The sequence below is a fragment of the Rhopalosiphum maidis genome, chromosome 1 (assembly GCF_003676215.2).
Source record: "Rhopalosiphum maidis isolate BTI-1 chromosome 1, ASM367621v3, whole genome shotgun sequence".
Classification (NCBI taxonomy): Eukaryota; Metazoa; Arthropoda; class Insecta; order Hemiptera; family Aphididae; genus Rhopalosiphum; species Rhopalosiphum maidis.
In genome coordinates this window covers 40,280,737-40,341,684 of record NC_040877.1, presented here as the reverse complement: position 1 = coordinate 40,341,684, position 60,948 = coordinate 40,280,737, and the positions used below count along the sequence as shown (strand labels likewise).

The window sequence follows — 60,948 nt, the reverse complement described above, 5'->3', positions numbered from 1 at the left end:
AAATAGTTTTCTAAACATGTAGATACCTATGTATAGTATAAGTATAAAATAGTAGAATGCTTTTTCTTTGTAAATAAAAAATAAAATTAACAGTGGTCTAAGGAAGCATTTATTTAATAATTTCGTAAATCAATATTTTACTAAAATAATTTTGCGACAAAAATAATTAAAAATTAAAATGTAGGTAATAACAACTTTTGTTGTACATTCGCATAATGTAGTTAATTTAACTACTAGTATCATGTATTAGTTTATTTAGATTCAGGTACTTTTATGTAATGATTTTCTTTTTTTTGATGAGGAGTAGGATGAGGGCACAAATTAAAATATTTATTCTATGAGTGTTTAATGTGTATAAAATACATTTGTTTTATATAACATGCCGAAGAAATCACACTGTTTTTACATGAATTTTTGTTCATACTACATTTCTAAATCTGAGAAATCAAATCCATTCTGTAGACCTATGCATCAATGTATCATGTTATATTTATATATATGATGACTATAATGCAATATTTAAATTCAGTAATTTCAATATAAAATTGTCAAATCCTCTAGAGTCCGTACTACTCCGCAGGTACACTATAGTTTCAATGTTTCAAAAATTTGTTTTATTTATATGCAATTATTATATTGTCTACCATAGCGTTTTAAATTGTAATTTATTTCAATGTATATTTAATTCATAAAATTATAAATAATAAATATTGGTAGTTTATGTTTTTACACGCCCTCATAAATCAAATCAGTCTAATTGAATAATGATAATATATGTAAATTTAGCCGCAGGTAAACAATTTCAAACACATTCCTATGCATTCATTGATTTATCATAGGTTGGTAAGTATATATTATTCATAAGTGCAGTACTTACAATTTTTTTTTTTTTAATCCCGCAAATTGAAACAAGAACGAATTAGTGGTCTACAGCTCAATCGTATTTTAGATCAAATGTTATCTTATAATTAAATTATGTATATGAAAACTTCTTCTGCTACTTCTCATCTGTCACATTTATTTTAAAACTTTTATACTAATGTCTAGTACAGTATAAATTAGTTTAAGCTCGGTTCCTTGAAATAATGTTTAACAACAACATAAAAAGTTGGTAAGAAAAAAATTTAAAGTTTATACAATATATAATGATATTCTTTATTGAGTAGGTAACTAATGTAAAATTAACCTTATAGAACCTAATTACTTCTATGGCTCATTACAAGTTACAAGTTTTGAAAGTTGTTTTAGGTTTATTAAGCTTACTTCTTTTTGAATTATCGATATTGATCAAAAGTTTGTAAAACAATGTTAAATGACTAGTTTTCGAAATGGTTTAAAAGGCTAAGCGCTATTAGATTAAACTGATTTACAAAATGTTATAACTATATACAGAATAGTGATACATGTTTATAATTACATATTATTCCCATCGATTTCTTATGTTTATACAATATACATAATATACATGTCATATTGTGTATGTATTGTCATTGGAGCTTATGAATTCTAGTACTTTTCTTACTCTAAAAGTATACCAAATTACGAAGGTTCCGCTCGATTTTACGTCAAATAAATTGGAAAATTCCCGAGGAAATTTCTATAATACAAAACTTAATGTGATTAAATTATATAATTTTAGTTCATAAGTAATTTTGATAAATTACTAAAAATGTTTTCATCATTAAATAATAGTATTTAAGGTGTAAACTCTATAGATTAAAAAAAACATTATGCTTATTTTAGGATGAAATTTAAATCGTATACAAAGTTAAGATAATTAATTATGACATATTTCTAGATAGTGAATTGACTATGTTTATCTATTTCGTAAAAATTATATTTATTCGTATAATAATATTTAGATATGATCGTATAAAAATAATTGTTTTAGCATGATATTATTTGTTTATTTAATAAAATACGAATGAAGTATATCATGGAACTTAATTACTATATTAATAGTTATCATCAGCCTTTACTCTCTGTGAACCATAAGTTTATAAAATATTTGTCTACTACTTTTTCCTACCAGTATGGTAAAACTTTGAAGTTTGGCAAATCTCATACTAAATCTACATGTTTATGTATAAAACATAGGTACTCTGAATGCACAAAAATCCATAATACATTTTCAAAAATCCGTTTGAAAACTAATTAAAGTAAATCATGATAAAAATAAGAAGGGAAATAATAAAAATTCAAGTTAATAATAAAGAATATGAGCATGAAAGTCATTTTAAAATGTCTTTTGTTGAATGGTAGTTAATTATTCTGCTTATACAACGTTACAAATAAAATTAAACACTTAAGGATTATTTATAATTATCTGTTTAATCAAATATACCTACTGTAAATGCAAAATATCTTGAAACTGCTTAATTCTTAAATGATAATATTATATTATTATAAATATTTATAATATGTTTATTGTTGTAAATTTTGAACATTTATTAGTTTACAATTGTTTTAATAAATGCGTAACCACGCAGTATTATGATACAACTTAAATATCCTTAGAATCTTTTTTTTTTATATATATAATTAACCACAGTTAAAATTTGTTCAGTATTTTTTAAGTATACCCATAATTATTATTACTGTTTATCAATAGTAATACACGTAAATAAAAGTTAATATCTAGAATTAATACCGATACCTGGATTTCGAATAATTGGTCATCGTAAAAAACGCAGTATGCGGACAAATGCGGACAATAAGCCACCGTAATAGTTATATACGTGGTCACGTGGACAATACATTTTCGGTTAAGATAATCCGAAAAAATGTATGCTATAATACATATTCAATTTGCTTGTAATAGGACCAGGTGTGCTGAAACATTTTAAATCTTAAACAAATTAAAAATTAAAAATATATTTTATATAGGTAAGACACTATTTTTGAAAATGATCACAGACATATTATATTTTTGAAACATAATAAATAATAATTAAAAAAGTAAGTGAGTGGATACCTCTCTGATGTACATTAGATGTTGAATGGTTCACTATATTATATTATATTAAAGTATAATCTTATCTATAATAATATGATGGTTGATAACTATAACTAAAATATTTGTATATATGAGTAAATGCAATAAAACTGCAATAAAAATCCAAAAATTGCACTTAAAACTTTTAGATTTTAATTCGTACTTACATGACACACATTTAAAACGTAAATGGCAATAAATTGAAAAAGTAGAAAAAAAAGTTGCAATTGCTACACCATCCATGCCCTAGTGGTGTATATTTGATGTCTAAATGGAGATAACATACTGATGTCTAGAATAAGTTTATAACTAGTTTTAAATTTGGACATACAGTATTTTAGATGCTATAATTGCTTAGCGAAAAAAGAAATGTATTGGTTTTACTGTAATCTGTAATGGATTACAACACTTATTTTCATTTTAATAGAACAAACCAAAGAAAACCCTAAAAAGTTAATTAACAATTATTATGATTTCTGATATATATATTATAAATGATCGGGTCATAAAGAGTGGTGGTCATGGACCGTGGTGGTGCTGACTCTACTGACACGAAGGTGGTCTCGTAACTTGATTTAGTAATGCTTCTCGATTTGTATCCTTATCCGTGTGGGACATCGAGTTTCGACTTTTCCAAGAAGAGACTTGTAAATGTACTTTAATGGTTAAATTAATTAATACTATGTTCACACTGTTCGTCCTGGCATCAACATGCTTGTGTTATTAATTATTTAATATAAAAACGTGTTGTACACTGTACAATATACGTGTGTTGAACATATTTTAATAATATCTTTTGGCGTATTAAGTATTATTACGTAAGTATAGTAAAATTCATAATAATATAAAATACATAAAAGTTGAAATTACAATGAATAATGTTTTGAAATCTAGCAAAATAATTAACACATCATTGTTTATCGTTTAAATTGGAACTTAAAATGTCTATATAAATAATTTTTATCAACATTTATAACAAAACTAAAAAAAAAACTTATGCCTATAAATAACTCAAAAAGAATTTAAAAAAATTAAAAATGTTATTGTATAATGGAAATAATAATATAAAAATGTTGTAAAAATGTTAAGTATCTATTGGTATTATAATTGTTATTATTATTTTTTTTTTTTTTTGGAATAAAATTAAATACTAAAAATTATTTGAGGAGAAATAATTATTTTACTAGTGACTATCGAATGTCGTAAAAATTTGAACTTGAAATTTTAATAAAACATTGATTTAGCATTCTGGTAAAATTTATAATTTAGATTAAGTTATCTATAGGTCGAACAACTAATAAAAAACTCTGTATTACATTTTTAAATCATAGGTATAAAAACAAAAGTTTTTATGAACTTTTATCTATAAAATAATTTTCGCGATTTTTATGAATTTTGTCAAAATTATGACTTTAAAAACCTATAATAAAATATTATGACATTATATTTTTGATATTTTTTAATTGAGAAATTAAAAACTTATGACTTATGGGCTTTATTATATTAAATTTTCATGCATTTCTACCCAAAAATAGTTTTTAAATACAATTTTTATAAAAAAATAAAGCTAAAAAAAAGATTGACATTTTTTACTCTTATAAATAGCTTAAAAATAGTCGAAATATTTTGAAAATTTTATCTTAAATAAAAAACAGTAATATAAACATTTTGTAAGTTGAGATATCTGCGGTTATTATATTTTAAGTTAGGTAGGTACATAAAAAAAAAAACGATTTTGTCAAAAATTGTATTTACGTAAAAATTCCTATTTTGCTTAAATGTTTTGTTTATTTTTTCCAACTATAAAAATAACTACTAAGAACTTTTAAGTTACCTTTTCAAATACCTATACAAACGAAATCCAATTTCATATACTCAAAACCATCCCAATTTTTTAAAATCGAAACATTTTATCAACAATTTATCGTTTTATCATGTAGATACTCGTATACAATTGCATTGCGTTGCATACCTTCACAAATAAAATGGGAAAATTCGTAGTTGGTTACTTAAATACGTTGTTTCAAATTCCGTTATAGTTGCATTATCAATTCCGTCATTAACATACGTTATGCCAAAATAAGTTAGTTTATTGGGTATGACATCATTTTAATTAAAAAATAAATGTAGGTATATTATACAGATTACAGAGAGGTACAATATAAAAAAAAAGTATAATAATAACTATGTGTCTATGTTTATATATAATTAAACAAAATTAATATTAACCTTTTTTTAATAATATCCACGAGTAAAAATACCAAAGCGATTATTAATTTCAAGGTTTGTCTGGATAATTTATTTTCTGTGTACATACTTAATGGCTAGATAATTCTTGGACTTTTCTCTGAATAGACTGATTTTTATAAAAATACCATAAGTGTATAGTTATTTCATTTTCAAATACATCTTTAATTGCTTTTATTACAGCTTATTCAAAATTAATTGAAATTACTTTAAATTTAAACAAACAATACTTTTGAACACCTATAACAATTCTTTTTATAGTTGATTTGTTTTTTATTAGAATCGCCGATCAGATAATGCCGATCAGGTATTGGTAATTTATTTTTTTTTACTATTTGGGCATAAATTCTAGTGGACTAGTGGACAGTTAGATAAATGATTATTGATCATTGATAAGTTTTGATGACAATAGAACTTTTAAATATAGCTTGGTAGCAAAAACTAAAATTCGTTAATTATTATTATTATGTTTTTTTTGTTATAAAAAACAAATTTCCGTGGATCTTTTCCACTTATATAATTACATAGAATTTTCTAGATTAAATTAATTTAGAGATTTTTAGATTTTTCTTTTTCAACTATTATTTATTTTAACTTTGAAAGTTGGTAAGATGAAATAAATCATTTTTTTTCAGCTAGCATTCAATGACTATTTCAATTGTTTAGTTATTAATACTCAAACATGTTTGAATAATACCAGTAAAATGCAAATAGAATTTGTCATAATTTTCAAATAAAGATAGTGATAAAAGTGACTATAGAAACCATGAATCTTCATACAATGCAAATCGAGAACTTGTGATTTAATATATTATAATTAAAAAAAAATATATATATACATAACATTGTATCACACTAATGAATATTTGTTTAAAAAAAATAGTGTATTTAATATGACAAAAAAAAAAGAATAGATCAAAATTTAAAGATAACATACAATTACAAACAAAAGATAAATCTCTGAGCACAATTATTAAAATGTTTGCTTTTTAAATAAACAAATATAATCAATTTTTATTAATTTTATAATTTTTGGAGATTCTTATGTTGTAGATAACTAAATAAATTATAAAATAATATAAAAATAAGAGATTCATAAATGAATAGTTTTTATGTTCCTAAGAATTAAGTATAGATGTAGTACTAAGTAAATACACAATTGAGAATACATACATTTTCAAAATCAATTCATTTTTTATTTGCAACCTATTTACAATAGTTTTGGTTTGACTAATTTAATTATTTGTACTCGCACTATAGAAAGAAAAAAAAATGAAAATCACAGAAATGTATAATTAACTGTATATTTTGCCTTATAATACTAAGTAATCAGTCTAGGAGAGTGTAGTCCTTCAATAGATTTTTGTATTTGTGGCAAATGAGAACATCCTGGTGGTCCCCAATCATGAAGTCCAGCTTGATTTGCCAATCTATGAGTCAATTTATGAGCAATAGAAAACCCTCCACTTCCTTCTAATTGAGTCAATACAATTATAACTTGTCTAAAAAAGTTATATAAATTATTTTTTAATGGAAAAAACGAATATGATCTTGTTTCTTACCTATGCAGGGGTGGAACAGAGTCAATCGTTTTGAGTAATCCTCTAGTCGACATAACGTTATAACTTTCTTGACAATCACATTTCACATGTATCCAACGATTTGCATGACGATTTTCTACTACAACAACAAGTCCAGCCCATCCTTTGGTTAAATAGTAAGCAGTCATGCCTTCTCGACCCTATAACATTATTTGTAGTAAATTATATGGATTATAATATTACTTAATTAAAATAGATAAACTTACTTCATGTCTTTGTCCTTTTGCTAAGGTTAAGTTAATGATTGTATCAGCCAAAACAAAGGAAGGTGGTGACACTTGTTCTACCAATAATCGTTTAGAACTATGAATTGCCAAAACAAACTCAGGGTATACTGAAGGATCTACCAAATCTGCAAACATAATATAGGCATGTACATAAGTATTACAAGTTATAATAAGTTTATTTTATTTTTTTATGATACTAAGCGAATGATTTACCAAAGATGCTGTATTAAAATTCTGATTTGAGTCTATGAAAAAAGAATGAAAATTCTGATTTAATTTCTACTTAAAACCTAGTGGCAGCTTGTATAGTTTACAATAGAGGACATAAACATTTTGACTCAACATCAAACTATGAGCATTTTTATATTTTAGTATTATTCATACACAGTATTTGCTTAAAAATTAAAATATCATAAAGTCATTAAGAGATAACAGATAATTTTCTTCTCTTTAAATTTAATAATTGGCCAATTTGTCGTAATGTTAAAGTTAACACAACAAAATTGATTCAACTAAAAGCAAATTTGCTATGTTATAATATGTTTGTAAGACAGAAACAACTTAACCTATAGGTGTAACAACCAATATTATTAAATAAATTTAAGTATCTAAATTAAAATATGAACAGTATTTTTTGAATTACTAAACTTTTTGAAATAAGAATAATAATCCACACTAATAACTATTTAAGATAAAATGATTTGAAAATTATATTAATTAATACTAATATATATTAACATTTTATAATTGTATATATTATAATGACTAATTAATGAGTATTGAGCGACTAAATATTATAATACGTATTTTTTTTTTTAATTTTGTAAAACCATTATTAAGAACTATTATTAATTAGTACATAGTACACTTTAATATATGCCTTGAGATACTCCTTAAATGATATTTGAAAATATAATCCTAATATACTTAAAAAATTCCACAAATCAGAAATTTAATGCAGTATTAAAGAACAAGAGGGTTGTCATGCTTGGTTAATCACTTAGTATATATTTTATCGTACTCATAAAATTAATACAAAATATCAAATAAATATAAAAATGACCTGTATGCCAATGATTAAATGCCAAACAAACAACAACATAAACATCTGGTTCCAACATCTTGTGTGAGCTAACAAATCCACGGACTTGACGTTTGCTGTGTTCAACAAGACGACCAATACATACAGGTTTTTCAGATGTAACTTCTCTACTTCTCATTACTGCTACACACAAATCAAGTTGACTCCTATTGCACTTTTCTGATTTCCTAAAAACATAGTATATATATAACAATATTAGTAAATATTTTTGATTTAAACTAAAATCAATTTGCCTTTGTCCTTCTTGAAAAAGTGTGAATTCTGCTTCGGTTGGTTCTGAGACTGTGAGGACCACACATGATAAGTGATCAGTTGAAGATAACGGTGGCAAATATCCTTTAAGTCTTACTTCATTCCACATATTATTTCTTACTTTACATATATCAATACAATCAAAATACCTAAAATATAATCAACATATTTTAATAAAAAAAAAAAAAAAACTATATGTTATTTTTAATTATTACTTTAAAACATCATCATATGATATCCAAAATACTCCTTCACAACACCCATCTGGCATCAACATTGTTTTTAATTTATCTGACCACATGTCAGAATCATCAGACCAATCACCATTCCACGAGAAATGTCCCCAAGGATTTCTTAGCTTCAACAATCGATGATTATCAATATCTCGTACATCCAATACAGAATAAGCATGTCTTGGTCTTAGTCCTTTACTTTGATAAGCGTCTTCATCAACTTTCATATTACCCCCTCCACAAGATGCTCCCATTAAGAAACCGGCAAGACGAGAACTTAATAACTGTGCCCATATCAGGTCACGATCTAGTTCATCTTCTGTTGGAACTGATGATGGTTGTAATGGCACACTTTCACAAGGAGCTCCTGTTAAGGTAGCAAGTCCTTCGATTGCTCTACCAGAAACAAGTGCTTCATAACAACCATGAAGTTTAGCTATTGCTTTTTCTATCAAAGGTACCCATAATTGTTTACGCTTTGCCTGTTGAATAATTAATTATTATTTTAATATACAAAAGTAAGAAGGTATTGTACAAACCTGACTATACACTAAATTTCCCTTGTGGTCACATGGTAATAAATCATCAACTAAAACTGTGGTCCATTTTCCATCTTTACAAAGTCGAACTTGGTATGCACCTTGTTGACAATAATCTTTGGTAACCATAACATGTCTAACTAAATCTTCACGTTCTGCTAAGACTGTTAAAGCACTTAGCAACCAACAATTACCCAAAACACCTAAATTAATTAACATTAATGATTAATACTAAATATACACCATTATAATTTTAGTTTAACTAATATTTTCAAGCTTGATAAATTTTACCTTTTTTATTTTTTAAACAGCTTAAAAATAAGATAATACTCTAAAATTATATATTTTTATAATGCATTTTACTTTATATTTACCTTGAATTATATCTGAAGGTTTTGGTTTTCTAAATACAGTCCAGCACGATTCTTTATCTAATTCTGAACAGATAATTGATTCAGGTCTTAACCATTGTGTTACTCGGCAGCTTTCATGTTTTTCTGTATAATATAAAGATTTGGCAGCAGGGGGAAAAGAATCATCGACAAATTCTTGACTGTTCTATAATAGTTAAAATAAATTTTTATAGTACAGTGAAAACTCTCTATAATGAATTTGAAGGGATCAATAGATTTCTTACGTTATAGAGAGTTTTTGTAATAGAGGGAATAGGAATTATAAAATAGGTTATAAATCAAACCAACCATTATACTGTAATATTTACATTACATAGTTTTTCATTATAAAGAGTTCTTACTGTATTACAATTGTTGCAATTAGATGATTACTTAATCATGAACATTTTTTTAGAAGATTCTAAAAATATTTAGTAGGTTAATATTGAAATTATGTATGAATAAACTTGTTAACTGTCTAATATGTTAACTACTGTAAACCATTAATGGAAATTAGAAATATTGTGTTATTTAATAATAAAAATTTAATTTAATATGCTAATAATTATTATGTATCTTTAATATCAAATATTGAAACTATATTAGGTACATGTTAATTACTTTTATGAATTTATAAAGTTGTAAAATAAATATTAGAAAATTTTGTACAAAAGAAAGAAATTTTGTACCTTATAATAAAAAAATTGATTTTTAATATTATTTTAATAATTCATAAATACTTTATTTCAAAACCTAATAATAATAATATTTTTTTAGTTTGTAACTAGTTTTTTATTTGTTACTATTTTTAACTGATTAAAATAGATTTGAAAATTCGATTTTAAAATATTATTATGAATTATTAAAAGCATGATAATTTTTTATACAATAATTTAGAATAACATTGATAAAAAAAATAATCTATTTACTTGGACACAAAATAGCACTATTTCATTCCATTTTTCTCGTGCTTCTTGTTCTTCAATTCTTCTTAAGTTTTCCATTAATTCACTTTGTTTTTTTGGATGATTTGATATTAATATAGAAGAATAATATTCTGGTTCAAGGTGTTTGTGACACATTGCACACCTTTTAGCATTCGGCTCATTTTCATAAGTACAAGTTGGACACTGGCTATCTGAACGCCTTTTTTTATTTGCACGTTTGTCTGTTTTACAGGCTTTACATACTAGTGCTGATATTTTATTTTTCAATGTACATTTATCACATGTCCAATACTCCCGTAATGTTCCATCATCAGGGCAAAGGCTTTTGGCTTTTGATCCACCACAAGCATTACAAACTGTTGTATTAGATTCATTAAGTAGGGTACAACGTTTACATGCCCATTTTTTCTTGGGAGGTGTGTAGCGTACACAGTCACGCATCATTGTTATAGCATTCCAACCACATGATTCACAGGAATCTGACCAAAATGGATTTAAAGTAAAAGAACATTTTTCACAAGTCCAATTACTGGTAGATTTTTTTTCAAAATCTACAACAAATTAATATTACATAACTATTATTGATTAGAATAGATATTTTTATTACACGCTTACCGTTTGGCATATTAATGGTAATAGGGGTAATTTCATTTTTTCGACCTTTAGTTCTTCTAAACGAATCACAGTTTTGACATTGTTGAGTTGAACAGTTTCTAATTCTACAGGTATTACATAACCAAGAGTCATTTTCTGTTGTAAGTAGTGTTGAACTCTTTGATGGCCTAACAGACATGTGTAAATGATACTCAAATCCATTCCATGATTTACGCCGTTGTAAAATAACAGACTTAAATTGAAGCTTAACTACACATGGTTTATGATCAATATTGGTTGGGTCTCTGTGAATTTGAAAACAATATAAATTTGAATTCATAAAATACAGTAATTATCTTACGCATCATCAAGTCTTAAGGCTCCAGCAGCAATTTCTGCCTCAGCGCACAGAATATCAGTGACATAAGGCGTAGGACATCCATGAATGGTCCGTGTTTTAAGTCGGTCAACTTCTTTCTTACACTCATAACTTCTATGTACATTACATCGAATACAAGTCACTCGATCTGTGGGATTTATCAGTGAACAAGAACTACAATGCCATTGAAGGACCGAAGCAATCGATCCCATGTCAACAACTAAAAAATAATAATTAAAAAAATAACAAAACAAATGTTAACACAGTTAATTGAATAATTACAAATAATAAATTAGGCGTCATATTTTAACTCACTATAAACATCACACTTAAATACATTTGTAGAACGATTCCGTTCTATGAATCGAAATTTCGATTAAAATTGTCTGGTTTCATTTTTTTTTAAATTAGAAGAATAGAGTAGTCAGTAAAAAATAAATCATTACATTTTGAAACTCTTTAGCCATTATCAAAACAGCTGTTTATGGTGTTTATTTATTGATATTTGATATTATCAAATGTGCGCGCTATTTATGCAGGGTAACCAAATTTCGAATACAGATTAACGTGTTCGTGTATAAACTCACTTCGCGCTACCAACAGTGGCTGCTGATATGGAAGTTTTGCAAGCGTTTTTCTCCCGCGGAACGTATAAAACGTTTCAAAATTTTAAATGGAAACATCGAATAGGTATATTTAAATCACTCATAATTCATTCACTTAACTTTACACAATAGTCACTGAATACTTGCAAACATTAGTCAAAATACGTATCAGTTCAGTATTATGTTTTAATTAAAAAATATTACGCTTTTATTGAATGTAAAAATAAATCAGATTACGCGCGTCCAGTGTATTAAGAACTAAAAAGAAAACAGGTTTATATAATCATTAATCATATAGTATAATATTAAAACTTTATCCTTTACGTTAACATTAGATAAATTCTATAGGTGACGACAAGTTGGCGTTCAAGTATACAGTATGGTTATACATATCGGATGTCTTTTATAACTGTATATAGGTACCTAATGAAGCCATAATAGGTATATAGGTACTATATACTACACGTCTACACATCTACATATTTCCCGTTTCTCTTCATTATTCATATTGATTTCAATGCCATAAGTGTTAAAATTTTTCATCTTTCTCCTGTTGTGCAGTAAAAATAAATTTAAAACGATGGCCGTTGCAAATATATTAAAAGCATCGCTCGTTGTCAGTTGTGTTGTATTAATTTTATTTTTTATTATGTCATTCACCCAGTTTACCAGAGACCAAGAAAGGTTTGAAAAATTCATTAAAAAGTACAATAAGAGTTACGTGAATGGGACAGAACATAGTATTAGATTCAAACAGTTCAAGGTGAGACAATATAATATAGGTCTGTTTATATATACATTATGTATCTAAGGATTACTTATAAAGTTATAAATAATGGAACATATAGGTACCTATATTATTAAAATGGAATACCTATACCAAAAGCATCGTCAGGGAGGGCGAATTGGGCAGCCACCCTACCCATGGCCTTTATTCATTCAAATTTTCGTAATTTATTTCATCTATTCAGCAATTAATGTGTTCAATTATACATACAATGTATGGAGTTCACCTTTTCACTATAAAAGCGTCTAAGAATTTCACTAACCTATACCGTCATACGGAGTCGCATTAATAATCACTAAATATTTAATAGTAAGCTAATAGTACATAATTGTTCTTAAAATGTGATTTTTCATTAAATTTTAGTGAATCATTAAATTAATTATACATTTTGTATGTAACTTAAAATAATACATATTATAAATTATCACTTTAAACTAATAATATTTTTTAAAAAATATCTAAAAAATTAGTTCTATACAAAAACTAATCAGTATGTCAGTAATTGTTATTCTAAACTTGTATGAACATTATAACTATTAAGGTTGATTATCAGGTATACAACTATTATTATATACAATAATATATTTCAATTAAGAAAATAGAGACTATATTTCTAGAAAGTATTTTAAAACAACTAAATTGTACATAAAAACTTTTATAAGACTTGTGTAACTTATTTATTGTTAATAATTTTTTCAGGAATCTTTGAAAACTATTAAACTTTTGAGACAGAGTTGTAATGGATGTACCAACTATGGAATTACGGAATTCTCAGATTTATCTCCAGATGAATTTACTAAAATATACCTCAATTCAAACACTTTAAGGATACCACAAACGGGAACTTTTAGTATGACAAGATCTAGGAGATCTATTACAACAGCAACCTTGCCAAGCATTGACTGGTAAATACAAATATCAAATTTTTTAATAATAACTAATAAGAGCTAACCTAATTTAGTTATTTTTCAAACATATAATAACTGTTTTAGGTTAGGTTGGTTTTAGGAATCGATGATTTTAAACATAAATTCTTAATTTGTTTATTTATTTTTCAAACTATATTGCATTTTAGTACTTTAATTCATTTTACCAATACAGTGGTTTTAAATAAACATAACTATGTAGAATTTAAGTTTAAATTTAAATAATTATTTGTTGCCTAACTAAAACTATTATGTAAATAAATACTCTATACAAAAATCAGTACTCATTTTGATTTTCCATTTTTTAATTATAAAAATTATTTAAATTTAAATGTTGACAATTATAAATTAATTACCTATTCATTTTTGGTAAAATATATTCTTTGTAACTTAATATGACTTATGCATAAAACCATAATTTTATTCTTAAAAATAGTCAAAATGATTTATCATGTATAGAAAATTTTAGTACAAAATTTTGATGAAAATTATATGTATTTACGGTTGTTAGTTTTTGAATTACAAGTAGCAAACATAATTTGATGAAAAAAATTTACTTTACAAATTATGGAAAAAGTTTTTTTTTTTAATAGATTACGTAGAATTACGAAAAGAACCTTATATTACATTTTTAAATCTTAGCCCTTAGGTATAAATATTAAAAATGTTATATATTTCTAACTATATACCTATTTATACAATTTTTAACTTAAACATTTATAAAAAATTTTTTTGTGAATTTACACTCGACTTTTTTATAGTTTTATTTCTCCAAATAATAACTTATGAGGAACCATGTATTAGATTTTCAAAACTTTTGACAGAGTGAAATTGTTTTTATCGATAAATAGAAAATATTCAATAATTTTAATTGCTTATTAATAGCTTAAAAATAATCAAAATATTTTAAAAATTAAATCATGTAAGTATCTATTATAGAATATAATAATATAAATAATAGTGAAAATCTCAAATATTTATTTTTATTCGTTTTAGAGTTACACAAAAAAAAAAATGAATGAATCTAAAATGGATTTGCATATACATTTTCGTTTTTCCTTAATTATGTAGAAAAGTAATTGATTTTTTTTTTACCTTTATCCCCTGTCCCCTCCCCCCACCCACAATATACCAACCAAATCCAATTTTTCTATCAGAAATCACCCCCATAGTTGAAAATTGAACTATTTTTAGTTTTTACTACCCCAAAAGGTGTTAATAAGACAAAAAAATTCCTCTCAGAATCTAAGAATTAATGAAAAACATAAGCCATCAACCATCAGTTTCATTTTAATTATTTTTAGATACATAATATGTAAGATTATTAAGACCGAAAAAATTATTTAATATAATGTTACTATCAGGTATTGCAGAAGTTATATCAAGTTTATAATTTTACGGTGTATTTATTACATAGTCTTACTACTACTGTATATTATCACAAAATATTTATTATAATATTTTTTCGGGCGATACTCCTTTCGCTCACGTCCTCTTTTTGACCAAAAATAATTGAATTGCATTTTTTTCACCTACGGTTTCACGTTTAATATTTTGGAAAACACTGTCTCAAAATTAATTTAATAAAGTCATTTAGCATAACCCAGAGAGATCACCACGAGGAGGCGGCTTCTATTACTCTCCAAAAATTGATTGTTTGTGTAAAAATAATTATTATATATTACAGATTATTTGTCATTAATTGTTATGACGTCGTTAAAAAATATGTCATATAAATAAGTAATGTAATGGATTTAATTTAAATTAAAATTTTTTGTAAAATTAAATGCTATTGATTTAATGTATTCGTACCTACTTAAGTCTCCTCTATTATACCGTTGGATTGTATTTTCATTTTTTAAAAGGCGTTCTTTTACTTTCCTATAATCCTATCTTTAGGAATGTTTTGTAAGTGGATACTATTTAATTTAATATAAATATTAATTGGACTTCTTGTAGCCTGTAGGACAACCAACCACGTATGAATTTGTGGAGAGTTACAATAATAAATTTTGTTAAAGAATGACGTGAAATGACGCATGCATTTGTTGTCTGATTATTTAGCTGCCCAAAGCTTTGATGAGAACATACTTTTATCAGATATATAAATATTAGTTAAATAGTTACACAACTTTTTTAGTTTTTCATTTTCATGGCAGTCAGTTATTAAATCTTCAACATAGCAATCGCCTACCTCTTCAGGATTTAAAAATAGTAAACCAAAAGTGTAGTGTATTCACTTATACCTATATTTGAGGAGTCGTCTTTATAGTGTGTAGCCAATCCAAATGTTAGCACATTTCTCCACCACGATAGGGTTAAATGAAACCTACATCCAATTACTTCTAATACTTCAAATATAACTTTTTAAAGGAGTTGCGCCCATTTTTTCTTCAATATATTTGATTTAAGTAAGTATACACCATAAGGTCAAGTTTTGTGTATAAATTGTATAAATATATAATTTTTTTTTTTAATTTAAATTAAGCCTCGGTGTCTAAGGCCATTGGTAAATATATATATTATAATACCCTCATTTTAACTATGTAATAATATAATAAATTATACTATAATATTATAATAGACATAGTTTATACATGAAAATATATTTCATTGTACAATGATAAATTGATAACTTATTTATATTTCACTATTAATATCCCAAGTAATATAATATATTGTTATGATATAATTACTCTAGTATCGAAATTCCACATATAGTATGCGTTTTACAATAGCTTTTAACTCGACAGCAACGTGAGCTAAATACTAATTACTTTATTTACAACAACATGTTATAAAATACAATTATTCACTGTATGTTTATTCTCAATAATCTGTATGACTATATTATGTTTTATGTCATAATATGTCTATTGACTACAAGGCTTGTTCTTTTAATTCAAATGCTCGTTTCTATATTGCGATTTTGTAATTTCATAATATATAATTATATAAAGAACAATAAAAACTTTTGTACTGTAGTATCCTCAAACGTTGTCGTCATGACTTCGTGAGTTATATTTTAGTGGGTAAAAATGCATTCCGTAAGCAATTTGAAAATATTCTGTACAAAGATCCTCGTAAGTTGTTAATTTCTCAATTAAAAATATCAAAAACGTATACATTATATTATTATGAATTTTACTATTTGTATTATGCAACGACATATTTAATTTATTTTAAAATATTATATATTTATATTTTATACTATGAACTTGTTTTTACTGTTTTACACTTCTATGGTATTTACAGAAATGTCAGAAATATGTTATTAGTCTAGTTTTGCTAAGAATACTTTTCAAATGTATTAAGAATAGTGAATACGTATTAAAATTCATCCTTTTTAAAAGCATTTAAAATACTTAAACAAATATTTTTTTTTAGTTCAATAAATTTGTAATTGAAATATTTATTTTTATTAATAATTATTAATTAATATAGAATTAACATTATTTGCAAATAGATAGGTATTTAAACCAGGATCGCATTTAAGAATTTGGCGCCAGGTACAAATTAAATCTTACACCGCCCCTCCCTCTAGAATCTAGGGCGTATTTTAAGGAGATATGTTTGGGTATTTGTCCCTCCCATGAAAATATAAAATATACATTTAAATATAATTACTTTCAAATTTTATATAACAGGAATAATTTATTGAAACAAAAAAATTATTTATTTTAATATCTCATAATAATAATAATAATAAAATAACTTCAGTACCTACTAAATATATATTATATATTATTATGTGTATGTATAAACTAATTAAATGTTATATGTGTATTTAAAAATATACTTAGTAGATTTATACTTATAAAGATATAATTAGATACAATTCACGAGATATATCCAAAATATTTGAAACAAAATTAGAAATCAATAGAAATTATTTCTAGGGAAAACGCAATTGTTGCCATTACTTATAAATAAATTAAAAACGATGCTCCACAGTCCACATGGAGCCAAACATTTACCTATACATTTTAATTTTCTAATTAAAATACTGTTCTTATTACTATTTCTATAAAATACTGTAACGCGTCTCGAATGTGTTAAAAGATAAAAAGGTTTTAAATGATTAAATTATTTGTTTTACTTTCCATCATGATTATTAGAATTTATTCAACATTTTGTATCTCTTTACAATTGCTCCTAAAAACTATAGCCGTCCCAAAAAATTTACTGCCCGTTAACCTAACCTAATTGTACCCGTTGTACCCCTCTAAATGCGGCCCTGATTTAAACTTATTTATATATATTTTACACGGCTATGGTGGATGGATGTTGCTGCGGTGACCCGATGGTGGTCGCTATGTTAAAGATGATAAGTGTTGAACACATGTTAAATTATAAAAATATAATAATAACACAATAACTTCGACTGTACTTGCCCTGTCAGCAAGAAACACTACATTTGTTCGGTAGATTGGTTTAATCAAAAAAAGAACACTGCAGTGTTGATTCGGCAATTATGTCAATAATGCGTCGAGCAACAAAAAAAAAAACAATTATATGTACATAATATACATCGATCTCACTGCGACGACGAACAAAGTCGATGTTCGTGAAGGACAAAATAAATTCACAAAAATTTTAACATGATTGCGCGATTTTGCGAAAACGTAGAGCAGCAAGGGCACGATGTATCCGGAATTTGGTCAATCAAATGGTTTATGCAAAAGAAAACGATAACCGGCGGCCGGTACTCGTCTGTCCAGCCCTGCGCCTTTGCGGCGTGGTGAGAGAATCGACAGTATCGCGACGTCGTTGCAGTGGTGGTGATTGGTAAGATGCAGACCGGTGACTGCGGTGGCTATACTTTGAACTGGCGACCATAGTGTACCATATCATGTTTGAGTTAATAAATATAATACAAGATATATAGGTAAAAGATATTATGTAATTACTTACACAGTATTTGGCATAAGGCGGAAACTGAAAAAAAAAATTCGGAGTGGTCCGGCATTTTATAAATGTTAGTAATTGGAATTTTTAGTAAAACACTAGAATGAAAAAAATTATATTTTAGTAATCTAGAATAAAAATACAAATAATATATTTAAATACTAGTATTCGAATACTTAACGAGACTGGTTATTGCATAACACATTTTGAGTTATACACCTATAAATTTATAATATGATACGGTTTAAAAGCATTAAGCATAGTATATTGCTATAAAAAAATTAAGTACTTACTTTAAATATGTAAATAATAAAAATAAAAATAAAAATAAGATTATTAAAATGAACTTAACATTAATATAAAAAGACAGGTTATCCTAGCTGAGTAGCAAAAACAATATAATAATAATAATTCATTACTTACAAGTAAATGATTAATGACTGAATAATACAAACTGCAGGTATAAATGTACAACTTTTTCTATTTGTTTATTTCGTATAAATTATTAAATATAGTAAACAGCCCTAATTAGAAAAATGATATAAGGAAATGAGGTATACAAAATTGAGATATAATTGAAAGTGATACATACAGTATTAACATAAGTAACTATATAAAAGTATTTAATGTTTTATAATATTAATTAATTTTTTTTTGTAGGGACTAGGGATAAAAAAATAGTAAAAGTTGATATTTTAAATTTTTTCCTTAGGTAAAATGTTCATTAATACACCACTATGCTCCTGGAATCATTGGCTAAATATCCCTATCACGACCCCGTCTCTATCTACACCGCTATTAAGCTCGTTGATAATTTACATAATAAATAATAAACAATAGTCTTATAACTAATCAAAAATCATTTATATCATGTAATTTTTTATATTATAATGATGGTTATATTATATTATCAATATATAATTTAATATATTTGAGATTGTAAATTATGCCTAATCACTAGGGCTCGGAAGTTGTTGCAATTATATGGTTATTTTTTGAACCGTTAGATTTATTGCCAAATGAGCTAGAAATTCGTTCTAAGACACTACGAAAAACATATCAAAAGTTTATAGTGCATATTTTTTAATAATTAGTGATTTTTATATTTTAGAGCATATTTCTTAATTTTACAATTTTTTAGAGCATATTTTATAATTTATGAAGATTTACTATGAAAATTTGTAAATAAAAAAATAAATACATAAAATAAATAAATAAATACATAAATATTGAGAGATATTATTAGATATTCTTGTATCATTTTTTTTTTTAAATATGATTGAAAATTAAAAATCAGAATTATTTTTATTGTTTTGCTTTTTCGTGTTTCATATAAGTGCATATTTTTAAAGCATATTTTTACTTTTTTAAGCGCATAAGTGCATGCATATTTTATACTTTTTTAGTGCATTAAGTTCCGAGCCCTAGAATCACCAATATAATTACTAAAATAATTTTTTGCTGTAACTTTATTTATTTATTTTTTTTTAAGGAGAGAAAAAAAAGTGGTGACTCCTGTTCGAAATCAAAAAAATTGTGGAGCGTGTTGGGCAATTAGCGTAATAGAATTGATTGAATCTGTTTATGCTATTAAAACAGGATCGTTACAAACATTTAGTGTACAAGAAGTGAGTAATTTAAATGCTTGTTTTTCGAATTGGTCTAATTATCGATTTTGGTTTTTGTCAAAATAATAATTTTGTCACGGTAAAAATGTTACAGATTTTTTCATGTTTTAGATGGAAAAAATACATAAACATGCGATTTTAAAATATTATATTACACAATCATTTATTTATCGTGAAATTATTATTAACTTATTATTAAGGATTTTGAATTTGCTTAATCTAACCTTTGCATATTTATGTCAATTTTGGTATACCTGACAAATTAAGTATTTTTAACAATTATTGATTTCATATTAGTTTATATTTTCTTAAATAGATGTTTATATGTAACAAGTATAACTATACGTGTAGTTTTTCTTGTTTTCCTTCTGTAATACATTTTAGTTGCATATTTTACAATCATTGTTTGATAATTTTAGTTGAATGTAACGAACTTTTTAAGTGGAATAAATCTGAACAGACTAAACCCTATATAATATGTATTTATATTTTATTGTATGTAGTAATATTCACTAGAATATATTAAAAATTCTTATAAAGTCACCTTTTATTTTGAAAATCTATAAAGTCGAAGTATACTTTTTTATTTCTACCGAACTAATATAAATATAACATTTTCATTTTTTAATATATAAGATTATGTGACTATGCTTTATATCTAATTATTTTGTAGAAATATTAACTAAATTTATTATATCATATTATTAGATGTTAGATTGTTCGGGAGGAATCAATCAAGGATGTATTGGTGGAAGTTCTGTATTTTTACTCTTATGGTTAGTGGAAAATAACATAACTATATTTAAAGAAGAAAATTATCCAACTGTATACAAAAATCAGATATGTACATTTAATAAGTGCGTTAATAAAATTAAATAAATTAATAATTTAAAAAATATATCAATGAAACATTTTTTTATTACAGAACTTTTGATAAAGGAATCAAAGTAAAATCATTTTTAACACTTAAGTAAGCCATTATATAATTTTAATATATAAAATGAATTAATTAAATACATATTGTACCACGATCTATCATTTTTGAGATATGTGTAACGTTTTAGCTTGATGGATCGTGAAGATCTATTATTATCCTATTTATCAAAAAGCCCAGTTTCTGTAGCTCTTAATGCATTGCCGTGGCAGTTTTACGTGGGAGGTGTACTTAGTCAATGTGATAATAGTATGACCTCGTTAAATCATGCAGCACAAATAGTTGGGTACAAGCTTGGAGAAAATCCATATTATATTTTGAAAAATTCTTGGGGAACTAATTTTGGCAATGATGGATATATATACGTAGCTATTGGAAACAATGAATGCGGTGAGTAATTTTAAATAATATGTAGATTCTATCCGTAATAATACATTTTATAGTAATAAATATACTTTCTATTATTTATTAAAAAATAGTTCAGTTTCATTAAATATAATATACTTAATAGGTATGCATTATTGAATGCATTCAATGGTAATAAATGATAATACACTGCACAGTGCACATATACTTATTATGTGATACTTTATTAAATAAAAATTAGTGCTTAAAAACCAAATTACTTACATAGGTATATATCAAAAGAATTTTCCAATGATAGCATCAATAGTATAGATACATTTAAATTTTTAATATTTAAAAAAAAAATTTAATAATAACTCGTTATTCGAATATTTATTCAATATTTATTACATATGTATTTGATGTTGCAACACTCAAATCATACCATTGACTGCTATAGATATATATTATTCCATTAAATTACTTATTTACTTCTAAACAATTTTAAGTTAAAAAAATAGCATGTTAGATACATATTAACATGGGTTTTTTTAAATTTTAATACTATAAAATTGAAAAAAAACATACGTATTATAACAAGTATACCTATTATCACACTTAATTATTTATTAAAAGTATTAAAAATAGAAAATAGTTAAAATTAATATTTATAATAGATAATGTACCTATTTAATATTATAAAATAATAAAATATTGATATATTTAAAAACATTTTCAGGAATTGGATGGGAAGTTGATGTGGTTACAAACGTTGTGTAGCGTAAAACTGCTGTAATAATGCTGTAATACCAATTGTTACACAGATTACTAATGCGTGACAAAGTATTTTATTATAATTTTCTAAAATAATTTATCTAATTAAAATAAGTATCCGTTGAATACATCATGGTCTACTAAATATATATTATACTGGATAATTTATTGCACCTTATTATTAATAAATTCTAAATTGTTTTTATATATTGTACGAACATTTAATGTTTTATTATTGTGGGTAATAATATAAGTATTGTTATTCATACAATTATAAAATACGCACATTCCAAATTAAAAATCCATTGTAAGGTAATCATATTTAAAGAGTGTATGATATTATTTTTTCCATACTATAGTATTGGTATTAGGAGAAATCACTAAAAAAATGTTTTTGAATACAGTATGTTTCATTGTGTTTTTAACTGTTTTTAAAATACATTTTTCTAAATCAAATGATGCTACTAGCGCAGTGTCATTTGAAAGACTAGAAATGCAAATAAAAAAAGATAGTAAGTATATAATTGTTATATTTTATAATAGCAGTATATATAATATTGGTACAATATGTTGAATAGATAATATAAATAAGTCGAAACTTTTATATTATAATTTATTAATTTAATAAAGTCCTAAAATATTTTTCGTTAATAATTGAATATTTCAGAACCGTCTCATGAAAGTGAATGGGTAGAAGAATGTAAGTGTGTTATGATATCTGAATGTATATCCGATGAAAATGATGCATCAATAGATATTAGAATAATCACAGTAGGTACTAGGTACTACCTATTATTACCTACCATTCAAATATATTTTATTAATTTGGTCCTTGATGAAAAATTTTGAAATGTTTAGAAACCAGATAAATGTCCACCTGGAAAAGTGTATTGTTGTTCTGATCCATCATTTGAAAACCCAGTAATAACGTGTGGTAATGTAAAATCACAGGACATTGATGGGATCAAAATTCATCCGGATCAGGTAAGACTATAGAAGGCTATGCATCTATGGTTTAATTAAACCTTGCGAAAAATATATATTTATTATTATTTATGATTCCTTCATTAGTGTTTTAATTAATAAATTAATATGGAGTATGGTACTAGTACATTTTACATATCATTCAATTTAAGTACGTTTTATTCTATGAAACAAAATATTATGTATGACTTTCCTTTTGTTTGAATTAAGTAATACCTAATAAGTACAAACCAATTTGAATTTCATTATATGTGGTAGAGAGAAATAGCTATAAAGTGTTGGCATTTAATTTCAAAAAAATGTTATGATAATTAATATCGATAATATAAATTAATTTCATACGTTTTTTATTCGAGTATTTTATGTTGACAGATTTAAAGCTCTAATGATAAAATTGTTTTATACTATAAAAAGATTGTTAACAGTATGACATTGTTATTTTTAGCTTTATTAATACTATTATAGGTATATGCCGTATATTAAATTATTATATAAAATACTCTAATCAATATTGTTTAATTTATTTTTATTACAGGCTAAATTCGGAGAATTTCCATGGCAAGCTTTAATTTTGACAGATGGAAATTCATTCGTCTCAAATGGAGCTTTGATAGACAATAAACATATACTATCTACTGCTCACTTCTTGGCTAGTTTTTCAAAGTAATGTAATACAAAGTATAATATTTTGTACCTAAAACTACTAATATATTTATGTGTTTTCAGTATCTTTATTTCCATAACTTAATATAGAATATTATTTTAATATGAACATATAACTCATAGAATTTGGTATTTTCCCTTCTCCTTAATTGGATTTTTATTCCTCATTCTTTATATCAAATTGATAAGAGATTTAAGTGGTTTTAAATAAAATTTGAGACGTTTTCGGAATTAGAAAGATTAGGAGTACCTTGTCAACATCAAAATCACCGGAAATTTTTCAGAGAGTAGTGATGACTGATGGTAGATCAGATAGGATTATAATATAGTAGTAATGGTGAGATCGCTCCTTTGAATTCATCATCATTACAAATCGGTGATGTTTAGGATAGAGAAAATTTCGAACGCACAGCGTAAATCATTATATGTATTATAAAACACAAAAACAATTTTGGTAGTGGAAAAAAAATTAAAACGTATATTGTTCCGGTCGTGTGCATTGCAGGAATTTCAGTGCGCTGAAAGTGCGGTTAGGCGATTGGGACATCTACAGAGACGTAGAGCCCCGGCCGCACGTCGAAAGGCCCGTGACCAGCATTGTGATTCACCCCGAGTATTCACCGTCCAACATGCACAACGACATCGCGGTGATCACATTGTCGGGCGCCCCGGTACCGGTCACCGACCACGTGAGTCCGGTTTGTTTGCCAATGAGACCGCCGCCTGACGCCGTGTCTCCGCGCCACCGATGGACCGGTTGTAAGGTGTCCGGATGGGGTGCGGAGAGCTTCGATCTGCCGCGGTACCCGGGCGTGCTCAAGAAGGTATCGGTGCCGCTTTGGGATCGCCAACGGTGCGTCGAGAGTCTAAGAACCACGAGACTCGGTACTGCATTCAAGTTACACTCAGGATTCTTGTGTGCAGGCGGCGAGGAGAACGAAGATGCGTGCAAGGTGAGCGAAAAACACGCCATTTAGAAATCACATTAGAATAATACGCATCGTCTATCAATTGATTAATTCACGATCGCTGCCGATCTGTAATATTCATACAACGAGCTTAATGTGCACTAATATAATATGGTGATATTGAAAAAACAAGTACATCATTTTCGTCAAATTTAAACATTAAATAGATAAAGGAAATATAATTGATTTTTTTGAATTTTGGTGAAGATTGTTTCTTGGTATTAATAATGTATTATAGTAGGTATATTTTTTAGTAGATATATACGTATATAGATGTTAGATAATATATAAATATATATATTCTATAAAATCCTTGTATAATATTATTTTTTGATGTGTCTTATGTAGGGTGATGGAGGTTCACCTTTAGTGTGTGAACATGATTCTATTTCACATCTTATTGGACTAGTATCTTGGGGAATTGGATGCGGAACTCCATCAATACCTGGCGTTTACATTGACGTTAGCACTTATATTACTTGGATTGAAAACCAATTATAAAATAGACACATTTTACTTTTTTTAAGTATATTTTATTATTTTAATTAATCTTGTATAAGTAAGTATATATAACCTAACTATTACTTTGTGGGAAAACGTATAATTTTTTTATAGAATTTAAAATTCGTGTTAGAGGTAAAAGGTGATATTATACATTATTTAGAAACAATTCAAATATGTTTATACTGTAGTACACCATATACATTATCTACTTATAAATATATAAAAATATTATAAAATATTAAATTTTTTTCATAATAAATTATTATTATTATTAGTTATTACTTATTACTATAATATAAATAGGTAAAACAAGGTAAAGCAAGGAATAAATAATTTTTGAAATAATTGTACAGTCTCAAATAAAATTTATACTTTCATTTAAATACATTTTTCTTAAATTATTATTTAAAAACGAGTAGTGTCATTAACATTTACTTTTTTTGAATTGTCTTCTTTGTAAACAAGCCAATTTTTTCGATCACTGAGGTATAAGTTAGTTAATGGTTTTTTTATTATGTAAAACCATATTATACCTAAAATTGAAGAGATAACTACCTCGGCGTAGAATCCATCGATTATGGTACTGCATTTACCACCTGCTGCTCGACAAGACTAAAGTAAAAAATAAATAAATAATATTATTAAATTGTTAAAACTTAAAAATGATTTACAACAAACATTTATATAATTTTAAACAATATAATATATTTAATAATGTAATCTTATTTAATAATTAAATAGTTTAAAATAATTAAACATTTTAATAACTATAATTGATTGATATCATTTCATACTATACTCGTATTGTCTATATTGAAATATTAATCTTAGTTTTAAGTTCTTAAAATCTGTTGCATTTTCTGTAATGTTTAAATTTAAGTTAAGTATTTATAAAATGTATCATCTGTTATTTTACAATGAACTTATTATTATTATTTTGGAAAAGAACAAAAATTACTACTGCTTTTAAATTGTTATAATCAAATGCAAATTCAACACTAGTTGTTAAATTATTTTGGTTTTAAATAGAAATCTATTTTGAGATACTTTGTCATTATACAAATAGTTTACTGAAATAGGTGTATATTAGGTAATTATTATACAACCAGTTTCAAAATATAATAGCCTATAAGTATTACTATAAGAAAAATTAATTATGAATACAAATATAATATACATAAAGAAAGGTCGTGTTTATATACAATAACATTTTTCTAAATAAAAATTTAATTTATTTTTTCGATAATTACTTTGATCAATGTAGAAGCCGAACAATAGTTTTGAGAACTGGTAGTACATTGTTTGAAAGTAAGAACGTCAACCAACCAAAGTGAACCCGTCTTTGTTATAGCTAAGCTAATGTTTGCAAAAGTGCATAGCAATGTCATGTAAATCCCACCAAAATTTGGATCACTTACTTTAGATACAAACGACAGGTAAATTACATACATAATGAATGAATAAATCTATAAGAATTAAATAAACAATATTAAATACATTTAAAATTTTTCATAATATTCTTGTTCATAAAAAAAAGTAATTTCAAATTTAAAAATATTAACTTCAATAGGTACATAATATTAGGTTTTGAGCGGTTAGGTATGTATGAATTGAGTATAAAATGATTTGTGTTTTTATTTTTTAGTGTATGTATACACAATGATTAGGTAGTTTGTAGTTAAGAAAATAATTCAATTTGAAAATTTAGGGTGATTTCTGATTGGATTTATTTTATACTTTAAAGAAGTCAAAGTGTCCAGTATTTTTCAGAATTGTCGAGTAAAACAAAAATTAATCCAAGATAAGTGGACATTTTTACGTAAAACCAGTTTTTAACAAAATCTATTTGGGTATATTGGTTAATTCGAAAACTACAAGTAACAAGTAGCCAGATTTGTATATAAGTAATTGAAATTTTCATTAAATAATTTATATGATAATTTTCTATAAATGATATCTAATATTTTCAAAATATTTTAAATTGTTTAGTTTTATTTCTATAAACATCGATAAAAAATTATTCGCTGGATTAAAATTTTTGAAAATTTAATATCCCATATTAGTTTTTCTTGTTTTTATATCTATATAAAAATATTAAAATCATAAATATATTTTTTTTATAAATATTTTAAGTTCAAATTTGGCCAAATTACATATTTAATTAAATATAACAAAAATATATTTAATAATTGTATTCATTATATCATTGTTTTTAAAACATTATTCGTGAAGACATACAATTTTCACGTGTATTATTTTGTTTTGTATACATTAATGTTATTTCAAATATTTTCAGAAAAATTAATTCAACCTTTTGTATTATTATTAGTAAAATAAATTATTTTACAAAGTAGTAATATCAAAAACATAACATAAAAATATACTTAGTGATAAAGGCTGACAAATTGTTCCCACTTAAAATCGTTTTTCGTATACAATTATATATCATTGAATTCAAATTGGACACATTCATCATAGTGACCCACTCGACTTGCTCACCTTTTTATATTAGCAATATACAATTCGGTTCATCCAAATTTTATAATAAGAAATAAACATAAATTAAATCATCTAATAATTGTACGCCACCTCTTGTAGAGGTCTATCTGAAGTGCATGCCGTTTATAATTATACTTATCATAATCTATACATGTATACTAACATCGATTATAATCTATTTTATTTATAATCAACGATATTAATATAGATATAACATTTTATTTAAATGTTTTGAAACTTCAGTTCAATATTATCAACATAAATTGAAAACCTAAATTGCTTACTAATTATTTACAATTCACAATGTTAAAAATCATAATTATACGTCAATAAATTTTTTTTACCAGCGAGAAAAACAAAATAAATGTATGAAGATGCTTTTACTAGGCAGTATAATAAATAATAATAAATATGAACGACTTGAACTTAAATTTATCGCCAAAAATAATTTACACTGATTTTTAATTAGCTATAGGTACATTCTGCATTTTTATTGGTTTTTCAAAATTCCATAAGAAAAGGATGATGTTTTAACATAGCATGATGGAGAAATATTTAATTAGTAGGTGTATTCACAATTTTTTTTAAAAAAACGAAATATTTTTAAAATTATATTATGAACTGTTATTCTTAAATCTAAATGATTTATAGTAATTGTTCTACAAGCGCCATTATAGTAATCGACTCGATGATAAGATATGTTCATTTTATGACTACTTCTTTAGAAACTTATGAGATGTCTAACGCTAACAATGTATTTCTTCCATTTATATTTGGGCTGAATTTTCGAATTCTACAATACATTATACATACAACTAATTTTTGCGAATCATGCCATTCAAAACTGAATAGCATGTTTTACACTCCAAGTCCTATAATATTTCAATTATTCGATGTATTAAATCTTTAGTATATATATATGTAAAAATGCGTAGTTCAAATTTAAATAATAGACGTTGGGAAATATTAAAGAGGAATTACGATGACGTAATTATAAAATATAGAAATCAGTAGAATGATATAATATGAAAACATTTGTTTATTATAATATGGTATTTCTGATAGCTAGACAAATCATTAAATATATATCAATTAGTAGGTACATATGGCGCTGGAAATGACAATGATATTATATATAATAACCAAAATAATGAAATGAAATAAAATTCTATAATACCTAATTTTGATTTACTTTACGAGATGGCAAGCAATTCGGACTTTTTTTGGCATATAATTCGGATGCAATAACATAATTTATAAATTTGTAGAATTTTGCACAAAAGATAACATTGATAGGCACATAGGTACAACAATACGTTAATGCAACAATATAAAATATATAAACATGATTTACTTGATGTGTTATAAAAGTGAATCCCAACATGGTGTAAAAACCTGCTTTTACAATACCGCCTGTTCTTAAAAGTGTTGGAGTGTAATACAACAACAACGAAAATGCTAAACCATGCAGCAACCTGAAAATATATAACAATAGTTTTTAAATTATGATTAAGTATCTGATTCGATGTTTATAATATTATTAACATTTATGATTTTCTCTATTATTCAATGTCTTAAAGCGTTTATACATTTATGATAACTTATTATTATGGTAAATCTAAAATCATAAATAATTAATAAATGTCAATCTAAAAAATGTTTGTATGTAAGAAATAATATTTTTTGTAGTTCGAAATGTCATGCATCAACTATATACTGCAATAAACAAATAAAAATAAATAACAATCTATAAATAATAATAAAAACATAATATGTATTTTAATTTAACCCATTACCTAACATAGTATTGGCGTTCTATAGAAATCCTATAAAATGTATAGACTGCCTAGCCATAATATAAAAAAATATACAAATCTAATACATTGCCAAATAATTCAAGGAATTCTATAGAGAATGCCTAGGACATTTATAGAATGCTTATAATCAACACTTTGCCGGTAACATATTATATAATATATAAAATAGATACCTGTATGGTACACAGTGCATGTAGACATCCATCGATTTCGCTGACTTTGTTATTTTAGTAATAGTTATAGGAACTATCAATTTCACTAAAAATACCAATATGCCAATTATAACAATATTGTTTTCTGATACTCCAGCTTCCATGAATTCCATATTTGTCACTGTATCGATAGTGGCGAATCCTATCTATATGAATATATAAGTTGTAATTAGTCTATATACTATATAGAGTATAGAACCAATCAGTATATAAAAATATAAACTTTGTAGGTATTACATAATACATATAGGTACTATAATATGTGTCTATGCCTAATAAAAATTATAGAAATAGTGAAGCACTGAAGCTTAGTATATAATAGTTAAAACTTAAGTTTAAGTTCAAACGTTTACACAAATATATAATTTAACGGAAATTTTCTAAATGATATAATTTGTTTGGTATAAACATTTTTTTCAAAAAATTCATGACAAAACTACAAAATTAACACACATTAATCCACTTACTATGTAATTGAGTACCCGCGTATCATCTATACTCGTACAAGAGTCAACAAGTAGGTACATAGAAATATCTTTGTAATAATTAATATTAAAAATCTAAAAATTCTAAATAATATACAAAAATATATAATATAATCAAGTGATAGTACCTACATTAGGTAGGTATTAAAGGTAGGATTAGGTTAGTAACGGAGTATTTAAAAATCAAAATTGTCCTCAAAATAATAACATGATACCTCCTTAAAACTTTAAAATCTTTCCACCTAAGACTTTGAGATGTATAGGCCGAATATATCTTACTTTAAATCAGGGGACTTTAACCCGCGATCACATTTTTAAGTATAAATAAATTTAATCATAGATGTTATAATAGTAAAAACTAAATTTTTGTATAAAATACAATGTTTTTAATATGGAGCGGCCCGCGAAACTTTTAGAAAACATTATGTTGCCCGCAGCATAAAAAAGTTGAAGACCCCTGCTTTAAACTATACACCATATTGGATACGAAAATCAAAAAATACTGCAAAAATAATAATTAAAAACGCTTATAAAATTGTTTCAATATGATTTAATTAAATAATACGAGTCTAAATATTATTATAAATAGGCATTAGGCCATTAGGTGATATAGTAATAAATATTATTCGCTTACTTTTGCAGTTAGAAATATCATGCCTAGAATCTGAACGTTCGGCAACTTTATGATGTCCCAAAGTAGCTTGTAAGTGTTTAACACGCCCAGACCTTTTTGTTCGGCCGACGGTTGGGTTTCGCGTTTGAACTTGGATACACATACCGCTGCTACAATGTACACGATTCCCCAAAAATATAGATAACCTATGCGAAACTCTCGACTGTTACATAATTTTATAAATACTGCATTATATTATTAATTATTACAATTTAAAAATATTGACATTTGAATACAGATACACACACACATACACACATATATACCAATTAATCACATGTAAATATTATTCTATGTGTACAGTATATACTCTATACTTAGTTTACCTTTTATCGTGATAATACCACCGGATTTGTGGTAAAAACGTAACCATTTGTTGCAAAACGTTTCGGATCCGAGTAATAAGAGAACTGCATATCCTAAGAAAGATCCCAGCGATTGACCGGTCGCGTTGCACATTGACGAGTAGTGTATGTTATGCCTAAACATTTTGTGTTGTTTACATTGTTATAATAGTATTCACAGTTTTTCAGTTATTATTCGTTTGCGTGTTATTAAAGTTTAGAATTGTTAAGAAATTCAACTTGGTGCAATTGTTTACTTTTATACATGTACATTAAAATACTATATCATATTATAATATAATTAATATATCATACTTTTGTAGCATAGAGCATGCCCATCCGTCAACTACAATATCCTGAGTAGCAGCCAGGCAATTTATGATTAACCAAACGATAGTCAGCGGAATCACATTTGGATCCCCGGTGTTCAACAACCAACCATTTATATAAAAACTACACAGCAGTAGACAAGAACCTAAAAAATAAAATCAAAACTTATATTATAATAAATACTATTAAGGTGATTCGATATCGACCGTTTGTTTTGAAGATATTCAATATACACAATTGCTCTAGTTTAGTTTAATATTACTACCTATCTAGTCTTATTGTTAGTGATAGATATTACTAAAATAGTTTCTTTGTTTATAATATAAATTTAATTATATCATTTTGCAATAACCATAATATAAATTTTCATTTCTTATAATTCTTTTAATGACAAGATGTTTAATGTGGCCTGGAAAAAGGTTTATTGTATACAATAAATATATACTTGTATATACTGTACAATGTAAAAATAGTAATAAATAACACTAAAAATAGAGTAATTCTGTAATCTGCTAAGTATAATATTTTTTCATCGAAATCAATTAACAGCTGCAGTTGATTGATTTTAACATACAAATTAAGTATTAATTAAAAATGATTACATAATTTCAAGTGCATTGTAAACATTATTATTTTTGTCAACGAGCAATAATCATGACATTATTGATTGAAAAATGAAAACAGATATATTTGATTAATATACTAAAAACGTATTATGTATTTAATATTTAAATGTTTATTCCGCTATAAGTTACCGAGTAGTATGTATACAGGAACAAGCCACATTTTTCGCCTTCCCACTGATGGACAATAAATAGAGTCTACTAACGGAGCCCATAAAATTTTGAAAGTAAACGGCCACGTGCTCACACTAAATATTGCCTAAATAACGAAGTAATATTAAATTAATACATTTTAAGCAATCAATCCATCAACATTACATTATTAATTAGTAAAACTCCTTCGAAATTCACCGTTTTGTATACTAACCTGGTCATAGTAAGAAAACTGTTTAGATTTTAGTAAAATCGGAAATGCATCACTGAATCCCAATGGTACGCCTTGCAATATGTACAAAAACAAGAGTTTTACTAAATTCCATTTGTCACCGTTTAAGTTATGAACCTTGTTGATTTTTTTGCAGTTTTCTGAATTTTCTATCGGCACAAGGTTTATAGTGCTAATTGTAATATTATGATCATCCATCATCAGTCGCACTAATTGCCTAACAAATTAAACACTGAATATTATTACGAAAATACAATAAATACTACCAGTAAATAACCAAGTACCGATTTATCCGTGCATTGAAATCATACCGAATAGAAGAATTTTATGGAACGGTCGGTCTAATACAATTTTTCTTTCTCGTAAAATAACAATTGATTCGATCTTAAGCGGGCATACCGTGTTTTGAACTATTATACTATTATATAATATTAATTTATACTATCATCTTTATGAATTATACACTAATTATTGATTAACATACCAGTTAATTGGTCATTACGTAGGGATATCATATTATTGTGATGCAGGACATCGTCATGTTATTAGTGCGAGCAATATGCACAGCAGTGTGTAGTTTATTTTTTAAACTCACCAGCAGCATATTATATGTCACTTATATTATAATATATATATATATTTGTGTGTGTGTGTGTGTGTGTGTGTTTGTGTGTAATACAGATAATTATTATTAGTGATAAGTTTTAATTGGCGGCGAAATAATTATTTCAATAATCTATAGTGACGCATCGCTGTTAAATATGTAATTGCGATTTGCGAATGTCTCTGTGCGGTTTCATTTAAAGAAAAACAGTGATCTGCGTCATGGCCGGCCGTATTTGGTAATTGTTTTTTTTTTGCGGAAGGGTGTGGGTTGGAGATGAAATGGATATTTTTATGATCAAAAATTATTACAGATAAACTAAAAAAATATATATTAGTGGGAATGTTTAAAACATCAAATCCGGAATACTACATAATAAAAAATAGTCGTTGAATACGAATATACGACCACGGTCTACGTCATGAACATTCCTCGTCACGATTATCCTCCCTCCCATTCCTCGCTTGTTTTTCGTTCTGCTTGCTAGTCTTAACAAGTTCCCCGATTTTATATTTATAGGTTCAATATTTCACTTCGTTTTAGCAAGCGAATCTGCGTTTACTGTTTTCGCTATATACTCGTATAATAACAAACTCTCAGTGCCAACGAAAGTTTTATAATTTTTAGTGTTGGTGTTTCAAAGTTGTAATGAAAGCTTTTCCGTTTTGCATTTTATATATGTTGTGAGTTGATCCCATGACCCAGGTCTATTACGGTCAAAGACTCAAAACAGTCAAACAAGCACTTATATTTCGACTGCTATATAAAACACGTACCCATCACAATAGTTTGTTTATTTCATTAGTGTTTCATATTTGTTTCAAGCAACAGTTCCAAAGAATTTTTGATTGAACATCAGGTTACTTATTTACACGAAATTTAAATTATCCATCACTAATTGTATCTATTTTTTTTTTAGTCTAAGGTATTCAATATCAAAGGGTGCCAACATATCGATCGCGGTGTCGGAGTTTGAGTCTGTAGCAACTCTCTTTCGTCTTTTTTTGAGTTTTGTTTATTAATGCGTCATATTATGTTTGAAGGTAAACAAAAACATTTCTGTAACACAAAAAAAAAATGGAACGGTTTTTGGTCTTCTAGCAATATATTATTTCGTGAAGTGAAAACTAACAGTGTTACATGTTCCTAAATACACATCCGAACATTTACAAAAAAAAAAATTATATTTCGTACTTTTTTTATCATGAACCATTACTTGCAGTTACATTTTGATATAAATAAACCTAAAGATCAATATATAAGTTCAGTATTATGTTTTTCCCAAAAGCGATAATCCAAAGGTTTTTAAAATATGAAAACTAACACTTTTTTGTTTAAAAAATGTATAAAAAAATTGTTTTATCTCTTTAACCCACGAATAAAAAAAAATAAATAAATTACAACCACAGCATTCGATTTTAGTAGCAATAATAATAATATTATTGATTGTGACTGACAAATGACAATAAATAGCTTAATGAAAAGTGAAATTATACTCTGAAAACAAGTGCCTATGTGCATTTTATTCTATGGATATTCATTATTACCTATAAAATATATTAAAATATTTGTTGTGTTAAACTTTAAAATATAACGTTATTTAAATAAAATAAGTGTAACGTACGTCATATATACACGTATACTATATATATATAAATACATATACACATATATATATATAACATACACATCCTTACATTAATAACAACTTAGAAAAACTCAGAAGTCGATCAAAAGTCTATTTTAGTTAGCCACTCCTGATCAAGAAGACAAAAGCAAAAGCACCTTTTATAGTGTGATTAAAATGTAGTTTCCGAATCAATTCTTTGTACTTTGTATGGGCTTATTCGTTGTGGATCCATATTGGTCTGTAATAACTAATGACTAGACGCTTGATCCTTACATAATATAAGATCAGCTTGTTTGTTTTTATGCATAAATTATTAATATGAATCACAGTTCCCTTTAAGGTTACGTGGTTAGAAATAATTCAGGTGTTCCAATTATTAAAGGTAACTGGCTGAGGTACCTAATTAGTTTATTAAGTATTAATTATATTATTATTATTGCTCATTAAATGGTAAAATTTATTTATATTCATATTATACATAATATATAGATCCAATGATTTCTAATCAGTTTGTTAGTTGGACTAGAACTAATCGCTATTATAACTATAATAAGTACCTATAATTGTACATTTATAATATAAACCCATGTTTATTTTCTCAGAATCAACATTAGTCATAATAATAATAAGGTACTCGTCAAAATATTTATACGCTTAGTATTAAAGGATGTTTTTTCTTTTTTTTAAAATATGTATACTTATTTGGGTTGCAAAATTAACTCCCCCCTTGCAATAACACCATTGAATACTATATGCATATTACACAATGTAATAATAGGTATAAGAATTTATTATGTAAATGTAATGCTTTATTGCATCGTGCACAATTACATTTAATTGAAATAATTGATTAAACTTGCTTCACTATCTATACTCCTCTTGAACTGATCGAAACAGAAATATAAATCAAATAACGTAATGCAATTAGATATATTAAAATCTGCGTGAACTTACTTCTATGATGATTGAATGTATATACACATTCATATGAAGATTCTTTGAAAAACAAGATGCAGATGCAAAGTTTAACATAATTGTTTTATTTAAAACAAAGCGTTTAAACATGTAATATATTTTTCAATTAGATATATATTTTATTTAACAAAGTAAATACATAATTAATTTAAAAAACATGAGATCAATATTTACTATATTAAAACTAACTTATTAACTTTATATTAATACAATTTATTCCATATTTTTCATCAAAAGAATTATTAATGAAAAAAGAAATATTATTAAGTTAATCCGACATCAACAGTTAACATTAATAGATTTCATTTTTACTGAATTAAATAATTATACTTAATAAAAAATATAACAAAGTATAATTATTTTAGTCACAATTTATCTATTTAGTAGGTAATTAAATTAAATATCATGATTATACAACATACAATCATAGTATATTACACTTAGATACTCTCTGAAATCGGTCGTTTTATATTCACCATCCAATGAGAAGCTCCTTTAGTTTGAAGTTTTCTAATGATATTCTTAAAAAAACCATACCAAGCAAATCCAAATGTAACGCTTAAAAGTGTTCCTAAGTAGAAACCGTCTACTGTTGTAATACAATCACCTCCATCTTCTTTACATGTCTAAAAATGTTAAAAACGCAAAATAAATTAGTTATAAACTATATTTACTTTACCTATATTATATATATTGTGTTTATGTGCTCAATATTATTATTTAATAGTTATTCATAATATTATAATTAAATATTGAAAATTTAAATAAATATTTATAATCATCACATATATATTATAATATATTTTATTATTATGTATTATATTTATTAAAATTATTAGTTATAGTGAACACACTAATAATATAAATAGATATAATGTTTTACTTTTCCTTTTTACAGTTAAAATATACATCAATAGTCATCGAAGTCAATGTAAATTAATAAATCTAATTATATATATATATATAATATTATATTATGTATGTAATATAATTAAATAATCATATAATGTTGTCTTACGTTTTTATAATCTAATGTAGAGCAGTAATTATAAGAATCGAATGAACATTTTTTGAACGTCAGTAAATCAATTACTCCAAGTGCAACTGTGGACGTCCACGTAGCACCCAAATTTGTTACTGTGTTTAAAAATGTTATGTAAGTACCGCCAAAACGAGGATCGCTTATCCGAGAGAAAAAAGCTAACACAGCAACAAACATGATATAAGATAGGATCTAAAAAACAAAAGAATAAAAAAATATATTACTGTTAAATTTAGACTTAATTATATATCATATTTTTTATAGTTGTATTAAATCACAATTATAAGTACAACTAAGTATGTTATAATTAATTTAAAATAATCTGAATCTTTGTGATTTTTCTGAGGAAATAGTTTAGGAAGTACATATAAAATTAAGAAAACTAGTTCATTTCTAAACTGAATTCACTTTTCATTAAATAAGTGAGTTCAATGTAAATAAAAACTTCACGAGAGAAAAAAATACATAAAATGTTATTTTTTTAAGAATTTATTGCACATAGGAACAATAGGAACATCGAAACAATTAATTTTAAATTAAGATAAGATTTAAAAATGACGTTATTTTTTTAATTTCAATAGTTAATCGATAATCGATGTATTAATTACTATGACTAAGTCATTTAAGTAAGTGTAGAAATTATGTATAAACATTTTGTTTACTTACCTCGTCTACAAACAGTATTAATATTAAAATAGCATAATAATATATCGGAATATTTCTGACCCCATCGTCATTTATCAACGTTGGAGTAAAGTAAACCAATAAGATAAATGTTAAGCTCCAGATTAATCTGAAATTCATAAAAATATTACCATGTTACTGTACACTTAACGATTAAAAAATATCAATTATAATAATTTATAGAAACAAATATTTTTGTTAAAATATATCAAATATGTAGGTATAAAGTTAAATTCATAAAACAAACATCAATTTAATGTACCAATAGTCCACGATATTCAATAACCAATTGAAATAATCACGAAAGTTAATTAAATTACGGAATATTAGAATTTAATGCCACCAAAATATTATCAAATAAAAATAAAAATCATTGTAGTTAATACAATTTACTTGAAGACCATACATTACGCGACGTATACCAAATCCCGAAATTAATGCAACAACATATCGTACAGTATGGTACATTTTTTTTTTTTGTTATGAAAATTATTACTAGTTCAATAATTTTAATATTTTGTATTTATTTACTTCATGGCTGTAGATTTTAAATAGATGCTCATTGGTTTTGGTCCCGAAGTGTACTTTGCTGTTACTAGTGGTATAAGTATTTTCACCACGAACATACCTGTGTTAATAACAGTAATGTCATCTTTTGATACACCGGCGTCGACAAGTTCCAAGTACGTCACAGTATCCGTCACAGAAAATCCAACCTTGATGTGCATAATTCGAATTAATTCAATACATTTTTCGATTCATTTTTATGTGCTTTGTGCAGGTATGCGTATTTTTTGACAATTGGGTAAAAATAACAACTTAATTATTAAAATTTTCAATACGTATCCTTAAGTATTGAAATGGATATACGTAAATTCAAATACTACGAAACTACAACTTCGAATGTACAACGAATAACGATTAGGAAATTTATTGATTTTCTTGTAGAACTTGTAATACATTTATAATTTATCTATTTATACTTTATTTTTTTTGGTTACAGCTTAAAAAAAATAATTTAAGAATCATTATTACTTATTAAATTCCCCCATTCCATCAACACGAAGTCTTTGCCTTAATGGCGAATACTGGATTGGGACAAATTATTATTATCATAAAAAAAAGTGAATCTTCTCTTAATATCAAATGCCTATTTTTGAGTAAATTAATCAAAAAACTGATTAATTAAACAACAACGAAGTATTGAATTGTGGGCCACAAACGATAGTGATATAACCAGTATAACCCATAGAAATATAAATATGTAATAAATCATCAGTCATATTTACCTTTGCTGTAAGTAATGCTATCGCCAATATCCGAATACTAGGTAGCTTTAAAATATCCCACAGTAGTGTATAATTTTGACCGACGTTGAGTTTTACATGATCAAACTCTAATCTACAATCATTTTCTTTTTTGAATATGGCAATCAATGTTGTCACACAGATAAATATCAAGCCCCAAGCGTATAGTACACCTAATTAATAAATTCAACTATTTTATAGTATAAATCAATTATTTATCAAATCAAAATAAATTTTTGAAATGTGATATAAGTTTCAAATAATTTACACATTATATATGACCAAATTAATTTTGAACTTAATTCATCAATAACATATTTTATAAACAATATTTTATACAATCTATACTTCAAGGATTCAAGTAGACAGTAATATTACGACTCATTTTTAGTGACTAAACAAAAAAAAATATGCATACATATTTTAGAGGATAATAGCTGAAAATATATGTCACTTAAACACATTTCTATTGATAAACAGTTTATTATTTGATATTCTATCAAATTTCTAAAATACAAATTTAGGTAATTTAACCAATTATTATTATTACTTTTCATAGTCACTAATCCTCCCGTAATGGGCGTCACCCGTAAGTATTTATTGCAGAAGTCTTCAGACGCAAACAATATCGGGAACACGGAACCTAACATGATACCAATAGCCTGTCCAGTAGTATTACACGTAGACGCATGGCCTACATTATTCCTGTACAAAACAAAAATGTTTTTAACTGAACTGTTAGTTCACGTATATGAAAAATAAAACTCACTTTTTCAACATTGTCAAGGCCCAACTATCGACAACTATATCTTGCGTGGCGGCTAGGAAATTAGAGACGAAGAACATACACATCAATACCGCAATGTTTGGCGTTCCCGTGTTGGGCAATAAATCGTCAATATCATTAGCCATATAGAGGAAGCATGTTCCTGTTCAACATATACCATTATATACATAACTAAAAGTGTTTATCCGTGAAAAATATATAACCAACACCCATTTATTAAATTTCGTTATATTATAATATACGAGTATAATGACACAACTAGGATTTTCGGGCACCGGGAAAAAGTGATATATTTAGATATCAAATCAAGAAACTGATAGACGACAGTAACTTTCAAATACATTGTTGCCTTTAAACGTATTGTATACATTTAATTTTACAAGGGGTTACCCTGTTCGTCCCTCTGATATTCATTAAACTGTACGTATATAGTGTGTATAATTATATAAGTAGTGTATATTATAAAAATCTGTTTTCAGGCATGCGTAGGTACTGCGGCACATGTCATTACATGTTATCAAATTTAATTTGACAGTAATTATTGATGAATTATTATGAAATTAAAATAAAATCAGTTTTGATCACTTGTAATTGAAATGTTGTTCACATCAAATGAAATATATTGTAACTCGTATAAGCTAGGTTTATTTTATTGATGGTTTGTATATTTATAATTAGATATCACCGTAAAATAAATATATAATATTGTGATTCTGCAGAGGTTTTTGAACTTTAAAGTATAACATCTGCATACATTTCCAATCTAGAAATACGTATTAGATACGCTTATGTGCAGGGCTGTGAATTTAATGATTTTACATCGAAGAATTTCATTCCGAATTCAAAATAAGTAAACGCATTCATTCAAAATATACATTTTTCAATACTGCATAATAATTTTTGATTTTAAAATGATGTAGATGTTAGTGCATTTAATATGTGTATACTTAAATGCTTTTTTTTATAATATTTTATTAGTGTTTTATTACATTTTCGTGAAAAAATATTATTATTTATTGTGTTTGGTAATTAAACCTGTGCATAATATTTGAATAACGATATTTTAGTGTAAAAAGTTTATTTTACATACATTCTTTCAAAACTATAATCTACCCATTATTTTTTTTTCATAATACACGTTTGATTTGATTGATTACATATTTAATGTATTTACTATTTAGTATTTGTTGGTATTTTTCACGGCATATATACTATACTATACATATTATACATATACCTATCTCTGGATTAATTTTAATAAGTTTATTATTTTGCATGCTTTGGAATAATTTCAACTGTAATAAAAATGAATGTGCATACCTATTACACCTACATATGTTTATTTTTAGTTCATTAAATCCACAGCCTTACTTTCATTACATAAATCTAAATTTAAAGTCATTAATAATTATTAATGGCTTTCGCTCCAACTAAATCTAAACACAGGTTATAAGCTCCAAATAAGAACAGATGATGAATAACTATTTTTTTATTTATAAAAATTGAAACAATATTTTTTAAACGATATTGATTTTCCTGCCAGTTATATTGTATTTGTTTAGTCGTTTATCGTAAAGAAAGCATTATGAAAAAATTTAAATTTATTACCCATTAAGTATTGGACTGGAATGAGCCAAGATTTTCGCCTTCCTATTCTTTCTATATAGAGTGCGTCTACTAAAGGAGCCCATAATAGTTTTAAACTAAATGGCCATCCAGCTAAACTAAATAAAGCCTGAAAAAAATACAACAATATTTTAATTATATAATATATATTATGATATTTACGTACGATTTATTGGATCCAACAGCAAATATAATATACTTTCGACATTTTAGATTTTATTATTGTATAAATTTACCTGATCTTGGTAGGATATATCATTCTGGCTTTGCAAAAGTATTGGTATAGATGAAGTAAGACCCAAAGGGAAACCTTGCATAGTGTACAGTAATAGCAGCAAGAAAAAATTCGACCAGTCTCCTTTAAGATTTGGTTTGGAAGAATTCGAATCGTACACATCTGCAGATTTTTCTTTTTCATTTTCGTCTATATTTGACGATATCATATTTAAACACCATTAAATGCGGGTTTCTTTCGAAATATCGTAAAATATAGTTGCACTAATCGCTACAGTTTACATACTAAAGACAAAACGAATAGATGTCTTTTGGTTATTATCATATCATAATTTGATGACCTATAGTACCTATAATCTTAATTGCAGCAATTAATTCGCATACAAATAATGTGTTGTAATTAATATATATTTTTAAAACTAATCTTAATGTGTTTGTATATTAATGCGTTAAATACGAAATTGAAAATATATTTTAGCGATACAAAATGCATAATTTCCAAATTAAATTTTTAATTTAAATAATATTATGAAAAAGATCACGTAGATTCTCAGTAGCAGGATATATTTTTAGTTTTAATTAAAAGAGCACTTATCTATGACCCATTTCTATAAATATTAAAACTATAAATTGAATGAAATTTGTATTCAAATTCCAGTGAAAAAACATAGAGTTGTATAAAAATCACATTAAACTCACATAATAAATATATTTTTTGATTATCAGTGAAGCAATAAAATTTTGGTAAAGATGATATTTAAATTATGAATACATTTAAAATAATTTTCGATTAAAAAATTATGATTTGTAAATAAAAATTGAATAATTAAAAAAAAAATTTTTTGAGAACAATGTATTTTGCCTCACTCTGATGCTATTTTTAATGCTAAAATAAACATAATAATTGTACAGTTATTTTTAAGTTAATTTTAATATATTAAAAATTTGTTAAGTGAAACGATAAAATCAAGTTTGAGTTCCACCCGTTGAACCTAATTACCTAACCAAATATGTGTAAGAAAAAAAATAAAATTGTTATAATTATTATAAACAAAGATAAATAATTATATTATGTGATATTTTTTAAATATACGTACTGTACGTTATATAGATAATTTTTTATTGGATAGATCTGCAGAACAATATTTTTATTGTGGTTGGTACTTTGGTAGATGTTGAGCAAGATAATATATATTTATAACTTATAGCTATTACTCAACTCAGTATTAAATACTGGTACATAGTATCAGAGGTCAACTGTAATATTTCTACCTGTTTTGGTATAATTAAGCCGTTAACATTTAGTTATCAGTTCAACATTGAATGTTTTTGGTATACTTTTTCTCCCAAAAAATATACAACCCGAGTACCCGAGTTTTTCTTACGTTAACTGAGTGTACTGTCGTTTCCCGTACCAAAAATTAAATGGTAAGTGGGTTGGACGAGCAAACTAATTGTTTTATCGACATTTGTGGTGTCTATCTATACCACATGGCTCGCAGTAATCATATTTTGTACATTGCTAAACGAATATAATAAACAATTAGTTATGTATATTTATATAATATGTTGATAAATTCTAATAATATGAAACTATAAAATATTAATAATTATTGTGATAACTGATATTCATTGAAATGGCTGAATTCAATATATAACCGTATGGACTATGACTAAGCATTTGACTAAAATTCGAAAAATGACCTTCAAGTCCATAGGTATTTAATTCCTAATTTAGTTTCTCATTGTATTATTCATGTACGTCGTAGATTAAAATCTGTTCCTTTATAATGACATTGCAAATTCGATAATTAGTATGTAAGTATACTCATCATAACTTTAAAAATATCGTAATAAACAAAGTCATATATGAATACCCATATGACTACTATATGTAACTATTGTAACTATATTTGTATAATATACGTAAGTATATTATTTTGTATAACTTATGAATGTAAAACGCATATGCCATGAGTAATAAATTAATGTAAATTAACTATTTTATTGAACCAGACAACTAGTTCAATGGATACATTGCAATCATATTAGAAAAATAAATTATAAATATCCTTTAAAATAGAGTCGGCGTCTGATCGCGCCGTTTTTGCTAAAAATCATTTTTCGTACCTATACAATTATGTATTTCAAATTACAGAACGATTTTGTAGTTCTTCGATTTTTTTATTATTAAAAATAATAATGATATAGGTACCTATAATTAATCCATAGCCGTTATTGAAAAATAACAACATTACAGATATATTATAATAATCCATTTTTGTCCAATAATAGGAGTTCTTTGATACATAGATACAAGTCACAACTATAACTAGAAAAACTTTAATTTTTTTTTAAGGTAGATTTTTCATTTTCATTTTCATTAAGGGGTCCGGCAGAGAAAAATTTTGGGAAACCGCTGTAAACTTGGATGACTTTCCGTTAGCCCTGCTACAACTGCGCTTATATCGTACACAAGTACAAGTCAAATAAAAGTGATCGTGTTCTACGCCGAAAGCCAATAGTGCAACGTCACTTCTTGGATATCTAATATTTAATTATTTTCACATAATTATATATACTTAAATACACGTATAATATTGTATAGTGTCCACCCGTGTAAAATGTATGAAATAATAAAGTATATAAATCATCATATCCGGCAACGCCTAATTTAGTGTCCGTGCACTTAAATACTTTATTAATATTGTTATTTTATTTGATTGCTTAAAAATTGTTACATTTTTTAAGTGCGATCAGCTGCACTCCACCATATACTATATTTCCACGCGGGTCAAGATCCAAGGACATTGTCGCCTTGAATCGCCATTTAATAGTTCACTCGCCACCGCCCGATATGTATGTATAAATAAGTTTAAGTATAGGTAATGTCAATATATGCGATCCGGATTTTATTCTTTTAGATGGGCAACGCCCTGTATGTTGGGTAGGGGCCAGAACACCCACCCCAGGATACCATGGTTAGGTATTGGTATTAACTACTTATATATAAAGACCGTAGTATCCGGTATTGGCATCACACACATAACTCACATCCCCAAGTACACGCATCGACCACAGGTTGAAGTTTGCAGATCCGTTGTATACAACGCAAGAAGAAACCACCAAACACGAAATGGCTTTTTTCAAGTATCTGGTGAGTGACTTTAACAACACAATATTATATTGCGGTATAGGTTTTATCGATTAACCTATCACTAGTGCCCATATTATAGTACGACAGATCAATTATTACCTTTCTTCAAAGCTACAATTTACAACTTTATGGTTTTCGATTAATTTGTATAGATAAAAATTCCCACACCAGTTATAATAACGAAATATTTTTCGAAAAATGTTTGATTCTTGATAAAATATAGTTTTACCTTGACTGCAATTGTTTCAATCGAGCAGCGTATATAAACGAGCCGGAGGAGGCCTTCAAATACAATTCAAAATTATATTTGAGATATATTTTAATAATCATTATCATTACCTACATAACATACAATTTTAACCAGCTTCCCGTGGAGAGTTTACTGTTTTCTATAATATAATATACATTAATTATTCGACATTATATGACGTGATTGCTTATTTTAAGAAATGTAAGATTAAAAAAAAAATGATTATATAATATATAGTTTCCAAATAACCGTCGAAAAAATTTCAAAACGTATAGGTAGTTATCCTTATCTTTTATCAACTATAGCTTTTGTTATAGTATTACTATTCCTATCGTGTCAGAAGAAACATCGAAATATTTTATACGTGTGCTACGTATCTATAGATATAACTATATAACTGTTCACGAATCTACGATACTCTAAATAATAGCCCACACGTAACTACATAGATATACTAAATTATAGAATAGAAACGACAAAAGAATTGTTCAAATTTTTAATTTTTATTAAATGAGAGTTAGTCTTAAATTTTAATATCCACTGCAGTGTATATGCCTACATACTACCTACCTACCTTTCTACCTATACACTTATAAGGCAACAACAATTTCAAGCAGTGCATGTGCACCATAAAAATACTAAAAGTGAATAACAAGTATTGGCATTTCATATTGTTATCTAGATATACCGATTATATTCTACTATTTTATTGCATTGTGCTGCGGATTGTAAATTTTAAATCAAATAGCAATATTAAAAAGTAATACAAAAATATGATTCGTGGTTAAAATTCTTTACTGTCTATTTTATTTCTACTATCAAATCTGAATTATAAATAACAATATTATTATTACGGTTTTCCGTCTTACAGATATTCATCGCCTTGGCCGTGTACTCCGTTGCTGCTGAAGAAGGAGTAAGAGCTAAGAAACATGCCTACATTGCCGCTGCTCCAGCTCGTAAGTGAATATTTTATACATAAATTTAATATACGATAACCTTTATACGAGATGATCAGTGACCCAAGTGACAAGACACTCGTTATTTCATAAAATACTAATATTTTTGAAAATATTTCTTTTACATCATTTTAAGTCATTACAAAACAAAATTTTTAATTTTATATTCTAAAGCAGAATTTTTCTCGAAGTATTTCGATATGATATGTTAAAATCAAATTTTAAACAAATTTTTTCACGTATTTCAAGTTTTAATGAGTGTAGTAGTAGATCAATATTTTCAATTTTGTAAGTTACTCCTATACACTCCGGTACTCCAGTCTACTCATTAAAGCTTTATACACTTATAGCTCGTAAGCTACTCGCCATAAATTCGTTTTTTATACATAAAAGTACAGCAAAGTGTTATGCTTGAGAATAAATAATTGAGCATATTCTCATTAAAAGAGTAAAACATTTATAAAATTATAACGATAATAAAATAGTAAAAATAGTATTTTAACAGCTTAAAATTATTTTAAAAATATTTTCAAATATATTACCTATATGTAGGTAGGTATATGAATAATCTTGTAAAAATGAAAATGCATCCTGCAGTAACCGATTTTAATCAACATACAATAAAGTGGTGTTAATCGATTTTTTTTTTGTCTACAGCAATTTTAGGTTACTCCGCCTCAGCTCCTGGATCGTTTTCATATGGATACTCTGATTACACCAGCTATCCATACAACTATGCCGTGAAAACTGCAGCTGCATACCATGCACCAGCCGTATACCCAGCAGCAACGTACCCAGCAACAGTTTATACCGCTCCAGCATACCCAAGCTACCACGATGATGGCAAATACTGGCCTGGCAAATACGAAAAGACTTACGTCCCAGCCTACAAGGCCGGATATCCAAGCTACCCAGAAGATGACGGCAAATACTGGCCTGGCAAATACGAAAAGACTTACATCCCAGCCTACAAGGCCGGATATCCGGTCGCTTACCACTACTAAACGCTCCCACATCAATGACTCTCAACCTTTTTTTAACTTGTAGTTTTTTATTTGACTTTTAACAATAAAAAGTGATAATATTTTTGCCATCAGTCGATTTTGTTGTTATTTATCTTCTTATCTACATATAGGTTGTGACATGCAATCAGAAAAATTATAATATAATATGATATTACTACGCCCATTTATTGTGTACCTATGTTATACTATGCAATATGCACTTTGTACTATACATAATCAACGATCGCCAATTAATTATCAGTCTATAGTGCGATATATGGCCAAATATAATAAAATTTATTATTTAAACATTTGGCCATAGGAAATGGTGGGATTTGTTGATAATAATAATGAACAAGTACTAATGTATCCATATTGTAGGTCATTATATTATACTAACATTATATATTTTATATTTTTAAATTAAATCATATAATTACCGTAGATATACGCAATAAAGCATTCCTATTGGTTATTTCTACTACAGTACGAAAATATTACTTACACTTTTTTCGGAGATAAAATTAATGATTTTTAGATAAATTGGGCCAAATTGTATAAACAATGACAAACGAACACGAATATATAGTTATATTTTTATCTTAAATTGTTAAACATGTAATGCGGATTTTTAATTTTTTTGACCTTTAAATACCTACAACTTTTGATTTATTATTATTATTTTTTATTAAGCTCTCAAAATTAAAGTATTTGTATCAAAATAAAATTTTGGTTGAATAACTAATAGTAGGTATAGTTTAAATTGTCAACAAATCAAAATAATGATGTATTCAGAGGCCTGTACAAATAGTGCAAGTGAAAAGGTAAAAAAAAACTAATTTTTAACATATAAATCACTTATTTCAATCTTCAAAAGCAATAACTTTTCAAACAGAAAGTAGATCGGCATATCATATAGACTTAAAATTAAAGAGTAAGTTTTTAGGTTATTTAAAGTTCAAAACAAGATTTTTTTTTTACTTCAAATAATTTAAAAATCTATACACTACCTACTGTAACAAACAAATGTCTAGTAGTATATGTTTACGTTAAACTTTATGAATTTATAATACATATTTGCATTTAGGTACTATTATTATATCCATTATATCTGTACATAATGTAATGAAACGATTCAATCTAAAAACTAAAATACATATTACACACATTTTGTTTGGTTAATTATTTAGATTCAGTGACATATGATATACAATTTTTAAGTTTTACTATGATTTAGCCTAAACAACTTATTATAGTTATAATTAATATAAATTTATAAATAGTCCATAAAATTGGTTTAAAATATCAGTTCTATCTGAATAAACATACAAATATTAAAACTTCTTAGTTTGGTAGGTACCAATTGATTATAAGCAAGTATTCACTTTATTTTAATATTTAACTTTCTATAAAAAAAAAAATGTTCTAATAGTTAACATTTGAGGTTGTCTAATGTTCAATTAAAAACTTGAAACGTTTTTAATGATTGAATCATTAAAAGTATAATGATGTATATATATTTTTAGTTTTTACAATACAAAGTTATATTTAATAATATTATCTTTTAAGAATATAAAATATAAATTAATGATGTAGTTAGTTAAATAGTTTGTTAAGTATCAACAAAGGTAAAATGTTTTATTATTATTATTACTATTATTATTGCTATGTATACACTAATTTTCAATTGGTTCTATTTTACTAAAATATAAATATCGAATTATCTGGTTCATATCAATATTTCCAGTACCAGTACATGATACTAGTATAATATATTGTTCACATGCAATAGTTATGTTAAGCTATTTAATTAAATAGTTAATTAAACACACAATAATATTACATTGTAACGGCCAAAGGATATGACTCTTCAACATTCTCTGTTACTGGTTTTTTGACATTTACTAACCAATGAGAAAGACTTCTTGTTTGAAGATTTTTCAAGATATTTCTGAAATAAATGTACCAAGCAATTCCAATAATTGTGCATGGAATCATTTCAACGTAATATCCATTAATTGTAACAATACAATTACCTTCATTAACTTTACAAATCTAATAAAATATAAAATATAATAAAATTAGAACAAAGTTTGATACAATTTTAAATTATTTATTTCTAAATCATAATTAAAACTATTAAAATAAATATCAAATATATCAGTCTGAATTTTATGTTTTTAAATATGTATTACATAATTATTATTACTTGTATAGTTTAAATTTTTAATTTAATGAAATAGAAAAAAACATATTCTTTAATAATTCTATATTATTAAACTGTTTATTATGCATTTATGTAAAATGCACATTTGTAAAATACTGTTAAAGACTAAAATAACAAAATATTATGTTAATATAATCTATTAAAAACTAGTATAAATTAAATGTGTCAATAATTCAGTTCAGAATGTCTTACATTTTGAAGATCTAATGTAGAACAATTATTCATGGAATCAAATGAGCATTCTTTTGTTGTTAGCAAATCAATCAATTGAAGTGCTACAGTAGATGACCATACAAATCCTAAATTTGAAAGTGTATTCAATAATGTCATGTAAGTACCACCAAAACGAGGATCACTAATCCGAGAGAAAAATGCTAATATAGCTACAAACATCATGTATGAAAAGACCTAAAAAAAGATTATAAACATTTTGTTAATTTTTGTTATTTAAGTAAAATATAAATGTTTTTCAAATCAATTTACTAAAAAAATACTATATTTTAATTCACAATGTTATATTTAATACATCTTTAAAACAAATAATTAATACCTCATACTAAAATAATTTGAAATAGAATAAAGATTATTCTAAATGTATTCAACTTACTTCTTGTATCGATAATATAAAAATGAATATTGCATAGTAATATATTGGAATATTCACCACCCCATTAATATTTATTATTTCTGGTGTATAGTATATTAATACAATAAATACAATGTTCCATAGTAATCTGAAATATAAATATTGAAATGTAGAAGCAAGTTTATAATATAGTAAAGAGTAACATATAAAACAATTTTGAGAAAAGGGGTTTGGAATTTATTTAACAACACTGAAATTTAACTATTTTTCGTTTTAATGTTAAAAATAGTATTCACACAAATTCCCTACTAAACATAAAGAAATAATAATTTTTAATATTTTTACTTATTATATACTTTTATATATCATAACATCATGGGCCAACCTATGAATGAAAAAATAATAAATGAAAACATTTATTAGTAGGTAATATTATTAATTACTAATTACTATTAAATACCAATATTTTTAAAATGTATTGAAGTAATCTTATTTTGTTGTGCTTTTAATCTTATTTATTGTATATTGACTTATATTACATTGATTCAATTATATAAGAAATAAAAACATGATAAATATTGAAATAATAATTGTATAATTAATTATACAATTTGTTATTGTACATAACTTTATTACTTAATTGTACACAATATAATTCTTAATATGAGCTAAATTAATTAATCATAAAAAAAAAAAATTGTTTATTTTATAGTGAAATAAATTTATTTACCTAATAGGTGTCACTTTTAGATATAAGCTTAATGGTTTTGGTCCTGAAGTGTACTTTGCTATAATTAATGGTATAATCATTTTTACACCATACATTGCTGTATTAATAACCATAATGTCATCTTTAGGTATACCAGCATCAATAAGTTTTAAAACTGATATACTATCTGTTGCAGCAAATCCAATCTTTATTAAATAATTATATTTATTCAAATTAATACAATAATACAATACCGCAATTAAATAAGATTGTTACTGTGTATTTAATACATTTTCATAAAATTATAACATTATTAATTCAATGAAAGTCCCTCAGTACAATAATAATGTAATACATAGAAACATTTTGAAATTTTTTTTTTCATATTAAATTTATAAATTAAGAATAATAAAAATATATTCAATATACAATTTATAATACAAACAAATTAAAGGAGTTAAATTTGCTTTGACTATATTTACCCTTGCTGTCAATAAAGCTGTTGCCAATATCCGTATACTAGGAAGCTTTATAATATCCCATAATAACGAATAGGTCTTAGAGATGTTGAGTTTTACATAACCATCCTCTTGTGTATTATCTTTTTCTTTTTTGAATATAGCAATCATTGTTGTTAACACCATAAATAGAATACCCCAAATGTATAACAAATCTATACAAATTTACAAGTATACAATAAGTATTTATTAAATGTTAAATGTTTTAATAATATCAAAAATAATACAATAAACTTAATATGTATTAGTAGTATATTATATTAATTATGTAAACATATTATAAAAACAATTACTTCAAATAAATGCATGCAATTTACTAAGGTAAAATGACAAAATTATTAAAAAATTAATTTTAATATAATTTATTGTTTAGATTTATAATTTAAAATACATACAATATAATAAGGTTGATTTTAAAATATTATTAATTTTTAATAAATTCCATAACATTTTACTTATTATTTTGTTTGCTTAAAAGTATTAGCATGCATACACGATCTATGAACTTTAATTTTTTTGGTTAACAATTATATTATATCATATAATTTATATGATAGACATTAAAATTTGTATAAATAATAATAAGTGTTAAACTTATAATATATTATTATATAATAAATTAACCATTAAGTGATAAAATTGAATTTGGAAACATATATACTAGCTACAAAAAATACATACGACTTAGTGGCTAGTTCTACTAGTAGTAGATTTTACTGACTTCTGTTTGATACAATATTAAATGCATTTAAATGTATAAATATTATTAATGGTTCAACACAGTTGTGCTCCAACTGGCAACTACCAAAATGAAAAAAAGAGAAGAGTTTTCAATATCAAGTCTCTGTGTTTAGTCTGATTTTTACATTTAAATAAATTATATATTATTGCAGTCTAACCTTCTTTGTAGATAGAATTGGTGTAACTGTAAGAATCATACATTTTTATTATTTTTATTTCTTACAAACTCATTAACAAACTAAATTTTGACATTTTTTAATGTTTTAAATATCTGTTTAGATCATTATTGTAATTACTAATAATACTATTTTTGCACTAAATATGTTTTTAATTACTTACATTTCAAAGAAATGATCCCTCCTATACCAGTTGTAACTCGTAAGTATTTATTGCTGAAGTCTTCGGACGTAAATAGAATGGAAAATACAGAACCAATCATCACACCTATTATTTGACCAGATGTATTACAGGTAGATGCATAACCTACATTATTCCTGCATAAATTATAATCATAAATTATTCTCTTGGATTCATAGTCCAAAAATAACACTTACTTTTTTAACATTGTTAAAGCCCAACCATCAACGGCTATATCCTGAGTGGCAGATAAGAAGTTTGTTGCAAAAAAAATATACACCAGTATCATAACTTTTGGTTTTCCTTTTTCAGGTAACAAGGTATCAATGCTGTTACCCATATAAAGTAATATTATTCCTATAAAATATAAATAGTAAAATAAAATATGATAAGTACTAAATATAATATGTTATTTACCAATTAAATATTGAACAGGTATGAGCCAAGATTTTCTCTTTCCAATTTTTTTTACATATAGTGAATCCAATAATGGAGCCCATAAGAGTTTCAAACTAAATGGCCATATTACTAAACTAAATAAAGCCTGAAACAAACAAACTTGTTAATGGTGAACTATACTATCTCTTGATAAAAGTAATTAATATTAAACCATATGAATATTATATTTCAATTTACCTGGTCTTGGTATGAAATTTCTTTCTTGCTTTGTAAAAGTATTGGTATAGCTGAAGATAAACCCAAAGGCAAGCCTTGCATAGTGTAAAGTAATAGTAACATAAAAAAGTTTAACCAATCACCTTTTAAATTTGGCTTGATTAAAACTGTCTCGTTAGTCAATCTATTTCTTTCTGGTTCATATTCATCTTTTGGTGTTGTCAACATTTTTGGTAAACAGGTAGCTAGATATGAAAAATAAAAAACTACATTAATAACACTAGGTACCTAATTTAAAGATAAACCACCCCTACACGGGTAACATAGCATTATTATAAATACCCAGGCAGAGACAGAATAGACATGTAAAAACTAAAAATCTAATAGTAACAGCAAAAAATGTTGGGTAGTATATGATATATCAAGGACTAAATAAAAAATAATAATTTGTTGATTCAAGTAGGAATATCAATAAAGACATTGAACGTGGAACATGGAAGAATGATGTATTTAAAGTGCTTGGGTTATCTTCTAAAAATGGGAATGATTACAAGAAAACAAAAAGTATGCCTACTTTGGACTTGGAAAAATACTAAGCTCAAAATCAATACCAAGAATTTTGAAAATACTGATGTATGTATAACGTTAATGTGTCTAATTCTTTAATATACCGCAAAAACATTTTCAGAATATTATATTATGGCTTCAGTATGGACACAGACAGTAGTGCGGAAAAAAAAGTTCAATGATAAATTAGAAAAAAACTTTTGTAAGCCACATAAATATAATAGTAATAAAAAAAGGAGATTGTATCATACTGAACATACATTGGAAAACAAGGGTTTATAATAAGATCCACCAATATGGAATAACCTAGCAGTAAGCGACATTTCAATAGATCATGGTGACATTGGAATGACTGACTGTATTTAACATGACATGGCAATTATTAGGGATAAATGTAAGTAGAGAAATTTGTCTGGAGATATGGTCTCAATGGAAAAACCTAAAAACAAGATATACATTCGATATTTGAATGAAAATATTAATACTACTAAATACTCACATGAGATTTATGAACAAAGAACAATTCAGATTTTTGGTGCAATTGAAATAATATAATATTATTATTTATTAGGTACTAAACAGTAAATATTAAATTAGGTTTTTAACTGATTGTGTTTGTAGGTTTGAATTCTGATGTTACATATCAACATAACATTCTGAGTATTAACGATTGTCCATTGATAATAACAGAATAATAAGTTATAACTAATAAGTAATAACTTGAAGATAGTTCGAAGAGAATAACAATATTATTATAACTATTTGTACGATTAACTACTGTATAAAAACGTATTACTAACTCGAAAAGTCGAAACTGCCAATAACAATTATTAACAACTATATGACATGATATGGGAACATGAGTCATAAATATTATATTTAATATTATAATTATGTGAAAATTCGGACATGACTACGTGAGTAAAGTACTGTAGTCACTACGAAATACAAAACTGGGTGTGAAGCAGTGAAGAACTCAAGTGACAGAGGACAGTGGACGTCCGACGCGTCACGTGTGGCACAAGAGTGGTACAGTGCTGTCGTCGTGTCTCGCCGTCTTGTTAGTGTCTTGTAACAGTTGTAACGGTCTGACACTGACTGATATCAGATACGACGACCGTTATCAAGATTAACACTATCATTAATAGAACCACAGCTGGACGTGGGACATGTCGTTACTTGTCTACTTGTCCACGACTGGTACGACCTGATACGTCTTTAAGGTTTAAGTGCTGATGAGCATTGAGCACTCACTCGATACTTGTGTACTCGCGATACTCGCGAAGTCTCTTCTCGTCGCCGAGTCCTGTCGTTCGTTAGTGTACTCTTCTGAGTCTAATGGACGATTGATACAAAGATATTGTTGTAGATACAATTATTATGCCAGGTGTGACACCGGTGGGAGCCTTCCCATTCTATAATTTTTAATGTCATTGTCAAATTTGTCACTTGTTATTATTTTGTATTTATAGATTGTAAACATATTGTCTTGTAAAAATAAAAATAAAAAAGATACAATTATTAGATTTATTATTTGTCTTCTTCCGTTGGTGAGCCACATACACGCACAACATAATACAGTTGTATTATTTTACTGTAATAAATAAATAATACTATAAATTGTATGCTACACGGTATTTCGAAATAAAATATGTATTTACATATTTATATTTTTTTTAAATTTAAAGAGTAAATGTAACAATGTAAGCACCAATAGAATAGGAAACCGAACTAATATAAACATTGACTCTTCTGGTGAAACCTAACTGTTGCATACCTATGGAGACTAAAGGACGAACATTATCGCCGATTGATCAGCGTTTTGCTTTTTTCAACCGTTTTCATAGGATATTCACACTTCAAACAGTTCAAACTAAAAGTAATTGGAAACTTGGACGTTTTATAAAAATCGAACGGATCACAATATTTGAATAATCTACTTACAATAATATGTAGGTAATATATCGATTTGACTCTATTGTTTTTTTTTTTTTGTTCATTCGAAATTATATTAACCGTAACCTAACCGAACCCTAATAGAGTCCTACGAATAGCGATAATTGACTAGGCAATAATTGGTGTTTGCTATAGCCCTATAGATAGATGTTATAAATTATAATATGATAAATCCGTAAACTTTGTACAGTATCGTCGAGATAGACAAGCTATTCTGGAGATAGTGAAGCTCACTCTCGTTATCGAAAAACTAGACGATGTCTGTATAGTAATAGTTTTAAATTGTAATTCCCCATCTGACGTGCACGTACTTTCATTTTATTGATATGGTTTTTATATTAATAATTTGTACAATAATACGTAAAATTACATACAAAAAGCGTAATATTGATGAATATGTCTATAGATGTGATTGTAGACTTGAGGAAAGAATCCGTGGTTATTTATGTTTATCTTATACGGGAATTGAGCTTATATACTATATATACGTGTACCAATAGGGAAATAATTGATAGAATGGAGGTAAAATATATTTTCATCGTTATGAAAAGATTTATAGATAAGTACCTACTAAAATATAAATTTCTCCATTGCAAATAAGTATATAATTGTAAGTTATCATTAAAAAGACAGTAGCTTTAAGAATATGGATACATAAACAGTAGCGTCGCGGTAATCCGAACATTAGGCTAATCCGAAAGACGTGGCGATCCGAACGGCAACGAGTGTACATCTCCATCGTCCTATTATTGGTACATAATATTATGTAGAATTGTAGATCAATAACATAATAATCATAACGATTATTACGACTGCATATCACATATGCGCGTCGTTAGATTTCATACGTCGATAACGATTGTTAGTCGCGTGTCATACCTACATTATTGTAGTGATCGTTAGTGATTCCATTTTTGTCGTAAAAAGCAAGACTGAGCAAGTTAACGATTTTCTTTTAACTCATTAAGTTAAGTTATTTTAAAATAATAAAATTAAGTCAAGTTAAAATGTATACTCATATTTTTTTGTTAATTTATTAAGTTAAAAGTTAATTTGGAAAAAAGTTACGAGTTAATTAACTTTACGTTTTAACTTAATTTTAAATTTTAATTCGTTAATGTACAGCCTTCGAAAAAAGTACATGAAAATAGCCTCACGTAAGCGAAGTCATAGGTAATCCGAACGACCCCTTTCTTCAATTCCTTTAGGATTATCGCGACGCTACTGTTTAATAGAACACAAAAATTTCCAGTGACTATGGTTAATTTTGTGATAAATATTTTGAATATGTCGAATTTGATGATTACTAAATTCGACCAGGGCAAGACATATCTATACTTAAAGACACTGCTGCGTGTTTGTCATCAATAGTTCCAAAATCATCTGTGATAATTTTAATTTTACATAATTTTTTATTAACAATCTACTAAAAAAATAGAAAAATAAGCTTAATTGATATAATATTTACAAATTACAGGAAACACAGAATGAAGAGATCTCTCAGTGGATTTACTTTATCAATAGATAAATATAGCTACATTATACGTGTTTATTTACATTTTTTTATGATAACTGGTGTAATATACGAGTACTATATATCATTTCATTGGTATTTTAATAACAAATAAATTATAATAAGTACTTACACTTGTATATCTATATGACTTTATCTAACACTTTGAATATGTTTGGTCCAAAGACATAAACATCAAATAAAAGTTATCTAATTAGTTTTATGAAAATCTGATTTTTACATAATCTATTTCACTATTTTCAAAAAAAAAAAAAATAATGGTGTTATGTTATATATTACAGAATTTTTTAATATGATAGAAAAATTGGAATTTAAAATCTAATGACAATGCAAATAGTAATACAAAAATTATTAGAAATAATCGAAACTATTGTTAATTTAAAGTTAGATTAACGTTTCATTATACATTCTAGCTTATTTATAGAAGTCTCACAACCATCCTACATTTCTAAAAAACGTAAAATTAGTTTTTTTTTTTAGGAAGTGCTATCACTGGATGGTTTCTTCCCTCACCCTATTCATGTCTTTTTTTTTTTAATATAATGTAGCACATATTCTCATTATGCCTATGGGTATAGATTGTATATTCTCTAATAAAAGTAAAAAAAAAAAAGTTTTTTTTTAACAATTACCTATTGAAAGGTGAAGGCTGACCAAATGAGAAAAAATTTTTTTCACTTTTTATATGCGTATAACGTTTTAGTAACACACCTAATCGTGGATGTGCAGTTTTGAAGTACAATTCTTAATCCTTCATCCTAATAATGCATAAAATGTAGTTTTTTTCAAAAAAACCTTTTTTTTTTTTGTAGCCTAATAGCTGTAATAATATATTTTTAGATTAGCCCATGTATGATTGTTTTAAAAGGTAGGACGACGTTCCATTATATATTCAATGCTATTTTTATAAGATTCACATTCAGCCTACCCTCTAAAAAAGAATTAAAAAGAATTTTTTTTTGAAAATAACATCAACAAGTGGCCTTTGGTCATTAAAGAAAAAGAAAATTGATTTTTTTATCGTTTTTCTTTGCTTATATTATTGTTTCGGCGACACGCTTGGTCGTGTATTCTATTATTATATGTATATATTATATACAGAGTGTCCTGCAAGGATTTAAAAATTGCGATATCTTCTGAAATAATGGAGATATCATGATTCTGGCTTTTTAATAAGATTCACAGGAACAAGAACTATAAATATTTCATGTTTTAATTTATTTTTATGTTTTGGTAAAAAAGTAAAAAAATGTATTTTTTGTTTAATTATTTAAAAAAAAATTGAAAATAGCTTTTTTGTAGAGTTTTTTTTTCTGAAAATATTGACGTTTTAACATTTTAATTTCATCATTTTCCTGATTTTTAATATTTTTTCTAGTTTCGAAAAAAACCCGTTCGCTAGCTGTACGAGCACGTGGGCTACATGTTTGATACTATGATACCACTATCGCACTATGGCACTATCGTATTAAATAATTCGCAGTTTTTTTCGAAACTAGAAAAAATATTAAAAATCAGGAAATTGATGAAATTAAAATGTTAAAACGTCAATATTTTCAGAAAAAAAACTATACAAAATGGTTATTTTCAATTTTTTTTTAAATAATTAAATAAAAAATACATTTTTTTAACTTTTTTACCAAAACATAAAAATAAATTAAAACATGAAATATTTGTAGTTCTTGTTTCTGTGAATCTTATTAAAAAACCAGAATCATGATATCTCCATTATTTCAGGAGAAATCGTAATGAGTAAATCCTCGCGGGATACTCTGTATATACATATTATTATTATTAACTCAAACGTTAATAACATTTATATAATATGGTATAAATAAATACTATTGACTATTGTAATAGTTAAATACTAATAAATAATAATAATATAATAAATGCATTGTTTTCGGTTAACATTTTATCAACTTACTGTAGCATTAAAAGTAAAATAAATCAATTTAATAGCTATAGGTATCAAAAAAAACATTTCATAAAATGTATATACTTTGTGATACAGGATGACAGATGGTCTCTGCTTAGAATAGTTTTGCGCAAACAATGATAAATCGTTGAATTTAAATTTGAGTAGTTTGACTGTTTGACACAACCATTATAATATTATATAGTGATTCACTCCATATCTAATGTATAGCAGAGTGGTATCCACTTTTCTACCTTTTTTTACCTTTGATCCCAAAGTAATAACTAGATTTACTTTTTTACAAGAGAAGATATTGAAGTTGAATATTAAGACATATTTTTTCTATAAAAAATATCTTTCAATAATAAAAAAAAAAAAACATTTTGTAAAATCAATACATTCATCACTCCGTACACCCACTTCTAAAAGATACAGGTATACTTTTAAGTTTTAAAATATAATATTCCTATGGACTTTAACCTACAGTATCAAGTACAAGTATTTAGACTTACAGTTTCAATTTATTTAAAAATACATGCTTACATCTTACACCTACAAAATTTTAAATGACTATATTTTTTTCTTTTACAGTTATATTTCTTATTTTTGGATTTGCTAAATTGATATAATTAGAATTCTATACGGCTTACAGTTATTTTTTTAAACAGTTAATGCCACATATTATTTAAGAAACACGTATTCTTTTCGTATTTCAACGAAAGATAATTAGGGTAACGTTAGGTGGCATTTTGAGGTATGCGACATTTGGACGTGTTACAATTTAGCGAGCATAAAAAATAATTTAATTATAATTAATAGGTTAAAACATATGTGAAGTCAGCCTTTATGTTTAGGGGATGTACATATTTCCGGAAATTGTAACCCTCCCTTCATAAAATTATTATTACAATTTATGTATACAATACTATATACCCATTGTGTTTAGTAACTAAATGCTTAAAACTAAAAACTGTCAGATTACCTGTATCATAATAATATTGTTAATATTATATTACACACGTTGACTTGCTTCGTTTAAAATCTAACAGTGTCATTTGTGAAGAACTATTTTTTTTATTTATGGGTACCATTGCTACCGCATAAACTGCATACCATAGGCGTAATTAGACCTTTAAAATGTGGGGTGCTAAAACTGTCGATAGTTTACTTATTGATGGTATTTCATTAAAATAATAATAGATAGGTATAAAAACAAGGGGTGCCAAATTTGAACTTGAGGGGGGGGTGCTCTTTTTGCACGCCCCTAGTTGTGCCACTGCTACACATCCTTTGGATCCGCTTATGGCTTAAACGTTTTATACGTTTTATAACGTTGTCTAATTTATATAAGTAGCAGGTAAATAATGAATTTATTGACTATTTTATATTTGTAATCCAAAAACATATATATATATATATATGTTGGATTACTCTATAGAGTTTAGTAAAATAAACCTAATAATATTGTGATACACAAGATGTTATATAATTTATCGTTATCGTAGTAATTTATACAATTTATTATTAAAACCTGCAATTATGTAATACTAAGATGAAATGCATTATTGAATGATATGAGATAATATTTGCTGTTTATAATTAGTTTACTTAAGTAGTACGTATGCCATATGGATATAGATACTTTTATATTGACTTGCCATTAACATCTATATCGATATGCAGATATGCTTAATTTCGTTGTATCGATGTCGCTAAGATTTAAACCACTTCATATATTAAATACAAACAAATAGCCTAAGGTCAGTAAATCCTATTATTATTATTTTATTCAACTTCCAACCTTAAAAAGGATTTATTTAGTTTTAATTATCTTTATTATAAATTGCCGTGGTCAAATGTGAGGACATTAGGCATTATACAATCCGCACGCGTCTCCGTCGTACTCGTAATGTATGGACGTAAGGAAAAAACGACTAACAGCGTAACTACTGACGAATGCACAATCTATTCAGTATTCAGTTTAATATTTTGTCATTTATTTTAATTTAAAAGAAAACCTTCGCAATTTGTGTAGTTTGTCGTCATCCGTGCGCATTTT

At 26.0% G+C, this 60,948-nt stretch overlaps 7 protein-coding genes across 7 annotated transcripts; 3 read left to right on the top strand and 4 right to left on the bottom strand.

Moving 5' to 3' along the window:
- Positions 1 to 6,328: 6,328 nt before the first annotated feature.
- Positions 6,329 to 11,955, bottom strand: LOC113558615 (calpain-D). Its single transcript, XM_026964113.1, has 12 exons — positions 11,824 to 11,955; positions 11,491 to 11,728; positions 11,151 to 11,434; positions 10,518 to 11,086; positions 9,571 to 9,754; positions 9,197 to 9,399; positions 8,640 to 9,139; positions 8,406 to 8,573; positions 8,134 to 8,339; positions 7,050 to 7,195; positions 6,805 to 6,983; positions 6,329 to 6,744 (listed from the first exon to the last, which is right to left on the bottom strand). Exons 2-12 carry the CDS (start codon positions 11,718 to 11,720, stop codon positions 6,564 to 6,566), a joined length of 2,850 nt encoding a protein of 949 aa, XP_026819914.1. The 5' UTR covers positions 11,721 to 11,728; positions 11,824 to 11,955; the 3' UTR covers positions 6,329 to 6,563.
- A 628-nt stretch (positions 11,956 to 12,583) lies between these two features.
- On the top strand, positions 12,584 to 22,580 carry LOC113549092 (cathepsin O-like). The gene is made up of 7 exons (XM_026950249.1): positions 12,584 to 12,876; positions 13,600 to 13,805; positions 20,227 to 20,362; positions 21,071 to 21,219; positions 21,288 to 21,332; positions 21,427 to 21,686; positions 22,381 to 22,580. The coding sequence occupies exons 1-7, from the start codon at positions 12,694 to 12,696 to the stop codon at positions 22,419 to 22,421; spliced, it is 1,020 nt and encodes a 339-aa protein (XP_026806050.1). The 5' UTR covers positions 12,584 to 12,693; the 3' UTR covers positions 22,422 to 22,580.
- Positions 22,581 to 22,792: 212 nt separating this feature from the next.
- Positions 22,793 to 25,658, top strand: LOC113547840 (phenoloxidase-activating factor 2-like). The gene is made up of 6 exons (XM_026948373.1): positions 22,793 to 22,927; positions 23,083 to 23,186; positions 23,274 to 23,399; positions 23,935 to 24,062; positions 24,568 to 25,015; positions 25,379 to 25,658. Exons 1-6 carry the CDS (start codon positions 22,804 to 22,806, stop codon positions 25,529 to 25,531), a joined length of 1,083 nt encoding a protein of 360 aa, XP_026804174.1. The 5' UTR covers positions 22,793 to 22,803; the 3' UTR covers positions 25,532 to 25,658.
- Positions 25,659 to 25,882: 224 nt separating this feature from the next.
- On the bottom strand, positions 25,883 to 34,398 carry LOC113560925 (acetyl-coenzyme A transporter 1-like). Its single transcript, XM_026967057.1, has 10 exons — positions 34,379 to 34,398; positions 32,885 to 33,119; positions 32,650 to 32,776; positions 31,880 to 32,039; positions 31,547 to 31,701; positions 31,182 to 31,366; positions 30,024 to 30,208; positions 29,388 to 29,508; positions 26,785 to 27,000; positions 25,883 to 26,146 (listed from the first exon to the last, which is right to left on the bottom strand). Exons 1-10 carry the CDS (start codon positions 34,396 to 34,398, stop codon positions 25,940 to 25,942), a joined length of 1,611 nt encoding a protein of 536 aa, XP_026822858.1. The 3' UTR covers positions 25,883 to 25,939.
- Positions 34,399 to 36,388: 1,990 nt separating this feature from the next.
- Positions 36,389 to 42,000, bottom strand: LOC113551613 (acetyl-coenzyme A transporter 1-like). Its single transcript, XM_026953963.1, has 9 exons — positions 41,794 to 42,000; positions 41,540 to 41,666; positions 39,914 to 40,073; positions 39,695 to 39,849; positions 39,127 to 39,317; positions 38,369 to 38,553; positions 37,820 to 37,946; positions 37,130 to 37,345; positions 36,389 to 36,737 (listed from the first exon to the last, which is right to left on the bottom strand). The coding sequence occupies exons 1-9, from the start codon at positions 41,998 to 42,000 to the stop codon at positions 36,552 to 36,554; spliced, it is 1,554 nt and encodes a 517-aa protein (XP_026809764.1). The 3' UTR covers positions 36,389 to 36,551.
- A 2,824-nt stretch (positions 42,001 to 44,824) lies between these two features.
- Positions 44,825 to 47,253, top strand: LOC113548549 (adhesive plaque matrix protein-like). Its single transcript, XM_026949491.1, has 3 exons — positions 44,825 to 44,948; positions 46,070 to 46,157; positions 46,815 to 47,253. The coding sequence occupies exons 1-3, from the start codon at positions 44,928 to 44,930 to the stop codon at positions 47,159 to 47,161; spliced, it is 456 nt and encodes a 151-aa protein (XP_026805292.1). The 5' UTR covers positions 44,825 to 44,927; the 3' UTR covers positions 47,162 to 47,253.
- A 1,641-nt stretch (positions 47,254 to 48,894) lies between these two features.
- On the bottom strand, positions 48,895 to 53,142 carry LOC113548264 (acetyl-coenzyme A transporter 1-like). The gene is made up of 9 exons (XM_026949061.1): positions 52,936 to 53,142; positions 52,717 to 52,843; positions 52,497 to 52,656; positions 52,282 to 52,436; positions 51,166 to 51,356; positions 50,705 to 50,889; positions 49,996 to 50,122; positions 49,581 to 49,796; positions 48,895 to 49,216 (listed from the first exon to the last, which is right to left on the bottom strand). The coding sequence occupies exons 1-9, from the start codon at positions 53,140 to 53,142 to the stop codon at positions 49,001 to 49,003; spliced, it is 1,584 nt and encodes a 527-aa protein (XP_026804862.1). The 3' UTR covers positions 48,895 to 49,000.
- Positions 53,143 to 60,948: the final 7,806 nt, after the last annotated feature.

What these genes read in the sequence shown, in the direction of transcription:
- LOC113558615 (XM_026964113.1), bottom strand. Translation starts at nt 11,720, where the DNA reads ATGGGATCGATTGCTTCGGTCCTTCAATGGCATTGTAGTTCTTGTTCA. An exon ending in ACCTTCAGATATAATTCAAG is followed by an intron (nt 9,400 to 9,570) that starts GTAAATATAAAG and finishes TAATTAATTTAG; the next exon opens with GTGTTTTGGGTAATTGTTGG. An exon ending in CTTTTTCAAGAAGGACAAAG is followed by an intron (nt 8,340 to 8,405) that starts GCAAATTGATTT and finishes CTATGTTTTTAG; the next exon opens with GAAATCAGAAAAGTGCAATA.
- LOC113549092 (XM_026950249.1), top strand. Translation starts at nt 12,694, where the DNA reads ATGGCCGTTGCAAATATATTAAAAGCATCGCTCGTTGTCAGTTGTGTT. An exon ending in TTAGATTCAAACAGTTCAAG is followed by an intron (nt 12,877 to 13,599) that starts GTGAGACAATAT and finishes TAATTTTTTCAG; the next exon opens with GAATCTTTGAAAACTATTAA. An exon ending in ACCTTGCCAAGCATTGACTG is followed by an intron (nt 13,806 to 20,226) that starts GTAAATACAAAT and finishes TTTTTTTTTAAG; the next exon opens with GAGAGAAAAAAAAGTGGTGA.
- LOC113547840 (XM_026948373.1), top strand. Translation starts at nt 22,804, where the DNA reads ATGTTTTTGAATACAGTATGTTTCATTGTGTTTTTAACTGTTTTTAAA. An exon ending in AATGCAAATAAAAAAAGATA is followed by an intron (nt 22,928 to 23,082) that starts GTAAGTATATAA and finishes TGAATATTTCAG; the next exon opens with AACCGTCTCATGAAAGTGAA. An exon ending in AGAACGAAGATGCGTGCAAG is followed by an intron (nt 25,016 to 25,378) that starts GTGAGCGAAAAA and finishes TGTCTTATGTAG; the next exon opens with GGTGATGGAGGTTCACCTTT.
- LOC113560925 (XM_026967057.1), bottom strand. Translation starts at nt 34,398, where the DNA reads ATGGATAATTTAAATTTCGT. An exon ending in TGGTATTATCACGATAAAAG is followed by an intron (nt 31,367 to 31,546) that starts GTAAACTAAGTA and finishes AGTTTCGCATAG; the next exon opens with GTTATCTATATTTTTGGGGA. An exon ending in TGATATTTCTAACTGCAAAA is followed by an intron (nt 30,209 to 31,181) that starts GTAAGCGAATAA and finishes ATATTCATATAG; the next exon opens with ATAGGATTCGCCACTATCGA.
- LOC113551613 (XM_026953963.1), bottom strand. Translation starts at nt 42,000, where the DNA reads ATGATATCGTCAAATATAGACGAAAATGAAAAAGAAAAATCTGCAGAT. An exon ending in GCCTTGACAATGTTGAAAAA is followed by an intron (nt 39,850 to 39,913) that starts GTGAGTTTTATT and finishes TGTTTTGTACAG; the next exon opens with GAATAATGTAGGCCATGCGT. An exon ending in AGGATTAGTGACTATGAAAA is followed by an intron (nt 39,318 to 39,694) that starts GTAATAATAATA and finishes TTTATTAATTAG; the next exon opens with GTGTACTATACGCTTGGGGC.
- LOC113548549 (XM_026949491.1), top strand. Translation starts at nt 44,928, where the DNA reads ATGGCTTTTTTCAAGTATCTG. An exon ending in TGGCTTTTTTCAAGTATCTG is followed by an intron (nt 44,949 to 46,069) that starts GTGAGTGACTTT and finishes TCCGTCTTACAG; the next exon opens with ATATTCATCGCCTTGGCCGT. An exon ending in CATTGCCGCTGCTCCAGCTC is followed by an intron (nt 46,158 to 46,814) that starts GTAAGTGAATAT and finishes TTTTGTCTACAG; the next exon opens with CAATTTTAGGTTACTCCGCC.
- LOC113548264 (XM_026949061.1), bottom strand. Translation starts at nt 53,142, where the DNA reads ATGTTGACAACACCAAAAGATGAATATGAACCAGAAAGAAATAGATTG. An exon ending in GCTTTAACAATGTTAAAAAA is followed by an intron (nt 52,437 to 52,496) that starts GTAAGTGTTATT and finishes TAATTTATGCAG; the next exon opens with GAATAATGTAGGTTATGCAT. An exon ending in AGGGATCATTTCTTTGAAAT is followed by an intron (nt 51,357 to 52,281) that starts GTAAGTAATTAA and finishes AAATTTGTATAG; the next exon opens with ATTTGTTATACATTTGGGGT.